Below are 72,089 nucleotides of genomic sequence, written 5' to 3' on the forward strand. Positions count from 1 at the left end.
AATATACGCAACGGTTGAAACCAGAATCCTTTCCTTTCCCATTGAGTTGCGTCCCAGTGTTCACGGGGATGGACGTCTGTGTCTTCGGCAGGCGTAGAGCTAACAGAACTGGCAGCGTTGCGAGGCAAGGGCTCAAACATGTACGGCTGGAAGCCTTCTACACCAAACCAAGCTTCTGCCGCCCTGGCGTCCTCTTCCACAACATCTTCGTCCCCGCTTTCCTCCTCTGAATAAAAAATGGATGACGGAGGAGACTCATCCACGACCTCCGACACTAAACTCTCCTCCTCTTGCATGTTTCCGCTGTCCATAGCGTTCCTTGACAGCGTCGTTTCTAAGTCACCAATTTAGTGCTACTTGGTCCCAATGGAATTTCCCATTGGGAACCTACTAGCGCTAAGTTGCTAACTGGCTAGCTAGATGCTTCCAACAAACCGGCCACAACCAAACTTGGTTGCGAACCTTCCGCCACAACAATCCCGCCCCCTTGATAATCGACCAATCACATTCACTTTATTCACTTGTGTAAAGTCGGGCACCACTCTGGAGAATTCGGAAATGCAACGGTTGGAACAGCCGCTTACCTATGACTTTAAAGGATTTTCGCTAAACTTTTAAAAGATACGCCCTCTCCACTTTTAAATAGAATGCACATGGGGACTATATAGTTGACTTTATAGTTAACAGACCGTTTAGACAGAAGATCACTGCTTTTTGCTCGCATGGTCACGTAACTCCTCCTCAACCAAAAGGTGCCTGCACCATCTTTGTCATGGCGCAGGCCCCTGCAGGCTATGACAACAGTGACCCGCTGTGACAGCAAATCCCATAATGCTTTGCGAGGGGAGCTCTCCGCATAAAGCATTCCGGGATATATCTGCCTCTTCTGAGGCCTTTTTCTCTTCCGACCTTCGGCCATTTTCAAAGAACCGCAGTGAGAAAGGTGAGCTTCAATGACTGTCTGAAACCGTAGCTCACCACAGATATATACGCCTGAAAGTGCACGGAAAAAGATAGCTACGGGGGCTAGCACGTAGGACGGACTTACGTAAACATATCACCAGAATGATTGACAATTAGGAGGACCACTGATTGAGATGATCCATCCACAAATAAAAGATTGTCCTCTATACCTATAACCCTTTAAAGGGCACTCAGTGAAATACTCTGAAAATCTAACTTTCAAGCGAATAGTGTTATTGGAATCCAGAACAAGACCTTATTACCTTTGTGAATAAAAAATATTTGGATATTTTAATGGTAAAAATTAATGTCAATGTAATAACAAGAAACGCCAACTTGCCCAAATATATAAAAAAAATAATAAAAGTGTTTCCAGAAGAAATATTTGAAAAACAGTCTGAGAGCGATAGAAACATCCAACATAACCTTAGAGACATTAATGCTGATAGTGATACTAAATATAATAGTTGACTAGGCTTATTACTTTTTTAACCTTTTTTAACCGTTTTACCTTTTTCCAACTTAACTTCCAGTAGGTAATATCTAATTCAAGGGTTCATCTAATTGGTCAAACGCCAGAATAAGAGGATCAGCCATGTAGCAGGATCTTTGCTGAATGGCTGGATATAGATCTAGTGCTTCTAGACTTCACTGAGGGACTTTATTTTTAAGGGTTATGCTGGTGATAAAAAACGGTAACTTGCACTATAAAGGGTTAAGCAATCTCTTACAGGAGACAGTGGAGAGGAAAACTCCCTTCTAACAGAAAGCTCCCTCCAGCAGAACCAGAACCTGGGGTTCAAGGAGACAGAAGCAGACATAGAAAAAGAAGCAGAGATAAAAAAAAAAAAGTCAACTGTAGAAGGCGGCCCCGTCCAGGAAACGCAAATCCAGGCAGACGAGCTCTGACCCTACCCATGTCAGAAGATGAAAAGAGCACATCCAGTCACGGACAGAAAAACAGGACTACACTGAAAAACAGGCCAAGCTCCAACATCTAGAAACAAAGGTGTTGATGGCAGCAGCACAGCTGATATTTCTCTCCAGGATGGAGTCACAGCCAAACAGGAACAGACCAGATGAAGCTACTATGAGAAAAAGCAGAGAGAGCAGAACGTTAGAGATTGAACTAACAGATTCTGCAGAGTGGGAGAATAGAGATAGAATGAAGCAGAATGATGAAAAAGGGGTCCCTATGTCCTCCAGCAGTCTAAGCCTATAGCAGCAGACCTATAGAGATAGCTCAGGATAACCTGAGTCAGATTGTGTTTGAATAATTGCATTTTTTAAATTCCATTTGAAAGATCAAATTCTCTTAAAGTAAACTGAATAAAGTAAAGCAAGTGAAATTTTCTTTTAAAAAGTGTATTTGTGGTATATTTCGACAGGTAGGTTCAATTACCTTCCAATGTAATAAGCTTTACACGATTTAAATCAGAAACAAACATCTCCATTGTCTTATTTCAAGTGCAGTTTAAATAAACGTTGTGAAATTTACCTGTAAATACATTTCTAAATGTACATTTTTGATTTATACTCTTTGGTGATCCATCCTTGGTTTGTATTGTTGCAAAGTTCTAATTTGTATGAGTTAAATTCTAAAACCATGTTTTGATATATGAAAGTCCTGATCTAACACATGTGTAAGTTGAGAACTGGGAACAAATATAATTCTTATATTTGTACAAATTTATTGATTTACATTTTCAAATTAGACATGTGTGCAAACATTTTTATTGTTATCTTTTTCCATTACTCTGTCCTGTAAAGTATGCAAAGCTTCCGCCGTAGCTGTACTAGAAACATCACATGACCTTCCTCACACTGAGGGCTGACCTAGATTGTGAAACTCCTTTTTAACCTTTCGCCCACAGATACCAGATAATGACTCAGCACTGTGACAGGGGGGTTTGCCTTCCTTACATCAGCTGGGAGACGTAATCACCTCCAGCTTCTGGAAGATCACCTGCTCATTTGATCATGTGACTCTCTGAAAAGGGAAGTGGGTGGAAGGAGTGGCATGGGCGGCTCAGCAGGGCTTACACAACAAACTGCATGCCAGAATCCACCTACTAACTAAAGTTTTCCCTGCTTTATGATCTTATGCAAACCGATTTTTCTGCAGGAACTTTTCTCCTCAGCATAAATGCAAACCAGAGTGTTACGTATCAGTTGTTGAAAAGACCCATTCGGATGAATAAACATAGTCCTGCTGACTGCGGCAGAAGCCTCTGCAGGGTTGGGAGTGCTGTGGATTATTGTTTTCAGAGATGGCTCTGGGGCCGCAGCGGCCTGCGTGACCCCTGTGATCCACACGTGACGCCTCTTTCCACAACCTCAGCTGCAGCAACTTCAAGGCGTTTAGCTTTTGTCCTGATTCATAGTTAGAGTGGCTCAGGTTATCCTGAGCTATCTCTATAGTTCTGCTGCTATAGGCTTAGACTGCTGGAGGACATAGGGACCCCTTTTTCATCATTCTGCTTCATTCTATCTCTATTCTCCCACTCTGCAGAATCTATTAGTTCAATCTCTAACGTTCTGCTCTCTCTGCTTTTTCTCATAGTAGCTTCATCTGGTCTGTTCCTGTTTGGCTGTGACTCCATCCTGGAGAGAAATATCAGCTGTGCTGCTGCCATCAACACCTTTGTTTCTAGATCTTGGAGCTTGGCCTGTTTTCCAGTGTAGTCCTGTTTCTCTGACTGTGACTAACTGGATGTGCTCTCTTCATCCTCTGACATGGGAGCTGGCTCGGAGCTCGTCTGCCTGGCTGTGTGTTTCCTGGACGGGGCCGCCTGTGGAGCTGGTTGACAGTTGCCTTTTGTATCTATGCTTCTTTTTCTATGTCTGCTTCTGTCTCCTTGAACCCCAGTGGGCCTCAGCAGATGGCCGCTCACACTGAGCCTGGTTCTGCTGGAGGTTTCTTCCTGTTCAAAGGGAGTTTTTCCTCTCCACTGTCGCTACAAGCATGCTTAGTGTGAGGAATTGTATTTGAGCCAATGAGTCGATGCAATCAACTGGTTTTCCTTAGATAGAAAACTGTAAAGTGTTTTTAGATGACATGTGTTGTGAATTTGGCGCTATAGAAATAAACTGAATTGAATTGATTTCAGTGTGAAATATAAAGAATCAGTCGACACGTTCTTTAAAAATTGGTATCACAGAAAAATTTTATTGACAATAAAACATTGGTCTGGTGCTCAGATATTGCAAAAATTGTAAAAAAAAAAATCATAACATAAATATGCATAAATATAATCAGAATAACTTAGAATTGAACAAAAGTACTACTTCACTTGTAAAGAAACCAGCTGGTTAAAAAGATCTAGAAACAAACAGAATGTCTTCACTGGATGCGTAGCCCTTCCCTTTTGAAATAACATGAACATGGAACTCAACATGAACAGCTGTGATGCATAAATTAACCTGCAGTAAGTCCAGTGTTTCAACAAGTGCTTCGGTTCTGCAGACAGACTGCGGTCTTAGTCTGACCGACGGCTCCGTGCGCCGCTTCCTCCCCGCTCCTTCGACTCGTGGCTGAGACTTCGCCGAAAACGACACGATCCTTATCGGAGCCACGGTGATCACGTCGAGAAGCAAACGGTATCACCGTCATTCGCCGTCTCTTCTCGCTCGCCAACGGACGTAATTCCAAACGAAAAACCCAGCTCAAAGTGGAGATTTTTTTTTTTTTAAACGTGTCCTCAGCGTTTTTTTTTATTCCCGTCTTTTTTTTTTCTTCTCTCACCGGCTGGCGGTGCAGCAGGACTTTTTGTTTTGTTTTAAAGCACTCTTCCTGTGCAGATTCATTACGATTGGTTCTGGACAGGCCGGGGGGGTTTTCGGGGGGCCGAGCTCATCGCTCGGGCAGGTTGATGATGGGCACCCACTGATCCATGCAGCGGCTCTCTCTGCAGAACAGGCTGAGCTTGCTCAAAGCCGGGTCCTTCCATGATGAGGAGTGGGGGCTCTGAAAAATATCGAGATGGAAACACGTTTTAATCTCCTCGCTGAGAAGTTCAAATAGGAGCTTTATATTTTATTAAATTCTATGTAACATTTTCTACTCTGGCTTTTCCACCCAACTCTGTCTGTTGCAGCTTATCTGCTTGGTTCAATAAAAACCTAAATATATAGTTTATATATAGGTAAATAAATGTACAACTTTCATTTCTCCTTGTCGCGACTATTGGTTCCTCTGAATTTAAAATTAAATATAAATTGTGGTTTTCTCTTAGAAGTAAAATTTGTGATTTCTACTTGTAAATGTGTAATTTGTGCATCAAACTTTGCCCTGAGGTTATAAATCTGTTATTTGTTTTTAAAGACTATTTGTTTAAAATGTGCGACATGTGAATGTCTTGTTTTAAAGTTGTGACTTTAATTGATATTTGTAGTTTTGAATCTTGATTAGAGCTGAAACAATTATTCAGATTAATCGATTATTAAATGATCTTCAATTAATTTAGTAATGGATCATTAATTGGAGTATAGAGACTGTGAAACACGCCTTTAGCTCACAGAGTGACGCAGTTATACTGTTAAAAAGAAAAACATAACTTATTTTTTACGTATTGTTAAAACTTTTCCGTCTGTCAATCTACTCTGTCCTAGGACGGAGTATTAGGGCCAGGCTAGAGATTTTAAAAAAATGTTTTTATTATGAGAATAAAGTTGTAACATTAAGAACACAACCCGATTCAGCAAGAATTCGCTTCAAGCCTCGCCCAGCAGATGACGGCCGACCAGCTCCACCAATCAGCAACCAGAGTCCACTTTGACATCCTGCCCAGTTTGATGCTGCTGCTAAAAGATTTCCTGATTTGTCAAACCGATGCTAAAGTAGAACTTCACATGATGCTCCACATTCCTCATTTTAGGGAAGAAAGGGCTTCTTGGAAGAGTTGACATAAAATGCGACTTCATGCTCATAATATTAGGTCTTTATTCTCGTAATTTAACAACTTTATTCTCGTAATCTTGCGATTATATTCTCGTAATCTTAAAACTATATTCTCGTAATCTTACGACTTTCTTCCCGTAATCTTACGACTTTATTCTCGTAATCTTACAACTTTATTTTCGTAATCTTACGAATTTCTTCCCGTAATCTTACGACTTAATTCTCATAATCTTACAACTTTATTCTCATAATCTTCTGACTATATTCTCGTAATCTTCTGACTTTATTCTCGTAATCTTACGACTATATTCTCGTAATCTTACGACTTTCTTCCCGTAATCTTACGACTTTATTCTCGTAATCTTACTACTTTATTCCCGTAATCTTATGACTTTCTTCCAGTACTCTTACGACTTTATTCCCGTAATCTTACGACTTTCTTCCCGTAGTCTTACGACTTTCTTCCCATAATCTTACGACTTTATTCTCGTAATCTTACAACAGTATTCTCATAATTGAAAAAAAATCCTTAGCCTGGCCCTAATACTCATTTTAGCGTCACCTGGTTTAAATTCATAAAAATCTTCTTTAGGAAAACTTTGACATTCCGATTATTAATCAATTACTCGAAAACATCATCGACAGATTAATCGATTTGCAAAATAATCGTTAGTTGCAGCCCTAATCTTAAATCCTTGCTGATGTAACATCTGACGTCACGTGTATGTATGTATGAGATATAAACAATAAGCAAATAGAAATGTTAAAATTAATGACATTATTGACTTAAAATGACAAATTCTGACACCATGCTTTTATTTACAGCTATTTGACCCCTTAGATTTTATCTTTCTCAAAAAATTAACAGTTGCCTCAGGAGGGTTTTTCGTTTTTGCAGACTAAATCTGCTCTGACACTGCAGTGAATCTAGACCAGATTAGAGAATGAATACGGACAGGAAACGACCAAAAACAACAAGCTAAACATAAGTTCTAGATGTGTCCCTGCCAGTGTGTGTGCATAAACATACAGTCCCTATTAAATTCTTCAGAAGACACATGAAGGAGGAACTGTAAAAGGTTTTATCAGAGGACAAGCGCAGACATGTTCCCTCTGAGTACGAGTTTCAGTCACGTGGGCGAGCTGCTGCTCCAGAACCAGGAGCTCAAAGAGTGAAAGTGACTTACGGTGACGAGCACGCAGTGCAGGTCCAGAGGTTCCCCGCTGCCCTGCTTCCCTCCCCCTCCCCCCAGGATCTCCGCCAGGCGGTGGGTGTTGTTGACTCTCAGGATGTTGATGTCGTTCTCGCAGCAGAAAGCCTGAATGAGCGTGAAGTGGATCTGGAGGGCCACGTCTTTGACGTCGTCCTCGTCGGTGGCCAAGATGCACAGCACCACATTGTCCGGGTCTCTGGAGGAGAGAAAAGGTTAACAGTCAGGTGGAAAACGTCCTTCTTTTGAGACACCTTTGCACCTGTAGTGGTGGGACTCTGTACTCACACGTTGAGGGACTTGGCCGCCTCGTAGACGCCGACTGTGATGCAGCCCTGTGGCAAGGCAGCGGTGAGGACTTCTTCCAGGGCTTTCGCCACCGTATCCATTCTGCACAGAAACAGAGTCAGCGTTAGGTCGCTGCAGGCGCGCCGTCTGCACTTTACATTGACCTCCAGCTTGTGAAAGATGTTACGTCAAGTAGAGGTCACTCCTTTCCTCACAGAGATGCTCCATTACACTGAATTTTAAGGAAACCATCGATCCAAAAGTTAAAAACAATCCACTGGAATTTGCTTCCAAGTTTGAACACTGCAAAAAATCTAAATCTAGATAAGTCATTTTTTTCTTAAAATAAGTGCATTTGTTATTAAATTGAGGAGATAAAAGAGACTTTTTGCCAATGGAACAAGACAATTTACACTTAAAATAAGAAAAAACAATTGCATTGTCTTATTTTCAAGTGCATATGATCTAATTATCTTATTTTAAGAGTAAGAAATACTCATTCCATTGGCAAACCATCTCATTTACCTGCTCAAATTAATTTAAGAAATTTTTACTTATTTCTAGATCGTTTTTGCAGTGAAGATGTTTCGCTTCCCATCCAGGAAGCTTTTTTTTTATTGATTAATTGATTTTTAACTGCTTTTAAGAAATTATAGATTCAAAACAGCTTCATAGAATCCTTTTGGGAATGCAGAAAAGTCCAGTTTAACAATCTTGACTTGCATTAATTATAAAAATGAAAAATTAGTAGCTGCTTGCCTTTAATACAGCAAAGTATTTCAAAATAGACACCCGCTCTGATGCTGGTGAAGATTCCCAGTCATCCAGGTCATCGTCATTCCAAAAAAAGTAAAAAAAAAACAAGTTTGAAGATGTTTCTCTTCCCATCCAGGAAGCTTTTCAATTCAAAATGTCAGAAATAGCGTTGAGTTCCAGGCTTTATGAAGCTGTATAAAGTGGATAAAAAAAAAAAAACTTTTTTGAAACACCTTACTAAAGTTTGATAATTTATTATTGGTTGAAATAATTATAGATGCTGCATAACAGAGGTGATATTTAATGATAAAATCACTTCAGAGTCCTTTGCATACAAGCTAACGAGGTGAAGTTAATGGAAACTGATGTGAAAAGTGAAAATGAAGCAGAAAGAAACTCGCCTGGACAGAACACCTGACATTCTGTTTGCAATTATAAAACACAACTATTGTTATATGATTATTATTATTAAGGCATAAGTTCCTCAAAACAATATAAAAAATTGTTTTAAAGCCACTTTAAAGCCCCTAAAAAGTAGTTCTACTTCTGTTTAACCTATTATAAAACAACTTTACTTCTGCAGATCAGCAGCCAGCGGGTGAAACAAACCATGCATAAGCAACAATATTCACCTTTCTTGAGAATAATCCCCACTTAGTTCCTCAAATGTCATCTTGTACATTAAATCCAAATCCTCCGTCTTTTAAAAATTAAAAACAACCGAGCTTAGCTGGGGCCTTCCTGGTCTGTCCTCCACAGCGCTATAACTGACAGATAAATCTGGTAACTTCACATTACAACAGTCCCTCAGACAGACATTAGCATGGCTGCGCTGATTGGCTGATGGCACAGCGAGCCGCTTGGGGATTGGACAGACACCCGGCGAGGGGCGTGTCCTTCTCTAGCTGAGTTACTATCGAAACTTCAGCTGTGTGGAGCCTCTGGAAGAAGAAAGATGTTTTCTGTTTCCTTGCTGTGCAGGATTCTAAGCTATTAAATGACTTTATTTTGGCTTTAAAAGGAGGAAAATCTAATATCGCCCAAAAGTTTCTCCTTTTTTGCATCAAGTTCGGTTTCTCTGTAGGTCACAGACTGTGTAAAAACAAGCTAATGTATAGCAAGAGACGATAATTCAACATATATGTTCTATTTGATGAATTAATTAGTTAATTTCCTGGTTATTTGATTTAGCAGCGACTTACTTTATTTTCTGTTGTGTGCAGAACTTACCCTAGCTGCCGTCCAGACCTGCTACAAGTTTCACCACAGCTTCATGGCAACGGGACGCCTCCTGGGAATCCTCGCCTCTGATTGGTCTGCTGGGGAGCATGTGATTCCCCCCCTCCCTCCGGTGACAGCGCGCGAGATAGAGCGGAGTGGCGCGAGAGTGACCGGAAGATGGAGCTATACTCAAAGAGACCTCAACAAAAAAAAAACGTGTAAACATGGAGAAAACGGGTCAATGACCCACTTCACGTGACGTTTAATTGCTCAGTGTTCCAGCGAGTAGAAAAGATAGACTTAGACTATTTATTTTTAAACATTCCTAATTAATAGATAATAATATGAACCCCCCTCCCAGTTTATAATAACATATAATAAACAGGTAATTATGGTTTTTGAGTCGATTTTGTTTTGATTTTAGATTAAAATCATCCTCTGTTATCTCCTGGAAAAAAAGGGGAAAAAAACAATAATGTTATAGTAAACATGTAGTAATTTTTAAATTGATTTGGATATAATCAATAATTTCTTATTTGGCAGTGATTAACATTTGTTTGCATGGCACAGGATATATTCCAGCACCCTATGGATATAATATTTAACATAATTTATGCATAACATATCATACCATAATGCATATCTCCATACACACACACACACACACACACACACACACACACACACACACACACACACACACACACACACACACACACACACACACACACACACACACATACATATATATATATATATATCAGAGGGAACAATTTACCAGAGGGAAATCACTTTTGTTACAAGCTCCAGATATACAAACATTTTTGTATATATGTGTAACTATATATCCAAAAAATTATAGGGGCATTCTGGCAAGCAGTATGTTGAGAGATTAGCTCCATTATAGGGCAAACACTTTTCTCTGGCCCAGTCCTGTTCCTCTTGGTTTCATACCCAGTCATCAGGATACTCCCAAAGAGACTGTGTGCATTTTCTATTGACATTGACCAGAAAATCTATAATTATTAAATGGGTTAGTTGTGATGCCCCTTCAATCCAGCAATGCAAAAACTTACTTTCTGAAGTTACTGTATTAGAAAGATTAAGATGCTGTCTGAATGAGAAATTCTATGCTTTTAAAAAAAGATGGGAAGATACTCTCAAACACTTCCAAATTTCAAAATGTAAAGACCAGTAATGAGAATCTGAATGATGTATATGTTCAAGTTTATATATAAATTGGTTACTTTTTCAAATTTTTGCTGTAATTTATGCACATACCTCTGGTTTTGTTTTCTGTATCAGTGCTGTATATGTTTTATCCTGTTTCTTTCTATCCTTGTTCTTTCTATGTATAAATGTTCAAAATACCTAAAAAACATTATATAAAAAGCAAAAAAAAAAGCACTGACAAAGTAAAAAACCAGGATAAAATGTACCCTTATCTTGCCTCTTATTGAAATATTCAGGTTTAAAATGGAGCTAAATGCAATAATTCATTCTGATTCTAAACAGCTTCCTAAAATCTGTTCACATGTAAAATAAAGATATGCTGACATGCTGAGGATTTAGAAAAATGTTATGCTGCCCCCTATTGGCCCATTGAGAGAAAAACAAGGCCTCAAACCAAACCCTCCAAAATGTATCCTTTTTTAAACATATTAACTGTGATTAAGGATTAGAGTAAACTAATGGCTAATTATCATCTGTTTTTTTCTTAAATATAATTTTTTGGGACTTTGGTTTGTAATTAATATTAAACCATGATTAGCTTTTCACTTCTCCTACCATGGATACCAATGAGAATTCCTATATTGAGCGGTCAGGCTAACAGATGAAAGAAATACTTGCCAACAAACAGCGGTGGAAAAAGTACTAAAATATCATACTCAAGTAAAAGTACCAATACTAGGATATAATATTACTCAAGTACAAGTAATAATTAGCTAATTTTAAATGTATTTTAAGTAAAAGTTACTTTAAAAAAACTGTTGAACGGGGCAGGGGATCTCTCCCATGTAGTGAAAATAGGACAAGCAGTTGTAAATCCAAAACTATTTAGTTTTTAATTAAAGAAAAATCTACACAAATGTATACACATGTAATGACAAGATAACACATGTCACACATGACATTTAAGACCCATTTAAGGCCCAGGATTTTCTTAGTTTTGGGCAGCAGAATTCGATGTTTCAGCTAGCATTTCTAGTGAAACGTTCTCTGAACCGTCGTCGCTCTCCTGATCCACCTCCATCTTGTTCCCAATCTCCTACAGAAAGACTCTGCGCCTGGTAGCCTAGATCTACATGCTGATCACGTCACTCGCTGTAGTGCTTCCGGGGCCCGATTTTTTGTCTTCCTTTCGGTTTTCCAAAGTTTGGGATGGGATTTGTAATGTAACTAAATACAATACTTCACTCAAAACGTATTCAAGTAAAATTTTAATTACCGATTTTAAAAACTACTTGAAAAATACAAAATACACAACAAACCTACTCAATACAGTAACTTGAGTAAATGTATTTCGTTACTTTCCACCTCTGCCAACAAAATGTTCTTTCTCAAAATTTTGTACTTTTTGATGCACAGTTAAGTGTCAGAGGTTACTGTGGTTGGTGCAAAGTTTTATATGCCAGGAAGTACTAAACCAGTACTAAAACTGGTAGACCTTCTACGCCCGTGTCCAGCTCTCCTGGAGTAACTTTCTGTCTCCTGGAATCTCCTCCATGCTCTTGAGATTGTGCTGGGAGACACAGCAAACCTTCTGGCAATGGCACGTATTGATGCGCCATCCTGGAGGACTTGGACTGCCTGTGCAACCTCCAGGTAGCGCCTCATGCTAACAGTATTGACAGTGATCTTAGCCAAATGCAAAACTGGTGAAAAAGAGTCTGAAAAGATGAGGAGGGGGTGGCCTCCACCTGTTAAACCATTCCTGTTTTGATGGTCGTCTCGTTGTTTCCCCTCTAGTTCAACTGTTGTTCATTTCATTAACACCAAAGCAGCTGAAACTGACCAAATCAATATCCCACAAGTTTAATTAACTCGATGCTGTACTATGATTACAAAGTGTTCCTTTAATTTTTTTTAAGTAGGGTACTTTTAGAAATTCTAGGAACCACTAGTAAACCTGCAGATTGAGAGCGAAGTGCTCTGTTAGGAACATAAGGAACAATCAGATCTCTGATATCAGATGGAGCTTGGCCATTTAAGGCTTTATATGTGAGAAGGAGGATTTTAAATTCTATTCTGGATTTAACAGGAAGCCAATGAAGAGAAGCCAGGATAGGAGAGATATGATCTCTCTTTTTCATTTTCATCAGAACTCTGGCTGCAGCATTTTGGATCAGCTGAAGGCTTTTAACTACAGTTTGTGGACTTCCTGATAGTAAAGAATTACAATAGTCCAGTCTTGAAGTAACAAATGCACGGACTAGTTTCTCAGCATCACCCCTGGACAGGATATTTCTCATTTTAATATGTGAGAACGAGGATGTTGGAGCTTGGCCTGTTTTCCAGTGTAGTCCTGTTTCTCTGACTGTGACTAACTGGATGTGCTCTCTTCATCCTCTGACATGGGAGCTGGCTCGGAGCTCGTCTGCCTGGCTGTGTGTTTCCTGGACGGGGCCGCCTGTGGAGCTGGTTGACAGTTGCCTTTTGTATCTATGCTTCTTTTTCTATCTCTGCTTCTGTCTCCTTGAACCCCAGTGGGCCTCAGCAGATGGCCGCTCACACTGAGCCTGTTTCTGCTGGAGGTTTCTTCCTGTTCAAAGGGAGTTTTTCCTCTCCACTGTCGCTACAAGCATGCTTAGTTTGAGGGATTGCTGAAGAGTCAATAAATCATTGTATTCAGCTGAAAACTTGGAACCAATCTGACTGGATGATCTGGTTGAATTGTCTTTGTAAAGTGACCTGAGATGACATGTTTTTATTTGGTGCTATATAAATAAACTGAATTAATTTGAATACATTTTGCAATATTCCAGAGATAAAAGAAGGAAATTCTAGAAACCTCTTTGATGTGGGATTTAAATGACAGGTCCTGATCAAAAATAACACCAAGATTTTTTACTTTATTATCTGAAATCAGTTTAATCCCATCCAAATGAAGTGACTGACTAATCAGCTTCTTTTTCAGAGACTCTGGTCCAAAGACTATAACTTCTGTTTTATCTGCATTCAGAAGCAGAAAGTTATCCAGGTTTTTATGTCTTCAAGACATGCCTGTAATCTATGTAAAGGGTTAGCTTCATCTGGATTATAGACAGATATAGCTGGGTATCATCACCATAAGAGTGGAAATTAATATGTTTCTAACACTTAATTTCATAATTCGTTTCTTTTTCACACTACATTTTTTTCTAATCCTTTTTGCAGTCACATTTTTTTCCTTTACATTACTCCATTTAGCATTTCCATAACCCTGCTGGTTTAACTGGTCAAATACTCTTACAGGAAAAGTTCGCTCAAATTCAAAATACACTATACTTCTGAAAGTACTTTAAATCTGAAATGATTCCATCCTGTTCAATAAATGATCAGTGTTTTTAATTCAGAGTAATTTTCATGTGAATGTGCTTTACCCGAGGCATCCATGTTTGTCAAAGAACACTACTGCCACCTACTGGTTAGTGACGTCACGGTGCGGTATCGGCTGTTGATCAAGTCCCAGTGCTGTATCTGGTGTTTGTCACAACGCGCTATTATCCAAGTCATCTTGAAAACATTCTTCTTCCAAATGTTGGCTACATATTACGGGTTTTTTCTCTGGCCAGAAGTTCGATGGCAAATCCTCCCTCTTCAAGTTGGCGATCCAACGACCAACCCGTCCGTGGAGGATCAGGAATCAGAAAGGTGGAATAACTCTTTTATTTCTCTTTTACCCGATGTATTCCAGCATTTAGAAACAAAAAAATGATCCATCTATACACACACAAAAAGAAAATAGGGTTTGTATTTTGAAAATATATTTTCCTATTTCGTTTTCCTATAAATTTAAACAAAAGACAGATTATTTTTGTGTTGTGTAATAAATTATGAAGAAATGCTGAGAAAGTTCAAGACTGAAAAAGAAAAGCAAAAAACAAAACAAAAAAAACAGATTTTAAGACAAGATGTTTTTTTTTTAGATAAAATTTTTCATACATTTTGGGACAATATGGTCTAATAAAGAGTACATTTATATACATGTTTAAGCCAGAATGATTTACATTTAAATATGATTTCTCTATGACTTTAATAGTGGGTTAATAAGTACAATTTATCATTTTTATTTGATGACACAATGTAAATTACAAAAAGATTTTCAAACTGATTTGATCAAAAAATGTTATGATTCAAAGGTTGAATTTCAAAGTTATATTTCTTTTTGTATATTTTTGTCTCCCTCCTGGTCTTCCACATTATAGAGGCAAACAGTTAATTAGTCAAAATAATTAAAAGCTATTCTCAGTGGTGAATTAAAGGGACCAACAATCTTGTGACATTTTACGTATATTCAATTCAATTCAATTTATCTTTATTGTCATTGTCATAAGAACAGCGAAATTTTAAAAAGTGCCATCGATCAGTGTATATGCTTAAAAACAAAAAATCACTGTCACAACCGTTTACACATAATATAAGAAATAAATAACAATAACTGATACAAAACAACTCATAAGAATAGTTCATTCTCACACACATCATCCATGATGATTAATGGTTATTTTTGGTTGCATTTAGTTTTGTTATTGCTGTCGGGTAAAAACTGTCTCAGGAAGTTTGTTTGCATTTGGTTCCTTTATACAAATGAACTAAAAGTGTTTTAATGGCATGAGGACAGATGAGAACAAACATGCTCGGTATCTGGTCGTTGGGATCCTGAGGCTTGCCCACCAGAGGGCGCCAAGGATCCCTTCCTGGGGTTTGTTTTTCTGTTGGTTTCTGGGTTATGTCTACCTTTCCTCCACCAGAGGGCGTACTGGATCTCCTGAGGCTGGTGCTGACTTCACCAGCTGTTATTCATCTGCTCATCAGGAGACCAGCATTTAAGTGGGCTGAGGACCACACTCCAGTGCCAGAGTGTTAGTCAGTCTCGGTTGAACCTGCCTGAAACCAGAAACCCCCTGAAGAGTTTTCTCTGTTGGAAATCGGTCAGTCTGATCTCAGAAGAACCCCTGGAGAACCAAACCTGCCAAAGATCTGCCGACCAGCTCTCTGAAGAATCTGGAGGGGAAACTCAAACCCGGAATCTGCAAGCCCTAAACCAAGCCCAGCCTCCTCCAAGTCTTCAGCCTGCCGACAGCCACTGGATCCTCCTGGTTCCCCCTTCTGCCGCCCAGCTCAAACCTCTGAACAGTGAATCCAGTCGTGACCAGCCCTTGGACCTGATTATCCACCTTACCTGTTTTTGTATACAATCTTCATTAACCTCTTACACCCTCAGGGTTTATAAATAAATGTCTGCCTGACAAAAACACACAAAAGTAAATCACTTATAGCCTCACAGCTATTAGATTTAAGAAGAAACTTTTGGTACGTCTGTAAAGGTAAGATGTCATAGAATGGTTTTCTGGTGTCAGCACCATGGTAGCTTTGACCCTGCCTGAAATATTAGGGACAAAATACAAAATATTTAGCATTTTTTGAACCTCGTCAAAATTTTCTTTGAAATAAACATTGCAAAACGCTACCAAAATATTATTTATAGCACAAAAAAGTAGTACAGAATTTTAAATCTAAATGTTGTGTAAAAATATACCAAATTTGGACTCAATCAGATGAATCATATTTATTTTAGAATGGTATTAGTGAGAAATTTCTTAGGCGGAGAGGCCATTTTGGCACATTTATCCATAAATGTCACCAAACTGCCAAATGTGTTTTTTACATCAATACTGGGGGTTTGGTAAAATTACGAGGTCACGTAGCAGCTGGACCCGCCGCTGGGTCCCTTTGAACTTTTTCCCTGCCTCCGGTTGTGTTCTGCATATGGGCTAGCATCCAGAAACCCATCATGACACTGGTGGCTTTTATGGGTCCCTGCACCTTCTTGTTTAGGCTTGCCTTCAGAATGCTAATAGACAGCCAAGACTGGCTGAAGCCTGTAAAAGATGGAAAGACACAATGTTTCATACACCTCAGTGGGCGTGGCTTTGCTCCTTTATCACTATTGAAGGTTAAAGATCTTCCAGTGGTGAAGGAGTTCCACATCATTACAACAGAAAGCCTTGAAAATCTTCCTATAAATATTCTTGGTGAGTTGTTTTTAACCTTCTAATGATATTTGCTTCTTAAAACATCCAACTGTGTTTTTTGTTTTGCTTCATAGTCTTTAGAGGGAAGCACACTGGAAAAACAATCTAGAAATCATTAAAATTTGTTAAATTAAGTGTTTTTAACCTTAATCTGAGCAGGTAAATGAGATGATTTGCCAATGGAATGAGAAAAGATATTAAGATTATTTTTGTTCCATTGGCAAAATGTCTCTTTTACCTTCTCAGTTCAAGAATAAATGCATTTATTTTAAGGAAAAATTACTCATCTAGATTTTTTCCAGTGCGTTATTTTGCTTTTTGGAATAAGAGGATGTTTGTTTTTTTTTTTTTTTTTTTTTTATAGGCTACAGAATGCATTGATATTAATACAGCAGTTTAAAAAAAAAAAAGATTTTTTTTATTACTCATATAGCAAGAATTTATTTAATTTACTGCCGTAAATTCTACACAGCAATCCAGTCCCCATGGCATCTACCCATCCAGCCGAGAAGAATCTGGTGAAGGATGACAACAGCTCACGGGAATCTGCAGCAACTTCTGCAAAGAGAGGACAGTGGAACAACAAGACAGAGTTTGTTTTAGCAGTAATGGGAGGAATCATCGGTCTGGGAAATGTTTGGAGGTTTCCGTATCTTTGCTTCAAAAACGGAGGAGGTAAGTGGACGAAAATATATCAGAGAACATTATGGAGAGCTTAGCTTTTATATGCATATCCTTTTTATATCATCTGCCTTAGGAATTTTCCTGGTGCCTTATTTTCTGATGCTGCTTTGCTGTGGAATCCCCATCTTTTTCCTTGAAGTTTCTTTGGGACAGTCGACCAGGCAGGGTGGAATTACATGTTGGAGGAAGTTGTGTCCTTTATTTGAAGGTAATGCTAAATCCGATGCAACGTTATATTACCAGAATCTCTAACTGGGTTTGTACTGTTTTATAACGGACTCTTTTCTACATAGGTTTAGGCTACAGCAGTGTTATAATAATACTCTACACTTCAACATATTACATCGTCATATTGGCATGGACCTTCTTCTACCTTTTCTCTTCCTTCCAAACTGTCCTGCCCTGGGCAAGCTGCAACAACACCTGGAACACAGATATGACTTCACTCTAAAGAGAGAAATTTTGAAAATGCCACAAAGACCTTTGTTTCTCTCAATTATTAATAAATAGCAACGATTCAGGAACAAATATTGAGATTTTTTTTGATAAATTAGTCAGTTCAGTAGAATTCATATAAAATGTCACCTGAAAGTTATTTTATTGTAACATATTCATACTTACCTCCCTCTATCTTCCTTTACACGTGTCTTTCACACGTGTCTGAAAGATGTAAACACTATGCAAATACAAAAATAATGCAATAAATTAAATAAAAAAAAAACACTACATAGACAAAAGAAGGACTTACACAAAAATTTGACTTACACACTAAATATATGCAAAGAAACAATGCTGCAAAGGATAAATGTTGCAATCAAAGAAAATAAATAGCATTGTAGTGGAAATCTAAAAACAATATGCAAAAAAATGCAGCAAGTAGTAGAAACAGATATAAAGAAAAGCTGCAAACTAGCTCTGCAGGAAGTACTCCAGACCACTAGGGGGAGCCAATCATTGACTCAAACAGAGCAGGACACAGATGTTAACAGGAATAAATGTCTGTGGCCCAGATCCTTAGTAGAAAAATAAACGGGATGCAAGTCCAGAGGAAGTTTGGAAGAAATGAAGTATATTTAGGTTTTAATTGTTTTTTTTTTTTTAGCGCTTAATCTCCCTGAGCGTCCTGTTTCTGTTATGAACTTCGGACAGAAGGACCCAGTATTCAAGGAGAGACAGTCAGTAGGAAAGTTCAAAAAGTTTATTAAATAAAACTAAATGGAGCTGTGGCTCGCGGACACTGCAGGATGGGGAGCGGGGCACCGCCCAATCACGGACACTCTGCGGGAGAAACACAGGTAAGTGACCACGATCATCTGACAGAAGATGATTATCTGAGTTGGCCACTTACCTGGTTTAACAGTCCAGTCCAAGAACGTCCCCAAGTGCTGCAGTCCGAGAGGTCATGTTGGAAGCCGATCCTGGTCAGGGATCCAGAACAGAGAGGACCAGACAGGTGGCAGGATCCAGACTTCCAGGCATCCACAGGCTTCCAGGAGGGTTCAGAGTCTGACTGGGACCAGAAGCATGACCAGGTGGTCACACACAGGAGCAGACAGGATCAGGTGCAGATGAGCAGGCTCAGTGGACGTGGAACCAGACAAGACATGGAACCAGAACTTGATGCAGGACTTTAAACTGGTCTCCTCCCTGGAGCCAGGCTTACTCAGATAAAAACTGAACCTCCCCGCATATAGAGCCAAAAACCCAGAGGACTCTGCGGGGGAGGAACAGTGGACGATCAGGAGACGAGACAAACACAAAACCCTCTTTCCACTGGCTGCTAGGATCCAGGGCATGAACCAAGGCAAAAACTGAACAGACAGACTAACAAAAAGACAAGAATGATCTGGCACTGAATGCTCAGGCTGAACTGAATATAACCCAGAGGAAACAGGTGAGAGGAATAAATTATAATTGAGACAGGGAGGGAAAATGACAGGTGAAAGGAATAACTAATTAAGGGAGAGCAAACAGGCCAGATCATGACAGTTTCTGTTCTAACTAAGGGTTTGACCCCCTAGTGACCTGGGCCACTTCTGTTTTGTGGCTCTGGTTTGCAGCTTTTCTTTAACTTTCTTTTACAGCTGATTTAACTAATAACAGAATATTTGTTTTGCATACGTTTGGTTTGTTTGTGTCTTAGCATAATTTATACTTTTGCAGAAAGCTTTGTATTTGGATAGAGTTTTTTACTTTGCTGCTTCTTTTGCAGTCTTTTTCATTTCTATTTGTTTTGTCCGTTTTTGTGTTATTCTTAGTTTTGAGTTTTTTTTTAGCCTTTATTGTGTTTGTTAGGGTGTGTTCACACCGAACAAGAAACATGCAAACATTTGCCCAGGTTCGTCTGCTTTTCCGAAAGCAAATCTCCTACACCATGGAGTTTGCTGGTCGTTGGATTCGCCTCAGAGCGTTAGGTAAGATGGCATTCTGGAGCTCAGACAGGAGAAGCGGGAAATCAGTGCAAGAAAACCAGCAAAGAAAGGAAAAAAAAAAAAAAGAACTAGGACCAGCCGATTAAGCCTCTAGAACAATGGAACCACAGTGGGAGATCGGAGGATCCACCCAGGGAATCGGTGCTCTACAGTGGGGAGAGGATGCAGGGTGAGAAGTCCCCTGGGGAAACAGTACCGGAGTGGAGAGGTTACAGCTGGCTGGGGCTAGCTATAGAATGGGTGACCAAACGTCTTCTTTTTCCTAGACATGTCTTACTTTCCAGACCTAAAAAAATGTCCGGGGGAATTTCAAAATCGTCCGGGATTTTGGTTGACTACAGTGCAGTACGTAGTTGAAACACACCAGGCATTCGAACCAAGCCGTCAGCTCCGGGGCTGGTCCGGGTGCCCGGGACAGAGCGACCGAACCCGACCCCGTGATGGTAGCCTGGACACCTTCGGCCCCTTTGCTTCCCGCCGCCTGCCCCCCTCCTCCCACTGAGGCTAGGCGGCTCATTGCTCTCTACTGAGGTCCGGTCCAGCAGTCTACTAATGTAAAGTACATTCTATGCTTACTTAAGCCAGGCATTTCTGTGCGATATTTTCAATTGTTGCATGTAGCTACAGCTCTCACTGTACGAAGAAACCATAGGGTTTAAAAGTTCACAGCTCACAATGTTTGTTCTCACATTGTGCGACCCGGCGCTCTGATGCGATCTACCTGCTCACACTGTACGTCTAAAAACCACATCGTATTCAGCTCCACAGTGAAATGCCGCTAGTCGGAGTTGTCTATCCGGAAACCTATTGATGCCTCCTGTGAAGCTAAAGAGTGAAACGCGCTGCCTTGGCAATTTTTCCAATTTTGTGCTGAAAGCCCTAAAAAGAAAAGGCTTCAATGTATTTGGGCAAAAACATGGCTGAACAAACGTGACTACTACGGTCTGTCAATTTTACAGAAAGAACTCGATTTCTTTCTGTAAAAAAAATGTAGAACACCCTTAAAGTCGTAGGGAAATCATATTTAAATGTCAAATCATTCTGGCTTAAACATGTATATAAAAGTACTCTTTATCAGACCATATTGTCCTTAAATTGAGATCATTTCTATTTAAAAAAAAAAATCCTGTCTTTAAATCTGTTTTTTTTCCCGTTATCTTCTGAAGGCCAGTTAGTTCTACATCAGCCTGAACACCTAAATTCGGCCAATCATATATCGACGGTCATCTGTCAATAATGTTTTCGGTCATAGCATCTTGATTCATGTGTCGCAGCTAATATACGCAACGGTTGAAATCAGAATCCTTTCCTTTCCCATTGAGTTGCATCCCAGTGTTCACGGGGATGGACGTCTGTGTCTTCGGCAGGCGTAGAGCTAACAGAACTGGCAGCGTTGCGAGGCAAGGGCTCAAACATGTACGGCTGGAAGCCTTCTACACCAAACCAAGCTTCTGCCGCCCTGGCGTCCTCTTCCACAACATCTTCGTCCCCGCTTTCCTCCTCTAAATAAAAAATGTATGACGGAGGAGACTCATCCACGACCTCCGACACTAAACTCTCCTCCTCTTGCATGTTTCCACTGTCCATAGCGTTCCTTGACAGCGTCGTTTCTAAGTCACCAATTTAGTGCTACTTGGTCCCAATGGAATTTCCCATTGGGAACCTGCTAGCACTAAGTTGCTAACTGGTTAGCAAGATGCTTCCGACAAACCGGCCACAACCAAACTTGCTTGTGAACCTTCCACCACAACAATCCCGCCCCCTCGATAAACGACCAATCACATCATTTTATTCACTCGTGTAAAGTTAGGCACCACTCGGGAGAATTCCGAAATGCAACAGTTGGAACGGCTATGTCCCTACGACTTTAAAAGTTCCCAGCTCATGATGGATGTTCTTAAGCCGGGCATGCACTGTATGATTTTTTTCAATTGTTGCACGCAGTACGACAAAATCGTCACACTGGACAACTCTGGAGAATTCAGAAATGCAACGGTTGGAACAGCCGTTTACCTACAACTTTAAACAGAACTATTTCTAACAAGCAAAAGATGTAATGCTAATGGCTCCAAAATTTACTAAAATGTATAATGTTTCCAAAATTTGGTCTATTTCAGCTAATAAACCACACACAATGTGTAAGGAATCTAACTTTTTACAGTTTAAACATCTAACACCACTGTTTCATTGTGTGTAGGGAGCTGCATTGATGGCAGCCACAATATATCAATCCATGGTCACACCAACAAAACTACAACCTCATCAGTCAATGAGTTCTGGCAGTAAGTACATGTATGAACCCTGCAGTTTCACTGACTTGTACCATAAATATTTATATGTAATGTTCAATTTTGACATGAAAACAGAAGAAGAGTTCTTGGTTTGTCTGGAGGCATTGATGAGATGGGCAGTGTGCGCTGGGACCTGGCTGGGTGTCTTTTACTGAGCTGGGTTGTCTGTTACTTTTGTATCTGGAAGGGAATCAAGTCATCCGGAAAGGTGAGAGTCTCTTTTGTTCATTAAATACAAGAAATTCACATATTTTTAATACAGTCATCCAGGTCATAGTCATTCCAATATAGTTAAAAAACAATCCACTTGACTTTGTTTCATAGTTTGAAGACATTTCGCTTTTTCAATTCAAAATGTCAGAAATAGCATTGAGTTTGTTGTTTTATAGCTACAGCAGCCCAGCAAAGCCTTGTTTTTGTTTAGAAAACTTATAAACTGACCCTGACGAACGGGTCCACCCCTTTGGAATGGGGGTCATTTTGGTTCTTTGTTAGCCTGCAATGCCCCATACCTGTCTATGTCTCTAAAAGGAGGTCGTTAAAGGGAATTGTTGGCCTGGCTGAATAGGCGAGGTCTTCTGTTCCCCTGTAGGGGGTTGGGGTTGCAATAATAGCGGGAAGGGATAAACTCTATTGCTGCGTTGTAGGTTTTTGAAAGCTGTAATCTGAGTTCCCCCCTCCTGCTTAAGGTTGGTTTTTCTTTCTTAACAAAGATGGCTTCCTTCACGCCCCTCTCAAACCACCTGTCTTCTTTGTTCAAAATGTGAACATTCTGCTCCTCAAAAGAATGTCCTTTGTCCATAAGTTTTTTTTTTTTTTTTACTTTTTTAGAATGACAAAGACCTGGAAGACGGAAAATCTTCACCAGCATATCATCAAAAGTCTTGAAAATCTCTTAAATGTCCGTGTATCATTTCTGAATTCTGATCTCCACAACTTCATTAAATGTACCTGCTCACCAGAGATGGCAAAAGTACTCACTTTCCGTACTTGAGTAAAAGTACAGATACTTGTGTTAAAAAAATACTCTGGTAAAAGTGGAAGTACTGATTAAACTTCTTTACTCAAGTAAAAGTAACAAAGTACAGGCTTGTAAATTTACTTAAAGTATAAAAGTAAAAGTAGAAACCACTTTTTTCATGCCGTTGCCTACATTTTAAATGGATGTCTGCCAATAGGACTAGATCTCCGTTGTGTTCATTTTCAATCATCTCGTCGTCCATGCTACTATGCTAACGCCACCGCCACCAAGCTGCAATGATTTGCCGCCAATGAATCCCGCCGAATCTGTCGATTCATCTTGTAGTGGTGCGTCAAATGCAACGTAGATTCCCATCCAATTAGATTTAATTTGGTATTGATGACGTGAAAAATAATAACGGTAACTCCATTGAAATGATTAAAAACTAAAGTAAAGAGCCAATTTTTTAAAATGTAAGGAGAAGAAAGTACAGATATTTGTGTAAGAATGTAAGGAGTAGAAGTAAAAAGTCGCCATAAAATAAGTAGTAAAGTAAAGTAAAAATATCAGAAAAATCTACTTGAGTACAGTAACAAAGTATTTGTACTTCGTTACTTCCCATCTCTGCTGCTCACCTTTTAATTGCTAATCCTGTTAGATTTAACATTTCTTTGTTAGGAATCTTTTTTTAATTATTTATCAATTCATTAAGCTGTAATCTGAGTCCGACTCCTCTGTTTGAGGTTGTTTTTTGCTTTCTTAACATAGAAGGTGTGAAGGAAGCCATCTATGTCAAGAAAGAAAAACCAACCTTAAACAAAGGGGGGGGGGGGGGACTCAGATTACAGCTTTCAAAAACCTACAACGCAGCAATAGAGTTGATCCCTTCCCGCTATTATTGCAACCCCAACCCCCTACAGGGGAACAGGAGACCTCACCTATTCAGCCAGGCCAACAATTCACTTTAATGACCCCCCTTTCAGAGACATTGACAGGTATGGGGCATTGCAGGCTAACAAAGAAACCCAATGATTCAAAGCCTCAAACTCAACGCTATTTCTGACATTTTAGATTAAAAAATCTTCCTGGATGGGAAGAGAAACGTCTTTAAACTTGGAATCAAAGTCCAGTGGATTGATTTTTTTTTTTTTTTTGCTTTTTTGGGACAAACTCAAATTAATTCTATTGGACTATAAACTATGAAAAAATTGTCATGTGAAAAAGTATGGGAAACCACACGGATATTGTTAGGCAACACTGTGGAAAATAACAGGAGTATTCATCCTCAATCCTATTGCATAACTGCCAGCCTACGGCAAAGATCTAAAGTATAATCAGTGTAATTCATATAGGCAAGACAAGACATGTTTAATGGTAAATATGTAACAAAGCGATTGAAAACACTGTGCATTAATAACATGCAATGGAAAACCACAGAAACCGATGTTGGAGAGGCTTGGAAGGAGAGAAAGAAAAACATAAATGAAATTATATATGATATTATATTAATATGAGAAGTTAAAGTATTGAAATTAAAACTACTATTGTAGAAATGACTGTCCGGGTAAAGAAAGTTGGACGACAAACTTAAACTAATAATGTTTAAATAATACAATGAAAGGCCATTTAAACAAGCAGATTTTTAAAAGTAAGTGAGGGTTGCAGGTCTTTAACTGTTTTATTTGAGTTGATTCCAGATCAGTGGAATATAAGCTAAAAGCTACTTTCCATGTTTGGTTCTGGTTGAGCAGAGAAGATTTGAGCCAGAAGACCCGGTCTGGCTGACACAGCATGTCTGTGATGTATTTTGGAGCTAAGCCATTTGGGGATTTAAGATTATTAAAAGTATTTTAGTATGTCTATACTCTAAGATACATGGAGCCAACTGAAGCAGGACATACTGTACACTGTAAAATATTTTCAATCATTTTACTGACATCTAAAAAACTGTATGATGAAACCCCAGGGTTTAAAGTCGTAGGGATACTCGTCGTCTCCCGCTTTATCTGGAACCGGGTCGCAGGGGCAGCAGACTAAGCAGAGACTCCCAGACTTCCCTCTCTGCAGACACCTCCTCCAGCTCTGCTGGGGGAAGCCCTAGGCGCTCCCAGGCCAGTCGAGAGACATCGTCTCTCCAGCGTGTCCTGGGTCGTCCCCTGGGCCTCCCTCCAGTGGGACGTGCCTGGAACACCTCCCGAGGGAGACGCCAAAGAAGATGTCCGAGCCACCTCAACTGACTCCTCTCGATGTGGAGGAGAACCGGCTCTACACTGAGCCTCTCCCGAATGACCGAGCTCCTCACCCTATCTCTAAGGGAGAGCCCAGCCACCCTGCGGAGAAAGCTCATTTCAGCCGCTTGTATCCGGGATCTCGTTCTTTCGGTCATGATCCAAATTTCATGACCATAGGTGAGGGTAGGAACGTAGACCGTCCGGTAAATTGAGAGCTTCGCCTTTTCGCTCAGCTCTCTCTTCACCACGACAGACCGGTGCAGCGCCCGCATTATTGCAGCAGCCGCACCGATCCGTCTATCGATCTCCCGCTCCATTCTTCCCTCACTCATGAACAGGACTCCAAGATACTTGAACTCCTCCACTTGAGGCAGGGACTCTCCTCCAACCTGAAGGGGACAAGCCACCTTTTTCCGGTCGAGAACCATGGCCTCCGACTTGGAGGAGCTGATTCTCATCTCGGCCGCTTCACACTCGGCTGCGAACCGCCCCAGCGCACGCTGTAGGTCTTGGCAGGAGGGAGCCAGCAGAACTACGTCATCCGCAAAAAGCAGGAACGAGATCCTCCGGTCCTTGGCTGCGCCTAGAAATCCTGTCCATAAAAGTTATGAACAGGATCAGTGCCAGAGGGCAGCCCTGTCGGAGTCCAACATGCACCGGGAACAGGTCCGACTTAATGCCGGCAATGCGAACCAGACCTCTGCTTGAACAGAGAACGGATGGCCCCAAATAAAGGCCCCCTGACTCCATACTCCTGGAGCACCCCCCACAGGGCAGCACGAGGGACACAGTCGAATGCCTCCTCCAAGTCCACAAAACACATGTGGACTGGTTGGGCAAACTCCCATGAACCCTCAAGCACCCTGCAGAGGGTGTAGAGCTGGTCCACTGTTCCACAGCCAGGACGAAAACCACACTGCTCCTCCTGCAGGCGAGGTTCGACAATCAGCCGGACAAAGCCAGGCCTTTCCGGGGAGGCTGAGAAGTGTGATTCCCTGATAGTTGGAACACACCCTTCGGTCCCCCTTCTTGTGGAGGGGAACCACCGCCCCAGTCTGCCAATCCAGGGGGACTGTACCCAAACCTCCACGCGATGTTGAAGAGACGTGTCAACCATGACAGCCCGACAACATCCGGAGCTCTAAGACACTCAGGACGGACCTCGTCCACCCTCGAAGCCTTGCCACCGTGGAGTTTTTTGACCACCTCGGTGACTTCAGCCTTGGTGATGAACGAATCCAGCCCCAAGCACCCCGTCTCTTCTTCCCCCACGGAAGGCGTGTCTGTCAGATTGAGGAGATCCTCAAAGTATTCCTTCCACTGTCCGACAATATCCTCTTTCAAGGTCAGCAGCTCCCCACTCCCACTGCTTTCCCCTCCGGAGGAGTTTATCATTTCTAAATTCTGACGTCCACAACTTTATTTAATGTACCCATTTGCCTTTTATTGCTAAGCATATTAGGCTACATTCACACTGCAGCCTGAAGTGACCCAATTCCGATTTTTTTGCCCATATGTGACCTGTATCTGATCTTTTTATGACAGTCTGAACGACACAGATCGGATTTTTTCAAATGCGACCCAGGCCACTTGGATATGTGGTCCTGAATCCGATACGAATCTGATCTTTTCAAATGCGACCTGTGTCTGTACGGCCAGGTCGCATTCATCCGAACTACACGTCATTGATACTTGACAAATGTTACTAAACGTTACTAATCTGCGTCCTACTAAGCGGAGGCGGGAAAAACTAACGACCATTGCGGAAGATAACACAGAGAGCAGTCAATGGAGAGAAAGTGAGGTTGCTGACTTAATTCATATTTGGAAAGATAGCTCGATTCAGACCAAACTCAAAGGGTCTTACCGGAACCGGGGGAGGGTCTTTCTTTTTGATCTTCTTAAAAAGATTTTGTTCGTAATGTGCCTGCACCTGTTGGAGAAGAACTTAAAGAACGCAATATACGCTGCGGTATTACGAGTCATGTTTACTTCCGCAAACACTGAGGACGCACTGCATGAAAAGTGGGATTTTCGTCAATATACGGCACTGTAGATTGTCGTGGAACTTCAGGTTAGCGGCAGTTTACGGCAATTTGCACGCTTCGCCGAAAACTCCCGTAAATTGTCAGAAATTGACGTGGAATTTCTTAGGCAGTGTTCCCCCCATGCCTCCCCCCCATGGAATTCTAGGGGAGGCTTTAACATGTAAATGAACATGCTGTGAGCTATACAAATGCAAACCAGGGTTGCAGGGGGGGTTTTACCCCCCCTGCAACCCTGGTTAAGAAAATCTCTGATATAAAGAGATCAGGTATAGCCTCTTACATTTGAGCTTGAATTGATTTATTTAATTAAAGTATAGAGACCAAAACAGATCTTTAGCTGACAGAGCAATACATTTAGAGCAGTAATTATTTTTTTTTAAATTTGCATTTAAGATAAAAAATAAAATGTTGTCTGTCAATATGCTCAATTCACAATTACTTAAGTGGAAAAGTTTCAAGAAATGATTCTGAGATGATTCACTTTATAACATGGCGCATTATCCTGTTGGAAGTAGCCATCAGAAGATTGGTACACTGTGGTCATAAGGACATAGGTCAGCATGCTAAATTGGTTTTAAGTGGCCCAAAGTGTGGCAATAAATATCCCCCAAATAGATGGTAGAAATAGATCAGGCTCAGTATAGCCTAATTATAGACTCTTACATTTTAGCTTGAATTGATTTATTTAATTAAAGTACGCTAGATTACTGTGTATGCAAATGTTATGTAAAAAAAAATACACAAAATAATTTACTTCAAAAATTAGTTTTAATCAGAATCAGTTGGCTGTAATGGTTAATTTTTTTTTTTAGATTTCCACTTTTTTTTGTTTTGTTATTGAATATATAAGAAAACAATAACAATCTCAAATTACAAGTCAATAACAAATATTTAAATACAAGAAGAAATATCACAACTCCTGCTTTTGAAAAATAAAATTAAATACACAGGCTGGAACAAAGTATAAAATAAAATAAAATAAATAAAAATAAATAAAATAATAATAGTAGTTAAAGTAAATTAATCAGTGGGGACTACCAACTGAAATTCTTCAATTAACTCAAACAATTTAATTGCATTTAAATTCTGCATCTTTCTCAGACATCTTTTGAAAAGGGAAAGTTCATTTTTGAGAGCAGAGATTGAGAGGGAGCATTTTGCATAGCGACATTTATAGATATAATACTTTGTTACAATTATTAGAATATTGATTAAAAATTCCAATTTTTTTTTCTTTAATGGATAAACCGAATTGAATGTTTTGCCAGGAAATAAAATCTAAATTTATTGTTTTAGAAGACAGAAAGGTTCGAAGTTGATCCCATAAGTTTAATACTTCTTTACATTCATAAAAAAGATGTTTAGTTGTTTCCAATTGAGTTGTACAAAAGCCACAATTCCCAACATTAAACTTAAATCTCTCTCTTAAAAACTCATTTGAAGGATATATGTTATTTATTATTTTAAATTGTAATTCTTTATATTTAGGAGGAATTGGGAATTTCAAATAATTTGTCCTAATTTTGACTATCATAGATTTCTTAAAATTTTGTAAGAGAGCTGTGCTTTTTGTTCTTCCTGGGTACATATTATTGATAGAATATTGATTCAAAAACTTGTTGTTGCATTTATTATCTCTAATGTCCACCTGCTCAAATTCAATCTTATGGAGACAAACAATTGCAATTGCAAACAATTTATAGGTGCATTACCGCCACCTTCCAGAATGGAGCGACGCGAGCTCTTCTCGCGAGTCCTTCCGTATAACAATGACGTCGTATGTGATTGGAGGAGCCTGATGAGCCTTCGGCCCCATCGTCCAATCACGTGTGAGCTTTTGTGCACTACGACTTCTCGCGAGGCCAGCATATTAGCAGACATGTTTGTGTTACTATAGAACTTAATCTCCAGTTACCGTGTTTGTATTTTGTTGTTACGTGAACAATGGCTGCACGACGTCTCGCGTTCAACTCGCCTCCAACTGCTCTTAGTCCACAACTTTCGGCCAGCCCGCAGACTGACGAGAAGAAACTGCTGATTGCTATCAGCGGACTGTCTCGTCAGCTTACCCAGCATACTGCCGACATGAATGAGCGCCTCACTCTGCTGGAGAATTCGATGCACTCCAGGTTGTAGTCCATAGAGGACAAGATGGCGGCTCTGCAGTCGAGCAACTTTCCGGGATATACGAACTCGAGGAAGAGAAGACGGGTGCACAACGCCACGCTAGCGGTAAATATATGTTCGATTACTGGTAGCTATGCTAAAAGCAGCCTAGCTTAGCTAGGCAAGCTAAAGACAACCTAGCCTAGCTAGGTAAGCTAAAAGCAGCCTAGCCTAAAGCTTTATTAAAGTGTATTTTTTGTGATTCACAGGATGCAGTATGCCGTCTTAACAACTCGGAGACTAATTGCAGGCGCTATGAACCGGAGCAGGGGTAAGGTTTAAAGAATATGCTTTCATTCTGCGGTAAAAGGACATGGATACCGACCATAGCTGTACTTTTTTTTTTTTTCACAGACTACAGTCGCCTCACAATGAGGCGGTGACCTCCTATTTGCTCGGATTTGCACGATGTTGATAAAGACGACATTGTGTGTAAGTGACTCGTTTTAATGTTTTCTCCTTCCTTGTTACTGTGACTTGCGTTTGATTTTTTTTTTTTTATTCATACCACTCTCATTTAATTGTTTTCCAGCTGCCTGTAAGACGTATTATGAGACGGTATGCAGGAGCTTCAGATACACGCTGCTAGCCAGCACGCTGCGTGCGGAGGCGGCCAGGCTATCTGCTCGGAGTCGGGCCAGAAGAAAGAGGGTAAGACTTTATTTGGTGACTATTTTTCAGGTGCATTAATAGATGTGTTGTGTCCATACGCAGTGCGCTGATTCATTGTTTTTTTTCAGCTGCTGAAGGCGAGGCAGAGTGTGCTATCAGATGAGGAAGTGGAACTCTGTAAGTCCGCCACCGTCGACCTCATGTCCGACGAAGAAGATGGCGTCGTCGGCGGTGTCTCTGGATGGATTGTACGGTCTCCGCCATTTCGTAGGCCGGATCTCACTGAACTCTGTGTTAAGCTGCAGTCCCGGTTAGAAGCGATGCCGAAGTACAGGGCCACGCACAGTAGGCGTCTGCACATCGGACCTGCCTCGGAGGGAATGCTGCCTGTTACCTCCAACCCCGAGGAAGCAAACGGACCGTTCACGGAGTTGTAATTTTTAGATACGCATGTGTTTGGATATGCGTTGTATATAGTTGTGTGTGTTTTAATAAAGCTCTTTCTTTGCATAAACAGCTTCCTGGCAAATCTTCATTTCCTGTATAAATTCATTCATGTCCTTGATGGTAGCATAATAATTGTGTAGTAGTGTAGGATAACATAAATACACAGCATATGAATGAATAAATATACGAATGAATAAATATATAAATGAATGAATAAATATATATATATATATATATATATATATATGAATAAATATATATATGTAAATATATATATATGCCAACCAATCACGAGCGACTTTACTTGTTTAAAAAGAAGTGGTTCCGTCCAATACTCAGTAAGAAAATTAAAGCCTGGCGTGGCCACGTGTGGGTTTGCTGCCAATCACGAGCGATTTCATTTGTTTGAGAATAGTGGTTTCAGCCAATACTGAGTAGGTTATTCAAGCCAGACCTGGCCAGCCGCGCGGGTTTGCTGTATTCATATGCTAATTAGGGCCATTAGTACAGCTGATCGCTCTCCACATACGTCACGGTACGTTTCCGACAATTTGTGGCACGACAAACGCGGACAAGCACGGCTTGCAAATTGTCGGAAACTGACGAAAATCAGGCAGATCTGCGGGAGTTTACGGGGGTTTACGGGGACGAAAATCTCACTTTTCATGCAGTGACGCTTGCTACATGTGACGTCATCGCGTCCTCGAGTGCGCATGCGGGACACTTCGGTTGAACGCTTTCAGTTCACACAGTAGATCACATACAAGTCACATATACTTGGAAGTGTGAACGGACACGCAAAAAAATCCGATTTCACAAAAAAATCGGAATTGAGCATTAAGGCCTGCAGTGTGAACGTAGCCTTATTTAGATTTAAAATTTTCTTTGTTAGGAATTTTTTATTATTACTTATTAATGATAACAATTAATGATTATTATCATAATTATTACTTGATTTTAAAGTATTAGACTTAGACTTAGACTTCTTTATTTGTCATTTTGTATGCACAGGGTGCATACAGAACGAAATTGCGTTACATACAGCTTATGAACGTTGCATTGATATTTCAAATGGCACGAGTTATAGAAAAATACAAAAAAGTGCAGCAGTGGTCAAAGTGTGAACAGTGCAGAGGATAAGAGACAGTGTGCAAGTTGCAGTGGTTCAGTGCAAAATGGCATTTGTGCAAAAAATGCGTTATTGAAAAATACAATGAGATGAACAATTTAAAGGGCTAAAAGTTAAAAGTTCAGCAGCATTTGATGCCCGATAATGTGCAATAGGTGCAGAGTTCGGATTGTGGATCAAAGGTTCAACAGTCTGATGGCAGTGGGGAAGAAGCTGTTGCACAACCTGGTGGATCTGCAGCGGATGCTGCGGAACCTCTTTCCAGAGGGCAGCAGGGAGAACAGTCCATGGTGGGGGTGTGAGGGGTCTTTGATGATATTACGGGCTCGGGACACACAGCGCTGTGATGAAATGTCCTTAATGGAGGGAAGAGGAGCCCCAATGATTCCTTCCGCTGTCCTCACCACCCTCCTCACATTCTTCTATTAGATGTACCTTGGTAATGTTAAAATTTGGCTTTACCAGAATGGCAGTATAAATTAATGAATAACAAGAATGACTGTTAAAAGGTTCAGAGAGCCTTTACCTTTAGGGGTTCGTTTAGAGGGCTTGCTCGTTCTTGCATGAAGATATGTACAAGAACAGGTTAATGCTGTGAGGCAAAAATGAACAGGGTGTTACTCTATTTTCCCAGGTCGTCTACTTTACAGCCAGTTTTCCCTACTTGATGTTGGTTGCCTTGCTGATTCGAGGTCTAACCCTGCCTGGGGCTGCAGAAGGGGTTTGGTTTTATCTTTCTCCTGATGCAGCACGTCTGGCAGATCCCCAGGTAAGCTCTATGTGCGCGTTTGTAAACTTTAGTTTTCCTTGGGATTAGAGGAAAATTTGTTTAGCTTACATTGCATTGCTAGTATTGTTTTAAATTGGATTGGATTAGTTGGAGTAGTTGTCTAAACTGTATAAACTGCCCCCCCATCACATGCTGATGTGCCACATCGATGCCAATCTATGTACCTGTGTTAATGTGCTCAAGTAAACCACATCTACTTTTCGTGCTACCATTAGTTCTCTCCTTTTTCTTTTTATACTAACATTTATCCTGCAAGTTTCAGATTAATTTATTTAAAAAAAAGCCAAAATAAATCATGTAATTCTACCACAAAAAAAATCCAACATTATAAATAAAATAAAACACATTTAAGGTTGTGATTATTTTAATGGTGGGCAGAGACACATTTTTTAAATCTATATTAATCTCACTGTAATCTTGGAATTAATCTGGATTAATCTAGATCAAAATCGCTCATTTCAATTCTGCCAAAGAAATTCATGATATGTTTGTGCTACCTAATTAATAACCAGTTCAATAGATTTTCCCTGAAGCAAACCCGGCGTCTTTACACCTGGATTAATGCTTAACATGTTCTCAGACGCAGGCGAAGTTCAGGGTCAGACATCGTTAATGATCACACAGATCCCTTCACATTCAAAAAAGTTCATCAACAAACATCCTTCTTTGCCACAATCCTATTCCAAAATCAACAACCTTGCTTTCTGTAGTATCAATTGTTTCTCTGCAGCCCAGCTGTGCTTTCATTGATAAACTCAATCAGCTAATTTTACTCACAGCCCGCTGGCTGCTTTCTTTGTTCGTCTGTGAGTGATCGGCTGGATCCCCTAACCTTCAGCTTTTCTTCAAGTCATTGGTTAAGTTTTTTTGCTTTTTACGGCATACTCTTGTAACCTAATAAATTCCCCAAAAAATAAAAAAAATAAAATGGAAGAATAGTTTTTAGGAGGAGCTTTTTGACTTACCCAAAAATAAAAAGCACCAGCAGAGAGTTTCCTGGTTTCTGAAGGTGTTTTCTTTACCTATGAAAATAACAGAAATAATCTACAAGTTGATTTACAAAAATTTTAAATATAAACATTAATTGGTGGCAGGAAAACCGCTACACTCCTCACTCACAAAACAATCAACCACAACAGCTGCTTCTGCTAGTTAATCAAAGCAGGAGGCAGCCTGACAAGGAGGAGGGTCAAATAAGATAAATAATAAATAAATAATAAGGGGCTCCAGCAGCAGTTAAAGTCGTAGGAAATTCATATTTAAATTTGAAATCACTCTAGCTTAAACATGTATATAAATGTACTCTTTATCAGAGTTATAGTTTATACGTACAGTTATACGTCAGCCTGAACACCTAAATTCGGCCAATCATACATCAACGGTCATCTGTCAATCTAATGTTTTCGGTCATAGCATATTGATTCATATGTTGCAGCTAATATACGCAACGGTTGAAATCAGAATCCTTTCCTTTCCCATTGAGTTGCGTCCCAGTGTTCACGGGGATGGACGTCTGTGTCTTCGGCAGGCGTAGAGCTAACAGAACTGGCAGCGTTGCGAGGCAAGGGCTCAAACATGTACGGCTGGAAGCCTTCTACACCAAACCAAGCTTCTGCCGCCCTGGCGTCCTCTTCCACAACATCTTCGTCCCCGCTTTCCTCCTCTAAATAAAAAATGGATGACGGAGGAGACTCATCCACGACCTCCGACACTAAACTCTCCTCCTCTTGCATGTTTCCTCTGTCCATAGCGTTCCTTGACAGCGTCGTTTCTAAGGCACCAATTTAGTGCTACTTGGTCCCAATGGAATTTCCCATTGGGAACCTGCTAGCACTAAGGTGCTAACTGGTTAGCAAGATGCTTCCAACAAACCGGCCACAACCAAACCTGCTTGCGAACCTTCCGCCACAACAATACCGCCCCCTTGATCATCAACCAATCACATTCACTTTATTAATTTGTGTAAAGTCGGTCATCAGTCGGGAGAATTCGGGAATGCAACAGTTGGAACAGCCGCTTCCCTACGACTTTAACGTTCAATGTGGTCATTTCTAGTATGGCTACACAGGTTGGAAGACTGATTCGTTCTTCATCCGCCCTAAAATATCAAGGTGAAAGTCATCATTAGTATAACCCCAGCTCGCAACCCAACTGTGAGAATAGAATAAAGGCCATATCTTTTTATCGCTAAGAGTCTTGCATTAACACAGCCATTAATGCCGATAACGGTCAGACACTAGATTATACATTCAGACCCCATCTACAGGAAGGGAAAACACAGATATTCCCTGCGGTTTTGCCTCTCCTTTACACCAAAACCCCGTTTTTATCACAGAAAACGATTATTTCTAATACCTCCGGCCAAAGTGGAGATTTCTCATGACGCGGGTTATGTGCTGCCATGTCAACAGGGATAAACAGCATTTTAGCGTCTCAAACATCACATTATGCGCCAGAAAATCAATAACGTCATTTGAGCGCCTGATGTTTACAGTTTATTATGCCGCTAGACAGCGGATTTATGCGGGTTGATGTAAAAGTTTTTTTGAAAACAATGTTGTGTGCACAGCGTTATTATTGAAAACACAGGGGAGAAATATTTGTTTCTCTGTAAATGTGGTCTGATTACTGTCTATGGTTGAAACTCCAGACAACTCAAATAAAAAACACACATTCTCTATTATACTAATTGCAATGTGTATTCAGCAGTAATGAGGCTAACAATGATAAGCAGCTTGAACAGAGTCGCTCTGTGACATCGTCATATTGGTGCTTAGGTAGATATTATCATTGAGGTATAAATGATAACTGGTCATCTTACTGTTCCAAGGTGTGGATGGATGCTGGAAGCGAGATCTTGTTCTCCTATGCCGTCTGCGTCGGTTTTTTGCCGGCTTTGGGAAGCTACAACAAATTCAACAACAACTGCTACAGGTAAGAAGATTAAACAATTTAGATATACTGTAGTTGATTTAAATGAAAAGGACTTTTCCCTTATTGTCATGATGTTCTAGAAGATCTGACCCACATGCAGGAAACCACTCAGAGAACCAGGGTAAAAGTTTAACAGGTTTATTGAAGTAATCAATAAGGTTGATCCAGGGTAACTCAGAGAGCTGGTGAACCGGAACTGGAAGTGAGAAGGGAAGTTCACAGGTTAGTTCAGGGTCCGTGGGAACTTAAACACAAAAATCAGAGATGAACGGGACTCACGTTAGCAGAAAAAGGTTCTCTTCCCGGAATCCAGTCGGTGTGGGTTTTTCCAGGGATTGGGGGGCTCGTTGGAGGGTGGACAGGTTTTTGGTTTGGTTGGTTCCTTGAGGAGCAATGGAGCGGACTGCCACTAAGATTTCCAGGAAAACTTGAACGGGTCGTGTGGAGATGAATCCCCTGCTCAGTGTGAAGCTCAAAACAATCCTTCCAGGGGGAGAAGGCCAAAAACTCCAGTTTGCAGGATGACTTCCTGCCAAAAAGGTAAAGACAAAAACAAGGTTAGAACTCGGAGAGACAGACTCGGATAGTCTCAGCTAAACTCAGCTTGGCTAGACTACCCAACACTGGCAAACACTCTGGCGACGAGGTAGTGGCAGTCCACCGCTTAAGAGTCCTCAGTAATGAGCACAACCAGCCGCAGGTGTGTGGGGGGACCAACGAGAACAGGGTGCCACCTGGTGGTGGAGGGAGAGAACAGAAAAACAAACACAGGCCACACACGCTGGATTCCTAACACTTTAGAGTAAAATAAAGCATTGTTTGCATTTTAATTTACAAGACTCTGGGAAAAAAATATTCTTGTAATATTACGACTTTATTCTCATAATTTTACGACTTTATTTTCAAATTATTTTTTTTTTAATCTGTAGCCTGGCCCTAATACTCCATCGTACACTTTGGCCCCTGTATGACAACCCCTCTGAAAATTTTCTGGAACCGTCACTGGTTAGGCACCAGGCTAATGTGGCCACCTCTGGAAATCCTTTAGGAAGCCCTTGGCCACCCCAGAAATAATTTCCTAGAACCACCACTGCTGGGGGAGTCACCAAAAATAATTTCATGCTTGATCCAGGACAAAGGAAAACTGCTTTTTTTCCTCCAATTTTTGTTTTATTTTTTAAAAGAAGCCATATTCTTGTTTTGTGGTTGCTGTAGTGGCAACACTTATGTTTTCTTAAAAAAAGAACCTTCGAAATCTACCTCCAAGTATTGAAAAGAAATTTAATGTAGACACTGTTTATATGAACCATTCCCCTTATATAAAGCTTAGTTTACAATATCAGTACAAAACAGCAATCATTTTGATAGTAATTGAGATTTCATCTATTTCTTAGATTTTGTCAGGAAAAAGGTGTTTGTTGAGGAGGACCCAAATGCAGAGACGAGTTGGCAGAGGTGAATTTAAGTGGTTTAAATAAGGTTCTCAGGCACTGAGGCAAGAATCAAAAATCCAACAAAATAACTAACGAACCAGAACCAAGGTGACATCAGGGGAAAATCAAAATCTAGGAACCAGGTAGAGACGAGGAAGGCAGACAGACGATGACGAAAGGTTAGACGAGGATCCAGCAAACAGGAACTGAAGAGGAAGGGCTTTTAAAGGGGACAGTGACAGGGAGAGGGCTAATGAGGAAATTGAAAACAGGTGAGGGCTGAACAGAGAACAGAGCAAGAGAAAGAGGACACAAGAGGGCAGCAGAGGACAACAAATGGAAAACCTTGAAGACAGGAACTAAAAAGAAAACAACAACAAAATAATAATCAAATAACTAGGATAAAGAAACATGGTGAAAAGAAAACTAAACACTAGAAATCAAGGAGCAAAAGAAAAACATAACAGAAACAGAAACCTAACAGATTTCTTCCCCCTATTGCAAATAAATAATCCCCAAATTTCATATAATGTCCCACTTTTTTTTAATGTAACTTAAAGTCTGATGTTCTAAAGAAAAAGAAAAGATGTAAAGCAGGAATTACTGCATAATTTTCTGCTTTTGTTTGAATCTTCAGAGACGCCTTCGCTTTGTGCACGCTGAACAGTCTAACCAGTTTTGTTGCTGGTTTTGCTGTCTTCTCTGTCCTTGGCTTCATGTCACATGAGCAGGGTGTTGAAATCTCAGCTGTGGCCGACTCAGGTATGAATCTGAACTACAATCAATGTTTTTGTGACGTGTTCGTCAAATAAATACACTAGGGATGCACGATATTGGGATTTTGGCCGATATCCGATGTGCCGATATTTTAAAACTCATGTAGCCGATAATGGATATCGATACCGATGTTAAAGCTGGACAAAAATAAGTAGTCATTGAAAATAGCAGTTTTGTTATCCATTTCTGACACTTTGAAAAATAATATACTCAAATATATTTTCATATGCTGATATCAAATTGATTTTTAAAAACGCGGTATCGATCTATTTTACTGTCAAAATTTCATCGTTCTGTTACAAACTCTCGTGATATTTTGCAAATTCTTGTGAGATTTTGTTAGTAAAATAGATCGATACCGCGTCAATATATCAACATATAAAAATATGGCAAAATTTCGTGAATTTTCGGGGGATTTCGTAGCATAACGATGACATATAGCATATGAAGATATTGGGATATTTTAATGGATCAATATTTTTTCCCTTGTCTTTAGAAGTTTTTAAGTCTGTAAAAAAGAAGTTTTTGAGGAAGAAGTAGTAGTATTTTTTTTTTTTTTTTTTTTTTAGACTTTAGAAACTCAGAAGCTGATCAAATATCGGGTTAAATATCGGTGGGGTGGCCGATGTCCGATATTCAGTTTTAAGGCCGATACCGATAGGGGGCCGATTATATCGTGCATCCCTAAAATACACCCTAAGAGCTGAAAGAGGGTCAATAACTTATTCAATTGTTTAAAATGACCAAACGTGCATCTCGTCACACGATATCAAACATGAAATTTAATCAGCCAAACATGTTTCTTGTTTTTGTTAAACACTTCCAGGTCCTGGCCTTGCATTCATCGCCTATCCTCGAGCGGTAGCCATGATGCCTTTACCTCAGCTATGGGCTGTTTTCTTCTTTCTCATGATCATCTTTCTGGGTTTGGACAGTCAGGTAAATGTATTAGGAAGGAAAAAGTGATGTCACAAGGAAGAAACTGTAATATCACCTGTTTTATAAAAACTTTATAAACTTTTCTAAGTTTTTAAACTGATCAGCATCAAATTTTCTGTGATTTTCTGAGTTCCCTAAATGTTTACTAGAATAAATATATTCCTAACGAGAAACGCTCATTTAAATTTAGCAAAGCTCATACCCAACACGGATAAACTGACATCCCTGCAAAGAAAATATTGCTTGATTATCTTCATTTATAAGAAAGCTTGGAGAAATGCCACTGTACAGTGATAGAGATTATAAATGTTTTAAAGGAAAAGTTCGGTCAGCGAGGAATAATCAATGGATCATTCTTTATACCTAAAACTAATACGTTCGCAGTGATTTAATTAATTTAGCCTTAATCAGTAAAAAAATAAAACTTATAATTTTCTTTGCGATCACTGAGTCTGGGAGCGGCCATTTTTGCCCAAGTATAGTAACCCCTCCCTCCTGCCATCTTCCAGCAGTGACGTCACAGTGCGGTAAGCCTAGCGCCATTCTCCCCGCTTTACAAGCTAAATCAATGGGAACTACTAGACACATCTGCAATCAACAACAATTATTGAAGATTTCCAGAGGACTTCACCATTGAAATTCACCAGAGCTATAGTGAAACTGACAATGCCCACGTGCATGGCAGCTGGATGCTGGAATACATCGGGTAAAAGTAAAAAAAAAGAGTTATTCCCCCTTTCTGATTCCTGATCCTCCACGGACGGGTTGGTCGTTGGATCGCCAACTTGAAGAGGGAGGATTTGCCATCGAACTTCTGGCCAGAGAAAAAACCCGTAATATGTAGCCAACATTTGGAAGAAGAATGTTTTCAAGATGACTTGGATAATAGCGCGTTGTGACAAACACCAGATACAGCACTGGGACTTGATCAACAGCCGATACCGCACCGTGACGTCACTAACCAGTAGGTGGCAGTAGTGTTCTTTGACAAACATGGATGCCTCCAGTAAAGCACATTCACATGAAAATTACTCTGAATTAAAAACACTGATCATTCATTGAACAGGATGGAATCATTTCACATTTAAAGAACTTTCAGAAGTTAGAATTCTGAATATGAGCGAACTTTTCTTTTAATATAAAGAAAGCAAGTTTTTAATGCCTAGGATTGTTTCAAATAATGTTCAGTGTTGGGCGCGTTACTTTGAAAAAATAATTAGTTACAGTTACTAGTTACTTCTCCCAAAAAGTAACAGAGTTATTAACTGAGTTACTCCACAATAAAAGTAACTAGTTACTAGTAAAAGTAACTAATGAGTTACTTTTGCGTTTCTCTACCCCGTAGCCCTCACCACCCAGCCCCCACCTTCTCGCCGTGTATTTCTATAGCCAGCTGAATAGAGCGGACGACAAAGACAAGAACCTGCAGAGAGTTTAGCATTTATTGCAACTCAATGTAAATGAAATCAGGGGCTATCTGACGGGCCTATAAACCCTGACAGATAGCGCTCCCCCTGCTTAACATGCGGGGAACGCTATCTGATGCGGTGCAAATTTCATCAGGCTGCATTACCTCTACTCATGGGTTTGAAGTTTTTTAACAGGGCGTTCAGATCTAACCTGACTCCACCAGATGGATTTGCTCCACATATCCATCTGGAAACCTTCCGTTGAAGTAATTTTGGGAAGGGGCGAAAATACTGGTTAGCTGATTGGTCTATGTTGGTGATAGACGGGCCAAATAAACCAATCAGATCAACGGAGCATATGACGTACTAACAGAGTGACGACGAAAACACAACCACAAGCCAGGCTACTCTTGCCGAAACCAGTCGGGAAAAGAGCAAAAACATCTTTTCCTCTGAGAAAAGCCTCCAGAGCAGTGTTTTGCTCTTCTTTCAGTGAAGAAATACTCTGTAATTCCGATAAAACTTGCTCGATAGCCACGCTAACGCTAGTTTGATCGGCTAAAGCCGCCATGTTCTTTAGACTGAACTGTCGCGCTTCTCGTTGCGTCACACCTCAACCCGCCTCAAAGCCAACGCTGATTGGACGTTCGTTTGGTGAACGGCTCCAAATTTTCTTCAACGGAGAGTCTCCAGACTGATCTGAGAGTGAAACCTTGAAAGCTCGCGAGATCAGGATGGTCTCACGAGGCTAGTTCAGATCTGGTGAGTGAATGAAGTTAATAACTGGGGATGTCTAATTCTGAAATCCTGTGTGTTTGGGTTGTTATAGATACTGCAACATCCATCCATCCAGATTTTTTCATTTTTCCATGTAGGCTAACATTTGATCGTTCACGCTCACCGTAGTTCCCCTGTGGCGCGAGCACAGACGTAATCAGCCAATCACATCCTCCCCTCTCTCATTACAAGGCGCGCACGAAACCTATCATGAAAAAAAGGTTAATTGTGCGACCTGAGTAACGTGCAGTAACGGGGTGTCTGCAATGGCAACTGCGTTATAGTTACAGTCAAAGTAATTAGTTGGATTACTCGTTACTAAAAAAGGTAACGGCGTTAGTAACGATCCCGACTATTGCAAGAGCTGAGTGCAACCTTTTCTAGTCAGGATAGCTTTTATTTGCTTCTTTTTCTATGTCTGCTTCTGTCTCCTTGAACCCCAGTCGGCCTCAGCAGATGGCCGCTCACACTGAGCCTGGTTCTGCTGGAGGTTTCTTCCTGTTCAAAGGGAGTTTTTCCTCTCCACTGTCGCTACAAGCATGCTTAGTGTGAGGGATTGCTTAAGAGTCAATGAGTCGATGCAATCAGCTGGTTTTCCTTAGATAGAAAACTTTGAATCAATCTGACTGGATGATCTGGTGAACTGGAAAGTGACCTGAGATGACATGATGTGAATTGGAGCTATAGAAATAAACTGATTTGAATTAAGCATCAGACAAAAGTCCATTCATGTTGAATTCATTGATTTCTTATGCAAATTGTAAGTAGTTAAAATGTAATAATAATAATTGGTCTCACATTAGAAAAATGTAACTCTGCATTTAACCCCTCCCCTTGGGATCTGGAAACTGACCTGAGATGACATGATGTGAATTGAAGCTATAGAAATAAACCAAATTTAATTATATGATCTTTTTATGTATATGTGTATTCATGTGTCTATGTACAAATGTTTTTTTTGTTTTTGTTGTTTTAAATGTTCCTATTCTGGTATTGTTTGTTTTATTTTTAAATGGGTCTATGATTATCAGATTAAATGGGTAATGTAAATAAACTTGACTGCCTTGGAGGAACGGTGGGAGAACGTTGACAGGGTTGTTTTTGTCTCCACAGTTTGTTTATCTGGAAGCTCTGGTCACATCCCTGTCAGACATGTATCCATCCTTCTTTTTCACTGGTCATCGCCGTAAACTGCTCCTGTTGGCTATTTGCGTTATCTGCCTTCTGATCGGCCTCTTCATAGTCACAGAGGTAGAGATGTTTCGTTAATACATAAAAATATTTTATTATTATTAGAAGAAACATTTCTTACTCTGTTGTTTCTGCTACGGCGCACAGGGAGGACTTTACGTGTTTCTGCTCTTTGACTACTACGCTTGCAGCGGACTGCCAATGTTGTTTTTTGCCATTCTGGAATGCAGTTGTGTCGGATGGATAGTTGGTAAGCAAAATATATTAAAATCCCTAACATTAGAAGTCGTCATGGTCGAACAAAACCTCTTCCTTTCCAAATGTGTGTTTTTTTCATTTTTTAATAGTCTACTATGGAACAATTTAAACATTTTATAACTTTAATTTGAAAAGCCAAAGCTTTCCAGTAATCTATACGGAAGAGGATTAGGGCCACTGGAAAAAAAAAAAAAAGTTAACTGATTTTTTTTATTTTATTTCAGTATAGTAATCTCAGAATTCTGACTTTAATCTCAAAATTCTGACTTTTTTCTCAGAATTCCGACTTTAATCACAGAATTCTGACTTTTTTCTCAGAATTCTGACTTTAATCACAGAATTCTGACTTTTTTCTCAGAATTCTGACTTTATTCTCAGAATTCGGACTTTTTTTTAAAGTCCGAATTCTGAGAAAAAAAGTCAGAATTCTGACTTTAATCTCAGAATTCTGACTTTTTTCCCATGTTAAACTGAAATAAAATTTAAAAATCAGTTTACTTTTTTTCAGTGGCCCTAATCCTCTTCCGTAAATCTATATTCATTACTTTTGTAATTGTAATTGTTTTTTCTTACCTTTGTCCTGTCTGGAAATGTGGCAATAAGAATAATTGTCTTGATGCCGAAAAGAGTCCAACAGATTTTACTTTCACCAGTGGAGCAGTACGGCTATCGCCATAGTGTTCCGCTGGATTTATGCATATAAATAACTTTATTATAATTATGCAGGGAGTATTACAGATTATATGGACACTACAATGTAAGTAGAACAGGAAAGGAAAAACAGAAAAAAGGAGCAAAAGAGGAGATAAAAGGGAGATAATGATAAAATGTCTTCAGTCTGCTTCATCACCTGCAAAGAGATGGAAAAATAACAGCACAACCAACGGATATAGTATAAGAAATACAATAAAGTAACACTTTGATACTATCGCTGAAGTATAAGTAGTATTATTTAATCTGACATGTACTCTGTGTTACCTGAAGATATTATTGGCTAAGTACTCTAAGTTGTTTGTGAGAGTGCACTTGTGCATGTAAAGTTTATCCAAAGGAAAAATGCTCCATAGTGATTGTGAAGTAATTTTAATTCTAAACATGAATGCATTGCAGAGGCATTCAGCTTTGCAGCCTTAGTGAGGGCGATTTCTCTCAGGAAACAGTGAGTTCTTAAAGCTTAATACAGGTGCTGGTCATAAAATTAGAATATCATGAAAAAGTAGATTGATTTCAGTAATTCCATTTAAAAAGTGAAACTTGTATATTATATTCATACATTACATACAAACTCATATGTTTCAGATGTTTATTTTGTTTAATTTTGATGATTACAAATGACAACAAATGAAAATCTCAAATTCATCATATCAGAAAATTAGAATATTACTGAAGACCAATAAAAACAAAGGATTTATAGAAATGTTGGCCAACTGAAAAGTATGAACATGAAAAGTATGAGCATGTACAGCACTCAGTATTTAGTTGGGCCTCCTTTGGCCTGTATTACTGCAGCAATGCGGCGTGGCATGGAGTCGATCAGTCTGTGGCACTGCTCAGGTGTTATGATAGCCCAGGTTGCTCTAATAGTGGCTTTTAGCTCTTCTGAATTGTTGGGTCTGGTGTATTGCATCTTCTTCTTCACAATACCCCATAGATTTTCTATGGGGTTAAGGTCAGGAGAGTTTGCTGGCCAATTAAGAACAGGGATACCATGGTCCTTCAACCAGGTACTGGTAGCTTTGGCACTGTGTGCAGGTGCCAAGTCCTGTTGGAAAATGAAATCTGCATCTCCAAAAAGTTGGTCAGCTGCAGGAAGCATGAAGTGCTCTAAAACTTCCTGGTATGTGGCTGCGTTGACCCTGGACCTCAGAAAACACAATGGACCAACACCAGCAGATGACATGGCACCCCAAACCATCACTGACTGTGGAAACTTTACACTGGACTTCAAGCAACGTGGATGAAGTGCCTCTCTTCTTTTCCTCCAGACTCTGGGACCTTGATTTCCAAAGGAAATGCAAAATTTACTTTCATCAGAGAACATGACTTTGGACCACTCACCAGCAGTCCAGTCCTGTTTCTCTTTAGCCCAGGCAAGACGCTTCTGACGCTGTCTGTGGTTCAAGAGTGGCTTGACACAAGGAATGCGACAGCAGAAACCCATGTCTTTCATACGTCTGTGTGTGGTGGTTCTTGAAGCACTCACTCCAGCTGCAGTCCACTCTTTGTGAATCTCCACCACATTTTTGAATGGGTTTTGTTTCACAATCCTCTCCAGGGTGCGGTTATCTCTCTTGCTTGTACACTTTTTTCGACCACATCTTTTCCTTCCCTTCGCCTCTCTATTAATGTGCTTGGACACTGAGCTCTGTGAACAGCCAGCCTCTTTAGCGATGACCTTTTGTGTCTTGCCCTCCTTGTGCAAGGTGTCGATGGTCGTCTTTTGGACAACTGTCAAGTCAGCAGTCTTCCCCATGATTGTGTAGCCTATAGAACTAGACTGAAAGACCATTTAAAGGCTTTTGCAGGTGGTTTGAGTTAATTAGCTGATTAGAGTGTGGCACCAGGGGCCATCAATTTTGAACCTTTTCACAATATTCTAATTTTCTGATATGATGAATTTGAGATTTTCATTTGTTGTCATTTGTAATCATCAAAATTAAACAAAATAAACATCTGAAATATATGAGTTTGTATGTAATGTATGAATATAATATACAAGTTTCACTTTTTAAATGGAATTACTGAAATCAATCTACTTTTTCATGATATTCTAATTTTATGACCAGCACCTGTATTTTCCAGTGGAAAGTCCTAACTAAAATATATTACCAATTAGAAATACCAATTATTTCAAATTTTTGCAGAAGGAAAAAAAGAAAGGGAATTCTAGAAACCTCTGGATATGGGATTTAAATGACAGGTCCTGATCAAACATAACAACAAGATCTGAGATCAGTTTAATCCCATCCAAATGAAGTGACTGACTAATCAGCTTCTTTTTCAAAGACTCTGGTCCAAAGACTATAACTTCTGTTTTATCAGCATTTATGAGCAGAAATTTTAGAGTCATCCAGATTTTTATGGTATTAAAGTGGTGATAGAATGATTCTATAGGGTATCTGGTCCTTCAGGTCTCTGAATAGGGTGTGTAACATTGGTTGGGCTGAAAATGGCATATTAGCTGTTCTATGAGCCCTAATGCAGCCTGGTTAAAAGCCCTAGAATGAAAGGACAGGTTTTCTTCCTTTTATGGTATTTCAATCTGAAAAACTCACACAGAGAGAGAAAGATGCAATTAGAAGAGTTTTATTGATACAATAGTTTGAACTTTGGCGCTCAGGCCTCGGCAGGAAACATAAACGCTGATTTATACTTTAATGCAGATAAACTGATGTATGAGAATAAGGATATTTCCCCCGGGCCTGAAACTGGTGGTGGAGTTTAGATAGATGAAGTTTGGTTAATCCATAGAGGCTGGTATACAGGGTGATGCTTGAGTTAGATGTCACTGAATGAACAAAGTTTGCATAAACTGTCCATGAAGAGCAAGCATGAAGCGACTGTGGAGAGAAAAAACTTGCCTTTGGGAAGAAATCTCCGGCAGAACCAGGCTCAACATGGCGGTCTTCTGCCGGACCGTTTAAAGTGACGGGGAACTCCATGAAAGTCTGGAGGGAGTACGCACTGGAGGTGAGGTTGAACGAGCATCGAGGAGGAGTCGGATGAGCTTACTACAATGGAGGAGAAGGGGATGGAGGTGGGTTGTCTGAATCAAAGTTCGACATAGGATCGACGGATCTTGCGCTTGTTGAAGAGCAGGCCGAGAGATGATTAGGAGTGGCTTTTAAGGTGAGTGCTGGAAGACGATTGGGCATAGAGGAGATGTAGCTTGAAGCGGATTGGCTGCATCGGAGGCTCAGCCTCAGATTGAATGGAAGTAATCAGAGTTTCTTCAGTTAAATTTCCGCCTTAGCTTCATGATCATGAATATTTAGATGAGCTGTGCTCTGATTGGTTGGTTTACAACGAGCGAAGCTGCTGAGCAAAGATGCATCATAGCAACAAGCAGTCACTGAAACATCAGATTGTTGATATGGTAGGGTGACCAGACGTCCTCTTTTTCCCTGACTTGTCCTACTTTTCAGACCTAAAAAAATGTCCAGGGTAATTTCAAAATCGTCTGGGATTTTGGTCGAATAGAGTGCAGCTCGTAGTCGAAACACACCGGGCACCGGAACCCAGTGGGCTGGTCTGGATGTCAACTTCAGGCATGACAAAGGTACAGGCCAGAACGAAATAAGGCAGGCAACATCCCCAAGTTTACGTCAACTCTGTGCTTCGTTCAGAGTAAACTTCAAAGTTTAGAATTGTGAGATTTGCAGAGAAAGGAGGTGTTGATGGGGTTTGAACTTCTCTGTAGAAGTTTCACCCACTGAACTATCGTTATTTATCTATGACAATGGAAACTCCGTTTTGCATGCTATGACCCCTTTAAGACATGCTTGTAGTCTATTTAAAGGGTCAGTTGAGTATCAACAGCATAACAGTGGAAGTTGATACCATGGTGTCTGATAATTCCACCAATTATATTGTTATTATGTATTTGCATAGGATTATTTCATGAATTTAAAGATGTAGTAACCGAATTATGTAATGCTATTTTTGCACTTGGAAAAAATCTAATGTCCTATAAGGCGCTCAGACAAATTTCAATCTGTTTGGTAACCCTTTATATCATACTTTGTTGGCCTCCAAGAACTCCCACCAACATTTCAATATTTTGAAAGTTTCTATGGTTTTGATTAAATAATCTGAGCATACAGATGACGATTTATTGTTTCTTCTTAACACAACATCAAACAACGGGGGCGGGGGTCTTTTTGTTTTTTTCTATGTCTGGTTCTGTCTCCTTGAACCCCAGTGGGCCTCAGCAGATGGCCGCTCACACTGAGCCTGGTTCTGCTGGAGGTTTCTTCCTGTTCAAAGGGAGTTTTTCCTCTCCACTGTCGCTACAAGCATGCTTAGTTTGAGGGATTGCTGAAGAGTCAATGAGTCGATGCAATCAGCTGGTTTTCCTTAGATAGAAAACTTTGAATCAATCTGACTGGATGATCTGGTGAACTGGAAAGTGACCTGAGATGACATGATGTGAATTGGAGCTATAGAAATAAACTGATTTGAATTAAGCATCAGACAAAAGTCCATTCATGTTGAATTCATTGATTTCTTATGCAAATTGTAAGTAGTTAAAATGTAATAATAATAATTGGTCTCACATTAGAAAAATGTAACTCTGCATTTAACCCCTCCCCTTGGGGAGCAGTGGGCCTGGGGGTTAGGAGTCTTCAGAGACCCAGAGTGGCCCTCTCTGGGATTGGGTTTTCTCACAACCTTAGGGTTGCAAGTTCTATGCCCTAACCACTAGGCTGCCACTCCCTTAAAAAGATCAAAAAGCATAGACGCCTTTAAAGCAGCTCATTAAATGAAGGTCAAAGGTTCCTTGTTTTCTATTATATATTAATATTTGTTTAGCTGTGTCATAACATGTCCTCTTTTATCAGGGGCGTGCATACATAGACACTAGGTGGTGCTAAAGCACTAGGAAGTTTGCCCTTTATCAACGAAAATGCCCTTTTGAAACTCGTTTTTTTTCTTTTTATTATTAATATTATTAAGATTTTACTGAGGTCGGTTTTGAAATGATCTTTTGAAAACCTGAGCCGTTAAAAACGACTGAAACAATGCCCCGAAATGAGCCACCTCTCTTCCTTTGTCACGTGAACTCACTCCACAGGGAGATGAGCCAGATGAAAGAAGAAGAAAGATGAGCAAGCGTACTACTTTAAAGTAGTACGCTTTAGCCTGTTCTGTTGGTGATGTGACTTTTTTTCATTGAAAACTCACGTTTAGAGAATGTTACAAATAAAAGTCAAATTTCATTCAACATGCGTGTGTATTTTTGTTTTATAATTAAGTGTTCCACATGCGCTAAAAAGTGCCCCCCCCTCCTGAGCACCTGCCCCCCAAAATGTCTGTGCACGCCTCTGTCTTTTATCTATATCTGTTATTATACCTCTTGATGTGTTATGTTGAATCCCTGATCACCTTTTTCCATAAAGTGGAACACTAGCTGATGTTTATTAATGGTTCCACACAGATAAACCCATCTTTTTTTTTTTATTCCAAAACAAATGTTCTTCTGTCGTTAAGGTGCTGATCGTTATTATGGTAAAATTTCAGAGATGATTGGCTATCAGCCTTCGTCTTACATGAAATATTGCTGGAGGTTCGTCACACCATTCATCTGTGCTGTAAGTTCCTCCTCTCTGTTGGTTCAATGAGCTCCAAACTAAAACCTCACGTTATCCTCATGCATTCATGTCTCTTCTTTCCTTTTAACAGGGAATATTGATCTTCTCCGTGGTGAAGTTCAGACCTCTGACTTACAACAAAACATATGAATATCCTCCATGGGGTTATGCCATTGGCATATTTCTCGCTCTTTCTTCAGCCGCTTTTACTCCTCTCTATGGTTTGTATCGTGTGGCCATAACTCCTGGGACGATAAAACAGGTAGATATGAGACCAAAACAAAACGTAACTCTGTAATAAAGCTTTCTATCTACTTTTAAAGCAGAAATGCTCGGGCTCATTGTGGTGGTTGCAGGGTAATTATAAGTCTTTAACGGCACATACACTAAGATTTACTTAAAAATAAATAATTATTATAGAGGTGCACGACTTTACACGAGTGAATAAAGTGAATCTGATTGGTCGATTATCAAGAGGATTGTTGTGGTGGAAGGTTTGCGAGCATGTTTGATTGCAGCCGGTTTCTCTGAAGCATCTTGCTAACCAGTTAGCATATTAGTGCTAGTAGGTTCCCAATGGGAAATTCCATTGGGACCAAGTAGCACTAAATTGGTGACTTAGAAACGACGCTGTCAAGGAACGCTATGGACAGCGGAAACATGCAAGAGGAGGAGAGTTTAGTGTCGGAGGTCGTGGATGAGTCTCCTCCGTCATCCATTTTTTATTTAGAGGAGGAAAGCGGGAACGAAGATGTTGTGGAAGAGGACGCCAGGGCAGCAGAAGCTTGGTTTGGTGTAGAAGGCTTCCAGCCGTACATGTTTGAGCCCTTGCCTCGCAACGCTGCCAGTTCTGTTAGCTCTACGCCTGCTGAAGACACAGACGTCCATCCCCGTGAACACTGGGACGCAACTCAATGGGAAAGGAAAGGATTCTGATTTCAACCGTTGCGTATATTTAACCTGACTCCGCCAGATGGATTTGCTCCGCATATCCATCTGGAAACCTTCCGTTTAAGTAATTTTGGGAAGGGGCGAAAATACTGGTTAGCTGATTGGTCTATGTTGGTGATAGAGGGGCCAAATAAACCAATCAGATCAACGAAGCATATGACGTACTAACAGAGCGACGACGAAAAGTATTTCTTCACTGAAAGAAGAGTAAAACACTGCTCTGGAGGCTTTTCTCAGAGGAAAAGATCTTTTTGCTCTTCTCCCGACTGGTTTTGGCAAGAGTAGCCTGGCTTGTGGTTGTGTATTCGTTGTCGCTCTGTTAGTACGTCATATGCTTCGTTGATCTGATTGGTTTATTTGGCCCGTCTATCACCAACATAGGCCAATCAGCTAACCAGTATTTTCGCCCCTTCCCAAAATTACTTAAACGGAAGGTTTCCAGATGGATATGCGGAGCAAATCCATCTGGCGGAGTTAGGTTAGAGAGAACCTGTCCATGATGAGCAAGCATGAAGCGACAGTGGAAAGGAAAAACTCCCCGTTGGGAAGAAACCTCTGGCAGAACCAGGCTTAACATGGCAGTCTTCTGCCAGACGGGTTGAAATGAGACGCGGAACGCAGTAAGAGTCCGGGAGGAATGACACTCTGATGAAGCTTTAGCTACGACGATGGAGGGGGGTTGAAACGGGGTCATCTGCAGGGCCGGCGATTGCTATAGGCGAGATAGGCAATTGCCTAGGGCGACAAATGTGTTGGGGGCGCCCTCTAGCGTCGCCCTTAGGCTTACTTCCCATTAATCATAGAATTTGAAAAAAAAGCGAATTAAACCGGTTATGAAGCGTCCGTCAGTTTGACTTAACCTTACGTATATATAAATAGCAAAATATGAACAAATAAATATACCACCGTTTTTTATTTATTTTTTCACATTTAAGAGAAAATCGGAAAAGATTCTGATCACTTTTCAAGCGCCCTCCAACCCGGAAGTCGTGACGTCAGAACGGGAGCGTTCATGCCGGTCTACTGCACTAAATGCGATAGCCAAAACGAGAAATCAGAAAGCAAAATTTCGACTTCAACCGAGCGATTCCTACCAGGAGACCATTCTGATGTATCGGAGGAAGAATATTTGTGTCTGGAGCCTCACATGTTCGACCCAGATGTTTCAGATGAAGAGAAGGCAGCGGACGAACAACAGCGAGTCGGACAATGAGTGGAGATTGGACGTCAACAGGTGTTATGCCCAAAAGTGCATGCCTGCCGAAATATGCATCCCCAGTCGCGGGAGCGCGCCTCGCTCTGTTGAACTGCATATCGACGAGGAAAATGGATTAAAATATGTTCAATGGAGCTTAGGTTCTTATATTAATGATATAAAAACGTTTAAAAATACCTCTCGTGGGAAAAAAGTTGTGGTTATTTGGCAGATTAATTTACAAAAGTACGGATTTTTTGAACAACATTAAATCCAAAGATTTTGACCATGGTACGGCTGATTTATTTGTTGTGGTCTCTTGTTATTTACACACAACACTAAACCGTGATAGCCGATGTGAGTTTGGAGTTTGCAAAGCTTTCTCTTAAGTGGAAAATCAAACGCGCATCTACACAGCACAGCGTTCACAACATAGATATCCATAATAAAGGCTAGATGTCTTACGGCGGAGTCTCAAACGGCATCACCGGCGGCCATCTTACCTCAGGCAGGCTTTCTGTTGTGCTCTGTGGTACCTAATGTAAGGTGAGTGATCAGCACGAACACAAATACTCTTATCTCACTGAATTCTTGACGGATTTACAAACAGTTTGGTTTCTTACAAACATTATGAACGTGGCTATTATTCTTGATGCCTGAACATGTCGAAATTGCAGATTTTCTTGTCGAAAAATGACTTAATCGCGCAGCATAGTTGTGCATCACGGCTACTTGCGCAAGTTATCAAGGCTGAGATTATTAGTCAATTATATAGGTTTTACTGACACCAATAACAATTGTATGACAATTAATCTTTGGTGTAAATTACAATATTTGTGGATGTGGTTGTAGTTATTAGTTGGCTAATAACAATAATCTGAGTGTTGTTGTATTTTCATTATTAGCCTAACGTTAGCTGGCTAATAACAAGAAGCTGCGAAGTGAGACCTAACGTTAGTAAGTTAGCAGCTAACGTTACAGTTTAGCTAGCTGCTAACGTTAACCAGCAACTTTACATCAGTGGAAGAGGCAGAATTGAACATGATTTCCAATCGATTTGGTTTGTCAACACATCTTACATTATGTTACAGGAATTTGCTGGGTTTATTAAAAGGAAGATGCCAGATTTTTGCTATGACATAATAGTATTACAAGACTGTTGTTGACTCAAAGCTTTTATAAGTTTGTATTAGTTTCCTTTGGACAACTTAAAGATGGTGTTGTGCCAAACATTTTCAACTTTCCAGCTCATCTTCAAAGGGCATGTGTATCATTGAAATTTAATCACATATTGATATACCAATCTTATACACCGTGAATTGTTGTTGGTCACTTTTGTTTTTGTTTCTGCAGGTTATATAATGTGTAAGCAGGAGGAGAAGATCTTCCATCCCCGTTTGCTGACATTCCTGCGCTAGTACATGACCACAGCTACCTTCCTGTCCGCTTTGATGGCCTTGTGGACAACGCTCTCTTGTACATTATACAGAAGCTCAATAAAACCTTCCTTTTCAAAGGGCATTAGCCAAGCTATGTTTTTTAGGGGCATTTTTTAAATCTCTGTCTTCCATGTGTATACCATCACAGTAGTGTAGGTGGGGATTTCAACATGCTACATCTATATATACTTGTGAAGGGGACTATTGTACCAATTTTAATAGCAAATAAATGTCACTTTTATAATGGTTTAAAAATAGGAACTTTTGTGTAATTACCCCTGATATAATATATTAATCCGAATAGTCTACATGAAACTTCAAAGTGTTACCTTTAATTTGAAACCTGGATTATGCTGCTACACCAAGAGGTTGCCACACAATAAGCCTTTTTTGTCAGTATTTCATATTTTATTATAACAATAATATTCATATTATAAAAGTATGTATGTAAATATAAATAAATTAGGACTGTGAAATAATTAATCACACCCAAATAAAAGTGTTTATTTATATATATATATATATATATATATATATATATATATATATATATATATATATATACATATTTATATATATATATATAAATATGTATATATATATACATATTTATATATATACATATTTTTATATATATATATATATATATATATATACACATATTTATACATGTATAGATATCTATAGATATATCTATATATCATGTTGCCATTCAGTACACTGAGTTTTAATAGCATATATTGATTTAACATAAATACCTTGTGCATGTGTATATTTATTGCACCTGTATGTTCTATTCAATGTTCTTTTCATATGAAATTCCATGGTTATAATTATTCATAAGTGTGCAGTTTCATAACTACATGTCTGACTTTTGTTTAACAAACCAAACAGTTTGAGAATCGTTAGACAATTGAGGAAGTTATGGTTATTTAAGTACATGCGCCTTTAAAACACAATATTACGAATGAGCGAGCTGCCTGTGGCAAGATGGCCGCCACGTGCGGACGTCGACCCCCATTGGCCAGCAGCGCGGACGAGACATCTAGCCTTTATTATGGATATCTATGGTTCACAGACCAGTGAGATGCGTTCGCTGCGCGTCAGAAAGCTATGGTGCATTCAGGAGCATTGGAACATTTTAAACTTACAAGAATGAGGCATAAAACAGAACTGTATTTTACTGAACTGTATTGTATTTTTTTTTTTTTGTTTATGCATCTCACTGGTCTGTGAACGCTGTGCTGTGTAGATGCGCGTTTGATTTTCCACTTAAGAGAAAGCTTTGCAAACTCCAAACTCACATCGGCTATCACGGTTTAGTGTTGTGTGTAAATAACAAGAGACCACAACAAATAAATCAGCCATACCATGGTCAAAATCTTTGGATTTAATGTTGTTCAAAAAATCCGTACTTTTGTAAATTAATCTGCCAAATAACCACAAGCGCTCCCGCGACTGGGGATGCATATTTCGGCAGGCATGCACTTTTGGGCCTAACACCTGGAGATTAGATGAATGGTAGGACAAGTTTTTTCTTTTAACAGTTCAAACATTTTTTTTGTATGTTGACATCATTTTTTTCTCAGTATATATGCAGCAGAATTATGTGCTATATTATTAGCTTGAGAATGGGTAGAAGATACTAATATAAATAAAATATTTTGTAGTGATTATCTGCATTGAGTATTCAAAAGGGATGTACAAATAATCATCAAAATGGGCTTGCACTGATGAGCATCAACCAAGAGGTCTCAAATAAAATCTCCTTTGATGATACCATCAACGAATTTGCCATTAGGAAGTCCAGACGAGTCAAATTTTAATGCTGCATCAATTTTGAAGGTGAATAGAAATACCTGAAACAACTGATAGATAGAACTACAAGAACTTCAAACTTTTAATTTTGTAATGGTATTCATAAAAGCACTTTTGTTTGTAGAGGGTTAATCCTTTCTTTAATAACTAATCAATGTCAGAAATCAGGGTAAATATACCTGATATATTTTATTTAGAGGAAAATTTTGTTTATCTCATTTCTATTTATGTTCAAATGATTTAATTGAACTGGAACAGAAAATTTTATTTAATGTTTATCAATTACTTTTTTATGTAGTCCTTGGTTGAAGAATTTCTTAAATTTATTATTTTTTATTGTTATTTGGTAATTTCTGAAATTGATTTATTGAATATTTGTTTAATGTGTGTTAAATTTGTTAATTGTCTGAAATAAATTCATTCAATGATTCAATCCAGTTTTTTAGTTATACTTCACCTAAGTGTCCTTACAGATAGTTGAAAGTGTTTTTGCACAGTCCTAACTTTGAGTGTGTAATAAATTATTTAAAATAATAAAAAAGAAAAGGTACGGAAACCTATTCTGGTATTTGTCTATGCATCACTCCATGCTAAGTTACAGTTTTTTCTGAATGCTTAAACACAACCTTGATTCTTATAGCACAATTTCTAAAACTATTAATACTTATAGCAAATCCACTCACTGAGTTCACAAAACTAAAAGAACAAACACTGCTTTGCACTCAATTTGCAATTTTGTAACACACACTTTGCACAACTGTAGGCACAATTCACCGCACAGCACTCTTTGTGGAACTGTAAACACAACACAATGAAGCACTAAACAGATGCTGAAAACAGTGCTGGTATTTCGCACGGCAAAAGTGAGGGGGGGGCGGCGCAAAACTCAATCTCGCCTAGGGCAACCAAAGGGCTAGAACCGGCCCTGGTCATCTGAATGAAGTCACAGCGCATCCACCGCCTGCGCACAGGAGCAGACGATTTGCGTATCGGAGGCCTTTTAAGATGAACTTTGGATGCTGGTTGGCTGTGGTTGAAAGCTGATTGGTTGTATCGTAGGCGGACGAAGGCGAGTTATCAGTTTATTTAGTTGAACTTCAGCCTAGTCTCCATTTAAACAAAAAAAGCATGTAAAATATAGCATTAATAGTAAATGTGCATTATGTTGTACTGCATTAGAATTTATATTAAAAAAAAAAGCTAAGGTTGGTATGACTTGTAATCCACAAATAGACAGTATTTCATATTTACCACATCCAACACAGATCTGGTCACTACTCAAATATGCGATAAAAATCTTATAAACCTACACACTGAAACAGCACAATTTCAACATTTTAACCAGTCGTCCAGATTAGATTTTAAAGGCACTTTCTGTGTATTGTTTTTTTTCTGGCAGAGATTGAAAACGTTGTGCTCCCCAGCAGCTGGGTTTCTGAGTCCAACCGCTGAACAGAACCACCAGCCTGAAACGACTCCTCTAAAGGATCTAAGCAAGTCCGAAAATCCTTGATGTTCCAGCTTAAAGGTTTATACTCAGGCTTCTATGGAGTGAATTTTGTTCCATTATTTTTGCAAGCAAAGAAAACGTTTTGTAAATGGAACAGTGAAAAAAATGTAATCGACAAATTAAACTGAAGAACTGCTTAAGCCCAAACACTGTATGATTTTTACAATCGTTGCACGCAGCTGCAGCTCAGACTATAAAACGAAACCGCAGGGTTTGAAAGTTCCTGCACACTACATAATGCACAATCAAAAGTCGGCCCGATCGAAAAATTCTCGCACGACTGGAGAATCGGCCAGAAAAAAGCAAAAAAAAAAACTCGTACAGTGTACGCCCAGCTTTAATGAAAATGGGTTTTAGAGCAGCTTTAACATTTTCTCTAATCCTTTTTTTTTATTGTGTTTTCTTATTTTATCTTGGCAGGCTTTTCTTTAGAGAGAGGAGTGAAGGCTGGTTTACGTTGGTCTGCAATACAATACAATTTGAAAAAAAAATGCACTTTTTTCAATTTTTGTTCTATTTTTGTTAATTGTTTTTGTAAATTGTATCAAAATTTTCAGTCTGAAATACAGATTTTCTAACAAATAAGATTAAAAAATGTAAAATCTGTACAGGTTTCTGAAAAGATAAAATTTGAATCAGTAAAATGTAAAAATGTGTATATGGGGGAAAATATGAAATCATCGTTAACCAATCTGACTGGGTGATCTGGGTGAATCTGTGTCTCTCTGAAGTTCATTGAGAAGACATTTGTTATAAATTGTCGCTATATAAATAAACTGAGATGAACTGAATTTCTGGAAGTTTTTAATTTTTTTATTTCCCATAACATGTGCTTTGCTTGGAACAACAATGGAACAAAATTCACAACATATTCTACTCTTCTGCTAGCGATTGTAAATGATCAATACACATACATACTGTTAAATGGATTAAAAATGACAATTAATTGACATATTTAAAGTGAGTCAGGGACATATTTCGAGAAATAAAGAGATTTTTTTATCACAGTCAAGATGTCGGGATGCCAAAAGCACATCCACATTGAAAGTTGGTCTTTCTCATGTAAATATTTTTATTTCTTAATCCAGCCCCAGAAGTTAGACCTCTTCGGAAAAAATATTTTCATGATTTTTATAGCAGACTGAACGACTTCTCATTCTTTGGAACCGGCCAATTCACAAATCATAATCATTTTGTTCTCAGACGATGCTTATGCCGGCCCCAAAGGCACCCAAGTTACAACCGTCTAGTAACAAAAAACTGTTTAGGGGGGTAGGGCAGAGAATTTTGCTATAACTTCTAAAAAGATTCTATTCAGTTTATTTCTATAGCGCCAATTCACATCATGTCATTTTAAGGCGCTTTCCAGTTCACCAGATCATCCAGTCAGATTGATTCAAAGTTTTCTATCTAAGGAAAACCAGCTGATTGCATCGACTCATTGACTGTTCAGCAATCCCTCACACTAAGCATGCTTGTAGCGACAGTGGAGAGGAAAAACTCCCTTTGAACAGGAAGAAACCTCCAGCAGAACCAGGCTCAGTGTGAGCGGCCATCTGCTGAGGCCCACTGGGGTTCAAGGAGACAGAAGCAGACATAGAAAAAGAAGCATAGATACAAAAGGCAACTGTCAACCAGCTCCACAGGCGGCCCCGTCCAGGAAACACACAGCCAGGCAGACGAGCTCCGAGCCAGCTCCCATGTCAGAGGATGAAGAGAGCACATCCAGTTAGTCACAGTCAGAGAAACAGGACTACACTGGAAAACAGGCCAAGCTCCAACATCTAGAAACAAAGGTGTTGATGGCAGCAGCACAGCTGATATTTCTCTCCAGGATGGAGTCACAGCCAAACAGGAACAGACCAGATGAAGCTACTATGAGAAAAAGCAGAGAGAGCAGAACGTTAGAGATTGAACTAACAGATTCTGCAGAGTGGGAGAATAGAGATAGAATGAAGCAGAATGATGAAAAAGGGGTCCCTATGTCCTCCAGCAGTCTAAGCCTATAGCAGCAGAACTATAGAGATAGCTCAGGATAACCTGAGCCACTCTAACTAGAAGCTTTATCAAAAAGGAAAGCCTTAAAAGTAGACTAACACTGGTAGTTGAGAGGGTAGGAATTTTGCTATAACTTCTAAAAAATTATTCTTTTTAGAAGTTATAGCAAACTTCTCTACCCTACCACCTGAAAATATGACGTTTTTTTGTTATCTAGATGGTTATAACTTGAGGGCCTTTGGGGCAGGCATAAGCATTGCCTGAGAACAAAATTATTGGGATTTTTGACTTTGTCTGCTATGAAAATCAAAAACTGTTATTTTTTAAAGAGGTCTACCCACTGATACATCCTAATTTTCTATAATCTTTTAAATCTTTTGAATGCATATGTTATATTACAAAGTGTGGAAATTTTGTTCAATTCTGTACCTTTATCAACTTATTCTTGATTGGGTTTAATTATTAAACTTTCCATGTTCCCTGAGAGTTTCCCCAACACAAAGATGGCTGCCAAGACCCAGGGCGCCTGAACAAGTCCTCGTTTGAAGTCTAATGTGTTTGGTTTTCCTTTCTTGCTGTAGTTTAGTTTAGAACCGTAACTGTACAGTGTTGTTTATTGAGGATTTTTGTTGTTTTGTGTGGTTAACCCTGTAGTGTTATGATCAGCCAGTGTGTATATATATATGTCTGTCCGTCTGTCAGTTCTTTTTTTTTAAATGCATTCATTCAGTTTGTTTAATTATTTTTAACTAATTAGTTCAATACTGTGTCTTTGATATATGTTATATGAGCTCAATTTTTGTTTTTTAAATTAAGCTTCTTGGATTACAGTAAAAATCCTGTTTTTCTGATAAAACGGGTGACTCCTCACGCCTTCTGACTCAGTCCCTCACAGATGACCTTGATTTATTATATCTAATCAAAAACTGTTCATTGTTTACTAAAGGCTTTATTTCTAAGGATTTAAGAAAATAAAAAAAAACCTACAGAAATCTTAGCATTTACCTTCAGTACCTCCTGCTCCATCTTCTATCCCTTCACCTTTCATGGAATCATCAATAAGAAAGAAGCTCTAGACTGCTGTGTTGAAACCAGACGGCCTTCAGCCTTACAGACATCATTAAACAATAGAAACACGTGATTTGCTCTTATCAAATTGGGAAAACAACTTTCAGGAAAAGAACTAAACAAAGAAAAATTTACTGTACACAAAAATAACAACTATGGATTTTTGAAAACGCCGATAATGTTATACAATCATTTAGGACTAAATATGATCTACTGGAACCTCTAATGTTTACATTTGGGGAAAGATTAAAGATTAACTTTAAATTTACTTTTTGCAATATAAGAAAAGGAAATATATAAAGGAAATACAATATTTCATTTCTTAAAATTCAGTAAGATTACTTATTAGTCTGTTAGATTTGCAAAATCTTTCATTATTTGGGTATCAAGTTGATCGCGCTGCAGCTTTATCTTGTCCACTAGAGGGAGCCAGAGATCATATATCTGATTCCTGAATCAGCCGCGCAGCTTTCAGCAGATCTGAGGAGGCATTTTTATTTTTATATCAGCTTTTAGAAGGGGACTTAAAATAAATGGACGATACAAGTGCGTTTGAACGTGTTTAATAAAAACAAAACGGAATTTTCAATAATACTTTACTAAATAATACATTTTAAAGAGAGAGAGAAAAAAAATGGTGGGAAAGTTTTAGGAAAGTTGCAATTTTTAATAGTGAAAAAAGCTTGGAATGTAGAAAAAAAAGGTAAGAATTTGTCTTAATGTTGAATCTGCTTTGATTTCTAGTGAATACATTTGAAAACTTGGATCATTTGATTGAACATGTTTGGTTTGACTGAACGGTAAATTGTAAATTTATTCACTTTAATAATTAAGCTTTGATTCAAAGCTATAGCCTTTTATTTCTTTTGTAAAAACATACTTCAATGCCTTATAGAATTCAACACAGATGGTGGGGGGTTTACCATTAGGCAACACAAGGCAGTTGCCTAGGGCCCCAAGTTCCTGGGGGCCCCATAAAACTCTGTTTACATGTATAGTTACTACAACTACTCCTTATTTGTGCACATTAATTATGTTTTTTTGTTGATTTTTTTTAAGGCACTAGTGGCTCATTTTCTTCGACAGGAGTCTGACAGGTAAGAGAGGGGGGGGGGGGGGGGGGGGGGTGTGGGAAAGGACCACAGGCCAGATTCAAACCTGAATCGGCCGCGTCGAGGACTAAGGCCTTCGCACATAGGTCATTCACTCTAACCACTGCGCCATCTGCACGCCCATTAATTATATATTTGATAAAAATCCTTTCACTAAAATGCCATCAGAACGCTGATAATATTAAGTGTGTCTCTGCCTATTTTCAGAAAGGTCCAATCAGACAGCAGCAAACCATTTGAAAACAAACCATGCAAAGAGCAGTGTTGCCAACTTAGCGCTTTATGCTACGTTCACAACCGGACGCAGCAGGAGCAGCAAAATGGCGTCTGCTGCTTCATTTTTGCTGCTTGTACCAGTTAGTTCTGACGCGCGGCTGAAGCAGCTTTGCTGCTCTGGCTGCGCGGTGCAAAAGTGTGTCTGACGCGCGTTGGGCGGAGCTTCACTATCCTTTCTCTGCCTTGCAGCTATATTTGCTGTGATCAGTGGGAATAAAGTAGTTTTAATGTTTTAAAGTGAGAAAATACACCTGAAAACTTAATCAGTGCAGTCAGTTCATCCAGATTACCATCCTGCCTTCCAATATTATTTCAGTCTGAGCCGCTCAGACCCCAACATACCAGCGGTGCGCCGACAGTAGGAATCCCTTCATCAGCAGCCTCTGGCCGGGTCGCCTCCTCGCGGTTCACCGCGGCAGCTGGTAGGTGTTTTTCATCTAAATAATCTAAACTGCAGGCAGCAGAATAATAAAAGCCAACATATTCTGCCGGCAGGTTTCTGCATTTTAAGTTAATTTAGGCGTCAATAAACTGTTTCAGAGGAGTGATCACAGCGCTCTGATCATCAGCGCTTTGTCTCTCTCCCTGCCAGCTTCCAGATCAGCTTCTCTGATTGGTTGATGCGGCACGTCCAGCAGCAAAAGTTAAATTTTTCATCTCGAGCAGCAGCGCGTTTGCGGTGCGTCACGCGCGTCAGATACTTAAACGCTCCGACGCGCTGCTTCAGCTGCTCAAAACGCGCTGCGGGACATTTTGCTGCGCCTTGATGCGCGTCAACCATTGACTTTGCATGTAAACTCGCTGCTTCTGCTGTGCCTGCTGCGTCTGATGGGAACGCAGCATTAGTCGCTGTATTTAGCCGCTTTTCAGACCCCTCTAGAACTCTGCTCTCCAGAGCCAGTAGATTGGTAACCCCGCCTCCTGCTCTCCTCTATCTTGTCTGCTGTTGCAGACATGCAGCTATTATTTAATCCAAATGAAAAATGGAGAACAGATAAGCAGATCATGGCTTGTCTACAGTGAAAAGAAGGACTGGGTTATTTACTTTGGCCTTTTTGGAAACACAGGAAGGAGCAATCAGCTAAGTGAGCTTAGTGCTTGGAAAAAATCTTTCATTCCTTTAGAGACAGCATGAAAAGTCAGCTGAGTACAAAACATAGAGAGGAAAACAAGAAGAAAAGGGACAAGAAGAGAGGGACACAACCTAGAACAGATAATGGATGTCTATTCTATAAACATTTCTATATCTGTAGAATGGGGCTGTTTATGTGTTGTCTTCTCCATTCAGAGGGGCCCCTGCCTGTCTTTGCCTATAGGGCCCCAAACATAAAAAAAACTTCTTGTAAAAAATACTGTTTCAATTTGTTTTAATGGAAAGTTTGGTGGAAGGAAAAGCTGCAGCAGGAGGTTTATAAGAGCTTAATATCTCCTTATATCGCAAAATATGTTGGTAAAGATTGATGATTAATTGGTGAAACAACCTTCAAACAATAATCCAATTCTATCCAATTAACTAATGTTGAAATAACATAACTGAATCAATGTTGTTTTTGTGGTCAAGTTTTACTGATTAAAATACTTGGTTAACTGATCATTGATAATGGTGGCAGTAAGATATTTTAGCAATATCTCAAACCCATTTGACACTTTCAGACCTTCAGCAGTGAACTATTTGCTATAAACTGGTTGTTTCAATCTCTGCAAAAGCACCTGATACCAACTTCATCCTCTCCACTCCACCAGCATTTCCAGGCCTGGGGGGGGGGGGGCATCCCTATAATTTACTCCTGTTTATGCATATCGAAGCAAATTCTGCGCTAATGTTTCCTGCCGAGGCCTGAGCGCCAAAGGCTAAAGTAACAGTATCAATAAAACTCTTCTTATTGTCTTTTCTTTCCATGTGAGTTTTTCCAAATGTAAATATTATATTGCGATATATTAGCGTGGAACTGCTTCAGGTTGATCGTAAAGCTGTAGTTCGGATAAGAAGCTTGAGGCCGAGAAAAGAGAATTGGGAAATGGGAATTTTAAACAAAACTGGCTGAAAAATTAGGAATTTGGGACATAGCTGCAGTCTGCCGACCGTAAAGATAACAACTTTGCTGTGTTTTTTATATATATATATACACACTACTGTTCAAAAGTTTGGGGTCACATTGAAATCTCGTTATTTTTGAAGTATCAGCCCCCCCTTAGAGCACCTCAAACCCTTAGAGCGCCTCCACCAACTTTCATTACAAAGTTACACCTTTGACTAAAGGGAAGCACGCCCGCTGAGATAGTTTAAAGTTTATTTTTCCCACAAAACTAAAGGGATAATTGATTACAGGTACGCTGGTCTATATTTTATCTGTCTGGACTGCAGCTGTTCATCACTAAAAAACTGTAACCCTAAATCATTTCGTTAGGAGACCCTCAGAACAAACATTTAGCACCAAAGTTAGGTCCATATCCTTCATCACAGGATGTTTTACTGCTAATATTTACTTTCATACTGGGAGAAGAAAGGAGAGAGGTTGTGCAAATTGAAAGCTTTAAGACTGGGTGACGAATAGAGGAGGCGCTGAAACGACCATGCGAGAAAACAAAGACAATGAGTTTTTAGTTTGCAGAATTACAAGATTTCATTTCTATTTTGACCCTGTTTTTATTTCCTTTTAAAAACATGTTATTTGTTTGAAAGAATAATAATAATAATAAGATAGAAATAGAAAGCTTTACACTTAAGCTTCATTAAAGGCAATTTGAACAAAATGCAATGCAGAAAAAGAGCTTTGAAAAACTTTAGTTTTGAGAGCAACTTAGCTGTTTTCTCAGATCCTATTTTCTTCAAAATCTTTTCAAATATTTTTTCAATGTACATTTTTTTCAATTCTTTTGGTTTAACATATTTCATATTTTCTATTTTTTTCTCTTTCTGATTGAACTTAATGAATTGCAGTGTTTTAATATTGTTTGTTGCTACGGTGGCCCTGAAGTGCAAACTGCAACTACAAATCTAAAAGCGCAACTACATTAAGGAAATCGCAACTACATAAAGCAAAGCGCAACTACATTAAGGAAATCGCAACTACATAAAGCAAAGCGCAACTACATCAAGGAAATTGCAACTACATAAAGCACAGCGCAACTACATCAAGGAAATCGCAACTACATAAAGCAAATCGCAACTACATCAAGGAAATCGCAACTACATTAAGGAAATCGCAACTACATAAAGCAAAGCGCAACTACATCAAGGAAATCGCAACTACATAAAGCAAATCGCAACTACATCAAGGAAATCGCAACTACATTAAGGAAATCGCAACTACATTAAGGAAATCGCAACTACATAAAGCAAAGCGCAACTACATTAAGGAAATCGCAACTACATAAAGCAAAGCGCAACTACATCAAGGAAATCGCAACTACATAAAGCAAATCGCAACTACATTAAGGAAATCGCAACTACATAAAGCAAAGCGCAACTACATTAAGGAAATCGCAACTACATAAAGCAAAGCGCAACTACATTAAGGAAATCGCAACTACATAAAGCAAAGCGCAACTACATTAAGGAAATCGCAACTACATAAAGCAAAGCGCAACTACATCAAGGAAATCGCAACTACATAAAGCAAATCGCAACTACATTAAGGAAATCGCAACTACATAAAGCAAATCGCAACTACATTAAGGAAATCGCAACTACATAAAGCAAAGCGCAACTACATTAAGGAAATCGCAACTACATAAAGCACAGCGCAACTACATCAAGGAAATCGCAACTACATAAAGCACAGCGCAACTACATTAAGGAAATCGCAACTACATAAAGCAAAGCGCAACTACATCAAGGAAATCGCAACTACATAAAGCAAATCGCAACTACATTAAGGAAATCGCAACTACATAAAGCAAAGCGCAACTACATTAAGGAAATCGCAACTACATAAAGCAAAGCGCAACTACATCAAGGAAATCGCAACTACATAAAGCAAATCGCAACTACATTAAGGAAATCGCAACTACATAAAGCAAAGCGCAACTACATTAAGGAAATCGCAACTACATAAAGCACAGCGCAACTACATCAAGGAAATCGCAACTACATAAAGCAAATCGCAACTACATCAAGGAAATCGCAACTACATAAAGCAAATCGCAACTACATTAAGGAAATCGCAACTACATAAAGCAAAGCGCAACTACATTAAGGAAATCGCAACTACATAAAGCAAATCGCAACTACATTAAGAAAAACACAATTACATTAACCTACCGGAAAAGGTAGGTACCAGTGGGAAACATGAGACATCGCTGATTGGACCACGGCGCCGTTTGACCCTTGAACCGGAAGTTGCGTCGTCTGAAGAGTCCAGCTTCTTTTAAGTGTGTCTTCAGTGTACGCAAACTAACTGAAATTTCGTGATCGGGTCAAACGGCGCCGTCGTCCAATCAGCGATGTCTCATGTTTCCCACTAGTACCTACCTTTTCCGGTAGGTTAATGTAATTGTGTTTTCCTTAATGTAATTGTGTTTTCCTTAATGTAGTTGCGCTTTGCTTTACGTAGTTGCGATTTCCTTAATGTAGTTGTGCTTTTAGATTTGGAGTTCCAGTTTGCACTTCAGGGCCACCGTATGTTGCAGATCAAATAGAGAACATGATCTGGAAAACAATTTATAAAGAACGCAATTAGCAAAACTCAAAACCTTTATTTGATCACTTTTCAGTTTCATTTCTGGATGTTTTTTTTTATTTCCTTTTAAAAAAACATGTTTTTTGCTTGATAAAAACTGAATACTTCACATCTGTAGAATGTTATTTACTTTGTCTTTAAATTTAACTTTGATTTGACACCAATTTGATTTTAGTTTTCAGTTTATTTTTTATTTGTTTGTCCCAATTACCCAAAGTTAATGTTTCATTTTCCTGCTGAAAATATGGAGCTTCAGTTTGTTTGTTTCAGGGTTACCCTTATAGGACAGCGCAGAAACTAATGATTATGCCCAATAAATCGGATGCATTTTGTCTTTGCACTTTCCGCCTTTTTTATTTTGCTAGAAAAGTTAGTTCAATCCAGCAGATTGGGAGGAAATTTGTGATGGGGTTTTCCTTAATTGCACCTCGCTCTCTATACATGAGCAGAACTTTAAATTTTTTTATTGAACATATTATACACCTGTTCGCCTTGGGAAAATGTTTCCTGATGCTGCAGATCTCTGTCATAAATGCAGAATACATAAGGGCACATTTATTTATCTATTTTGGTCTTGCGGTTATATTCAAATCTTCTGGAAGGCAGTTCATCTGATGATACAAGAGATCATTTGTAAACAGTTCTCACTAACTCCCTCTTTTTGTCTTTTTAATCATACTTCAGGGATTCTCTTTAATGCAGATACTAAACATTTGCTTGTAATTCTCTTATTTCTGGCTAAGAAATGTATATTACTGCCCCTACAGTTGATATGTGGTTATCACAAATGTCTGCTATTGTCTAAACTGACTCATGACCTTCATCAAAAGTCTGACAAATTCCGGAGGATCTGGGACCCGCTGCAATCTTTCTTACAGAAACTGTAAATTTAGTTTTCTCTCTTCTATTTCTTTTTCTTTTTTATATTCAATATATCACACACCTGGCTGTCCGACAGTATGGAGTAGGACTTTGAACCATGTCTGCCTGTATTTTGTGTATGTGGGCTGTATGTATGTATGTTTTTGTTTTTTTTTCTCTTTTATGTGAACACTGCAGTGCTCCTTGTTGATTTGGGGTGGGTTGTTTTTGTTTGTTTTTGTTGATGTTTACATAAAGCTGTGAAAACTAAAAAAAAAAAAAAAAAAAAAAAACTAAAAAAAAAAAAAAAGAAAAGTTAGGGCCGGATCTATCAAAGGTTTGCGTGTATAAAAACGTGAGCTATTTCACTGCGCACGCTAAAAAATGTACAAACTGATCTATCAACAGCGTGCTAAAAGGATTTGGTCTTTAAAACGTGCTAAATAGCGCCTCTTATCCATTTAGTACTTTTTCTGCAATGAATCTGCAATATGGGGCGTTTACACGCAAAAGTGCGTCTTGTGGGAGGAGAACATGTAAATATATTAATTTAGCACTCGCAAAGTGATTCATTAAACCTGAAAGCAATTTTGCTAACGGTATCTGACTCTATATTTAACACGTTTCAAAAGAAGGTGCAAATGGTCTGTATGCGTAATTGCGCACACATGGCAGCGGTTATTGTCGCAAGAAGGAGACATGGAAATGAAGCAAGGAGACGCAGAGAACGCATTTTTTCACTCCGTGTGAATATTTTTGGAATGAACGAGGAAACGATCATCAAAACATATCGTTTATCCAGCATTGCCATGTTGGAGCTGTTGGGGGAACTCCGAATGGATTTGGAGTCAGCCACAAGGAGGACCCACGCAATACCAGATATCACAAAACTCTTTGCAACATGGGATCTCCCAATCTCGTTTTTCAGAAGTGCTGTCCGACGTTCTAAATGCCATGTCGCCCTGACGCCCTAACGGAGAACCCCGACCTCCCCCCTGCGCCTGTGGAGCAACATGCCAATGCTGCGGGGATGCGTACGCGCAGTAATCTCATCCACAGTCCCATTGTGAGCCATTTGGTATGTGCATTTTTCTACAGGCCAATACAAAACACCTGTTTTTTTTGTTGTTGTTTTTTTTACTGCAGTGAAGTAGAAATTCAGCCACATACCACCTTAGGGAATAAAGGTTACCAAAGTTTTTTCTTTATATATATATATTTTTTTTTAATTTTTTTTTTTTGTTGTTGTTGTTGTTGGGTGTCACTGTAAGATTTAAATTTCTTAATGCACTAGTTTGTAGAAACTACAAACTACTTTGCCGCAGACCACAAAACGCGCAAAACCGTCATTTAAATAGGGCGTCTCCAACAGTTTTGCACCTGCCACCAGTTACGCAATCGCTCTTGTTAAATCACCCGCAAACCATGGTTCAGCCCCTCGTGCAAAATTCCAGTTTGCGAGCGCAAATTACTGCACGCAAAATTGGATCTTGATAAATCCGGCCCTTAGTCATCCAGCAGCAGAATAAAACCAGATGAGGACAGAAGTCCTAATCTGGTTTAAGATGGGAGGGTTCTGTTTGAGGGAGCATGAGGGAAGGAAGGAAAGAATCCTGGTCAGCGATGATAAATGTGTTGGTATCAGAAACAGGCCTCAGTATGATGTTTCTCTCTAACGGCCAGATTGCTCAATTAATTTTGCGGCTCTCTCTGTCGGCCTCTTTAACGTGAAAACTGCTATAATTTCTCCCAGATTAGTATAGATACCTGCTGACAGTCGCCGCTGCTCAGGGTATTTTCTCCGAGTATAATTCATTCATAATGCCACAATGCGCCCCATTTATCATCTTGGACTTTTCATCCTCTAACTTGCCACTTGCTCCCTCCTCTCATTCCAGGCTGCTGGCTCTTCTGGGGTGGGCGGTGGGACGGAGGGCAGGCTCTGCCCTCTGCTGCGTGGATGTGCTTTTCTGCATACACAATTTATTACAAACGTCAGGTTAGTGTTGAGCTATGAATTGAATGTGTGTGTTTTAGCAGGGGGCTGCAGGGGCCGTGCGCTGGCGCGGGGTCGGCATCATCTCCTCTTCCTGATGAATTAGCTGGCATATGCAAGCGATGAATTACCTGGCAACGGGAGTCAATTATCCAGAGAACATGGATCCTGCGCCTTGTGGCCCCGGGGTCCCTTTTCCAATTCAGAGAGTGATTTTCCTAAAACGTCCAGCTAGGAGAAGAGGAGACAAGCGGTCTTGAAGGACTGCAAGCGAGATGACGAGAGGCTGGAGACAAAAAAAAAACGTATTACAAACGCGTTCTCAGCCCTCTCACCTGCTCCACTCTCTCTCTCTCTCTCTCTCTGATCAAATCCAGAAGGCAAACTGCAGCATGAAAATGCAAAAGGCTATTATCAGGCCTTCAGAGTCCGGCCGTGCCACTTATGATGGATGAGTGTGGGATTTAGAAAGGCCTGCCGTCAAACACAGGCTATTTCGCTCCGTAAGTAGTCTCCTCTATTCCTCCACCTGTCTCTTATATAAAAACAGGGCTGATGTGAACAATATTAGGAGACTGTAGGCAATGGGCAACATTTTTCCTTTTTTTTTTATTCAGTGGCGGCCCGAGACTTCACTAATATTAATAGCCTACCTGCAATCAGTCTGAAAATTCCTGCAATCATTCACACTCATTGCATCTCTAACAGTCTCCTGTTTATGTGCATCTTCTAGTGTTACTAAGAGTAATAAAATATACTAGTTTGCAGTTTATTTACAGTAAAAGTGTCATGAGGTTTATACACTGCAAAAAATCAGAATCTAGATCAGTCATTTTTTCTTAAAATAAGTGCATTTGTTCTTGAATTGAGGAGGTAAGAGACATTTTGCCAATGGAACGAGACAATTTACATTTAAAATAAGAAAACACAATTGCATTGTCTTCTTTCAAGTGCATATTATCTAATTATCTTATTTTAAGAGTAAAAATACTCATTCCATTGGCAAACTATTTCATTTACCTACTCAAATTAAGGCTGAATACACTTAATTTAAGACATTTTAACTTATTTCTAGATAGTTTTTGCAGTGTACAGTTTGGTTCCAATCTGCAAAAATGAATTGCAATGCAAGAGCAACAACAGTTCAATAGCACTGATAAATACAATCAAATAAATTTTACAAAATCAGGTTATAAAATGAAAACAAAAGTTATCAAGCAGATTCTTAGATGATAAAAAATTAAAGGTTACCTGGAAGTAGGTACAAAAGGAAACTGGAAAATGTAAAATTGGAAGATTTTTGTTGGGATCTGGAGATCTGTCCACCTTTCTCCAGTAGAGGGCGCCATAGGTCTCCTGGAGCTGAAGCTGACTACCACACCTGCGGCTGATTTGCTCATCAGGGAGACCAGCATATAGGCAGCGGCAGGACTACTCTTCAGTGCCAGAGTGTTAAGCCAGTTACGGAAGAACCTGACTGAAATCTGGAGCTCTGGAAGAGTTACTCAACAGAAATCCTGCCTGCCTGCTCTCAGCAACAAACCAGAAGATCAAACTGTCTGAATCTGCCTGCCAGTCCTCAAGAAGAGAAGTTGGAGAAACTCTGAACACTAACAAGTCTGAAGTTAAGTCCTGTCGCTGCCTAGCCCTCTGCCACCGCTGAGTCTCTGGACCCTTCTGGTTCCCTCCCTCTGACGTTCAGCCAGAACCTCTGAACAGGTACAGACCTGCACATCATCTCAGATACAAGATCATTAGCTTCCTGGCTAACCCAACTGTCCTTCTCTGCAGAGAACCCTGTGTGACCTGTCCCGGATTTGATTCCAGTATCTGCCTAATAACTTTGTGCTTTTTCCAAATAAACTGTTAAACTTTTACTCTGACTCAGTGGTGTTCTGCATGTGGGTTAGAAACCTAAACCCCAACATGATAGATTTGCTCTTATAGTTATTGTAAGTAAATATATGTAGCTCAAACTAACTGCAATATTGGGTAAGATAATTGACAATACAATCATCTGGTGTCAGTATTTGTAAAGTTTTGTAAAATTTAGTGATAAGTTTGGGATTCATATTCATTTCTTGATTTAATTTCCTATAAAACGTGACTTTAAATGTTTCAGAAATGAAGTTTAGAAATTATGAATAAAACAAAGTTAAAACTATAGAAAAAAATACAAATAACAAATCCATCCATCCAGATGACATCTCAAGGCTCTTTACAGTTCTTCAGATCATCCAGTCAGATTGATTGAAGCTAATTGCTTTGACTCATTGACTCTTCAGCAATCCCTCGCTTGTAGCGACAGTGGAGAGGAAAAACTCCCTTTGAACAGGAAGAAACCGCCATCTGCTGAGGCCAACTGAGGTTCAAGAAGCAGACATAGAAAAGGAACATAGACACAAAAGGCAACTGTCAACCAGCTCCACAGGCGGCCCCGTCCAGGAAACACACAGCCAGGCAGACGAGCTCCGAGCCAGCTCCCATGTCAGAGGATGAAGGAGGAACATCCAGCCAGTCACAGTCAGAGAAACAGGACTACACTGGAAAACAGGATGAACTCCAATATTTAAAAAAAAAAGGTGTTGATGGCAGCAGCACAGCTGATATTTCTCTCCAGGATGGAGTCACAGACAAACAGGAACAGACCGGATGAAGCTACTATGAGAAAAAGCAGAGAGAGCAGAACGTTAGAGATTGAACTAACAGATTCTGCAGAGTGGGAGAATAGAGATAGAATGAAGCAGAATGATGAAAAAGGGGGTCCCTATGTCCTCCAGCAGTCTAAGCCTATAGGACAATTCTCCAAAGATACTTTCGTCTCAGAGACGTTCACAGTGATCCTTCCTGGTCTTTTTGTCAAACTAGAACAAAGATAATTTCTTTTATGTAGTAATGATTTCTATGTGATTATTGACAACGTGATTTGGAAGATGACTTATGACTATATCTCTATATGCAATAAACACAAACAATTCTCAGGGGGCTCCTAGTTGGCCTGAGACCCTGAATTTTGCTTCCTCGGGCTGCATAACTTTAACCATGACCTGCTAAGATTGTTTGATGCTTCTCTGTAGCTTTTCTTTTAATATGAGAATTATTACAATAATAGAATTATGAACTAAAAAAAAACACAAAAGTTTATTATACATTAATAGGAAATTTTTCTGCAAGAAGCAGAATCTGAAAAATACATTTTTGGACAATTATTGAGTCAGAAAGGGGGAAATTAGTATTTGAATGACACATTTTCTTTTTTATTTCTTTACTTTATTTTATTTTTATATTTTATAGTTTCAGATTCAAATGCATTTCTTTCAATTTCTTTTTTTTTCAGTTTCAGGATTTATTATTTTTTCCACATTCAGACTCTGACCCCAGTCAGACGGTAGTGGGCGGGGAAATGTGGTTAACTGTCAGATTATAAGGTAAAAATTTGACATTCAATATCAACTTCTATTTTTTCAGTTTTATTCTTTCAGCTTTAACTAAGATTTAGAAGTTTACAAACATTTCGACCCTTTTCTGACAATATTGGACAAAGAAATGCTGTAAAGAAGATTTCACCGACATGAAGGATGCATAATTTTTATTTTTATGGAGGGAAATATTGTTCCATATTTTTGCAAGCAATGAGAACCTTTTCTAAAGATAAAAAATATAATCCAGAAATATAGAATAAATACATTAATTGCGTTCTTTTTTTCATCCTCTTCACTTTAAGTCCGATCATGGGCGGTTCTAGACAGGGGCCAACGGGGGCCAGGGCCCCTGTAGATCAAGTCCTGGCCCCTGTTATGGCTCCTGTACTGAAGACATAATACTCAAAGAAATTCTATTGATGATATGCACTGAAACAGACATGGTTACTGATAGATCCTTTGGATCTATTTTATTTTTTTATTTACAAATTCTGTTTTATTAACCCTTTAAAAACATAGCATAAGTGGTATTGAGAAAGGATCCCAGTTTTCATCTGATAAATGCTTTTTTCGAAAACAAATGTAAAAAAATACTCTACTTTTTACAGCTAATTTTTTCAGTTTTGCCTAAATTCTAATTCAAATTTTATAGAAAACTGAAATTTCAACATAAATTAAGTAAAAAAAAAAAAGTAAAATTCCTAAATTCTGAATGTATATTGACCTATTAAGACATTTAGAATTTTAATGAAACCTAATTGAATAGAAATTTCACTTCATGCAGCGATCTTAATATATTTGAATCCCTTGGCCTGTTTTTTTATTTCATGCTTTTCTCTGCCCCCATGAAAACACGCTGGCCCCCTCCTGGCCCCCCTGATACATTTGGTCTAGAACCGCCACTGAGTCCGATACAAACTCTTTCTCTCAACCAATAAATACGTTGCTGCTAATAACCAGCAGACTATAAGAAATGCGTCTTCATCCCTCACCCTAGAATAAAGCTTTTCCCCAGAAGTGAAGAGAATAAAAAACAGAAATATGAATTATAATAAAAAAATTGGCTAAAAAAAAGAAAAGAAAAAAAAACCCTCTTATTCTCAGAACCTTTTTCTTATACAAAATCATTTTCAAAGTTTAATAGCATTTCTTTTCAAGTTTTAATCACAAAATGTGTTCTTTGCTTGCAAAACAAAAACAATAAAAATAATAAAAGATTTAAATAAATTACAAATAAATCCCGAAGCTTCTGTGGACCAGGAAAAAACTTTAAACAAATATCTTAACCTTCTGTTCTGCACACAGGAGCCTCTTTTATTGCTCTCAACACTGTCTCTAAGAGAAGGAAATAGTTAATTCAGTTA

At 39.3% G+C, this 72,089-nt stretch overlaps 2 protein-coding genes across 3 annotated transcripts; one reads left to right on the top strand and one right to left on the bottom strand.

The window, feature by feature from the left end:
• Positions 1 to 4,670: 4,670 nt before the first annotated feature.
• gadd45aa (growth arrest and DNA-damage-inducible, alpha, a) lies at positions 4,671 to 9,424 on the bottom strand. 2 transcript variants are annotated; one of them, XM_038272115.1, is made up of 4 exons: positions 9,349 to 9,424; positions 7,363 to 7,464; positions 7,051 to 7,273; positions 4,671 to 4,930 (listed from the first exon to the last, which is right to left on the bottom strand). In XM_038272115.1, the coding sequence occupies exons 2-4, from the start codon at positions 7,461 to 7,463 to the stop codon at positions 4,817 to 4,819; spliced, it is 438 nt and encodes a 145-aa protein (XP_038128043.1). In that variant the 5' UTR covers position 7,464; positions 9,349 to 9,424; the 3' UTR covers positions 4,671 to 4,816. The 2 variants fall into 2 exon arrangements, with proteins under 2 accessions (XP_038128043.1, XP_038128042.1); XM_038272114.1 differs by lacking the exon at positions 9,349 to 9,424 and adding an exon at positions 8,751 to 8,905.
• A 7,053-nt stretch (positions 9,425 to 16,477) lies between these two features.
• Positions 16,478 to 55,496, top strand: LOC119774577 (sodium- and chloride-dependent GABA transporter 3-like). The gene is made up of 15 exons (XM_038272117.1): positions 16,478 to 16,577; positions 17,050 to 17,252; positions 17,335 to 17,469; positions 17,555 to 17,695; positions 21,891 to 21,975; positions 22,060 to 22,192; positions 32,213 to 32,347; positions 35,199 to 35,302; positions 37,373 to 37,497; positions 38,339 to 38,451; positions 41,751 to 41,888; positions 41,976 to 42,078; positions 48,297 to 48,397; positions 48,489 to 48,659; positions 55,200 to 55,496. Exons 2-15 carry the CDS (start codon positions 17,063 to 17,065, stop codon positions 55,311 to 55,313), a joined length of 1,788 nt encoding a protein of 595 aa, XP_038128045.1. The 5' UTR covers positions 16,478 to 16,577; positions 17,050 to 17,062; the 3' UTR covers positions 55,314 to 55,496.
• Positions 55,497 to 72,089: the final 16,593 nt, after the last annotated feature.

Source organism: Cyprinodon tularosa, unplaced genomic scaffold, assembly GCF_016077235.1.
Source record: "Cyprinodon tularosa strain WSP-4 unplaced genomic scaffold, ASM1607723v1 ctg819, whole genome shotgun sequence".
In the NCBI taxonomy this organism is placed as follows: Eukaryota; Metazoa; Chordata; class Actinopteri; order Cyprinodontiformes; family Cyprinodontidae; genus Cyprinodon; species Cyprinodon tularosa.

Coding starts and splice junctions, on each gene's coding strand:
- gadd45aa (XM_038272114.1), bottom strand. CDS start 8,800: ATGTACAAGATGACATTTGAGGAACTAAGTGGGGATTATTCTCAAGAA. Junction 7,465..8,750: donor GGGGATTATTCTCAAGAAAG/GTGAATATTGTT, acceptor GTTTCTGTGCAG/AATGGATACGGTGGCGAAAG. Junction 7,274..7,362: donor GCGGCCAAGTCCCTCAACGT/GTGAGTACAGAG, acceptor TCTCTCCTCCAG/AGACCCGGACAATGTGGTGC.
- LOC119774577 (XM_038272117.1), top strand. CDS start 17,063: ATGGCATCTACCCATCCAGCCGAGAAGAATCTGGTGAAGGATGACAAC. Junction 38,452..41,750: donor TTCTGGGTTTGGACAGTCAG/GTAAATGTATTA, acceptor TTGTCTCCACAG/TTTGTTTATCTGGAAGCTCT. Junction 42,079..48,296: donor TTGTGTCGGATGGATAGTTG/GTAAGCAAAATA, acceptor TCTGTCGTTAAG/GTGCTGATCGTTATTATGGT.